This window comes from Cryptomeria japonica, chromosome 4 (genome assembly GCF_030272615.1).
Source record: "Cryptomeria japonica chromosome 4, Sugi_1.0, whole genome shotgun sequence".
NCBI classification, from domain to species: domain Eukaryota; kingdom Viridiplantae; phylum Streptophyta; class Pinopsida; order Cupressales; family Cupressaceae; genus Cryptomeria; species Cryptomeria japonica.
Window position 1 is genome coordinate 509,286,626 of NC_081408.1, and position 72,089 is coordinate 509,358,714.

Below are 72,089 nucleotides of genomic sequence, written 5' to 3' on the forward strand. Positions count from 1 at the left end.
CATGAACTGAATGAATAGCATCTCCAAATGCCTAATGACAGTTTTGGTTAAGCACATTTGTTTGTCCTGCAACACTCTCTTCTTTATACTTCACATCAAAAGATGAATTCTCTTGTTCACACATACACCACTCTTTGATAATGCAGACACAACACTGATCACCAAATTACATGAATATGACACCTATTTATACAAATCATCAACCTTGACTATAAGGTCGACTCAACCCTTAAGAAGTAATCACAAAATTACATCACACGATACATAGATCAACCACCAAACCAATACAATTCCATGACAACATAGCATGGACCCAAATCAAATCCTTGAACATGCAACACCACCAAAAATATCGCCAAGATCATCTGCAACATGCTACACCACCAAAAATGTCACATAACATGAAGAATATCACCGGGCCCATAAGATCCTCAATAATGCACATAATGATCAATGCAGACCATCAAAACAAATAGGACATGAATAGGAAACACCAACTAGCACTTTAGAACCATCCGCAATAGCTACACCAACACCACTTAGTCAAATCTTCATCAATCAACACATGATATTCAAGAACACTCCAACAACAACAACTGGGACTAGAAAGATAACTTGCAATTCACCAAATCATGAACCATCTGAATTGAATATACACATGAAAATCCCAAACACTCTTCCAAATCTACAACTTAAGATATAATCATTCTCGAGCACAATGGATCAAATACTAGAACACTACAACACTGAACATGAAAAAACCAATCCTCACACCAGAATCCATAACTTGATCAAATCACAACATAGCATTATGTAACCAACACTGAATCAACTAGAGATACTTCATTACCAAAATCACAAATCTGCACAAGCACATCTGCAACATACCAATTGAAACAACCAAACCAATTCTCTGCAATATTGGAACACATGAATGTGTTCACATCAATGACAACAACATATCCTAGCAGCAACAATATCCAACATATATATATATATATATATAGGGAGGGAGAGAAATATAAATAGGAGAGAAGAGAAGTAGAGAAATAGACAAAGAGAGAGTGAGGGAGAAGGAGAGACAGGGATATAAAGAAGGGGAGATAGAGAGACGGATATAACTTGGGAAAGATAGAGGGCATTAGTGATAGATAAACATACAGAGGGATAAATGGAAGTAGAGAGGATGAGGGAGAGGGATATATATATATATATATATATATATATATATATATATATATATATATATATATATATATATATATATATATATATATATATATATATATATATATATATATATATATATATATATATATATATATATATATATATATATATATATATATATATAGAGAGAGAGAGAGAGAGAGAGAGAGAGAGAGACATGGAGAGATAGAAAGATAAATATATAGCAAGTGATATAGAGAGAGTGGTAGAGAGGGATACATATGGAGTAGGATATATGTAGATATAGATAAAGAGAGAGTGGGAGATGGAAAGATAGAGATAGAGAAGGAAAGAGTGTGGGATAAAGGAGTTTATAGAGACAAGTAATAGAGAGGGAGAGAGGTATATGCAGGAAGAGGTAAGGAGATAGAGATGGGGAGAGAGATATAGAGGAAGATGGAGAGAGAGGAGTGGAAAAGATATTGAAAAAAAACAAAAGTTGGTCAATGAGATGCATACAGTTAGGCTACGAATCCACTTATTTCTACCACATTGCATTAAAAAGGAGAGAGAATCCAATATATCCAACCCTAATGAGGAAGAGGATTGAATACTGATTGAATTTTTCTCTTCTAGTTGAGGATGATTAATAAATTTAAAATTGAATGCTAGATATAGGTAAATGATAGGAATTTAACATAAAATGATATGAACAACAAGCTATAGATCCAATATGTAGACACAACTTGAGATAGATCTAAGTAGAAGGATCAAAGAGTAACATGTGCCTAAAAATTCAACTTGAAAGTGTAGGATCATGATGATAAAATTGACCTGGTCATCAAATATTAGGTGTGAACAAACGAGAAACTTTCAAAATTAGATTGTCGTTCATAACCTGTTCCTCGAATCTCATCAGAAATTCATAGGACTGGGATCCAAAAATCAACCCGGTTCTCCAATTTTTTCCCCTTTAAAATTCAGACCTGATAGTCGTCAAATTCTTTGTGAAAATATTTATTTCTAGTGAGGCCCAATTGTCAAATTCTTTATCCATAGCGAGGTCCAAATTTGGGGCCCTTTTGGGAGGACCATGATGCCTAGGGTGTCTTGATCTTGCCAATTAGGGCTCAAATTTAAACAATATCTTATAGGAGCATATAAGATGCATATTTTAGATGGGTGTGACTAGAATCAAAGCAGAATCAAAGCACAAAATCTACCATATTGCATAAGTGAGGATGAAATTGTATAGGGATACAATTTACGATGCTACATATAGCCTCCACTTTAGCAGGAGTATGAGCCTATATTCATACTCTCAATAAAGTACAGAGTAGCATTGAAAAAAAATCATCCAGATATTAAAGAGGCAAGACACACCAAGCCCCCAAGTACTTAGGATCTTATTAATCTTATATAAAGATAAAAGGAGCAACACATGAAGAGAAAAGAGAGCATGACTATGTTGGCCTAGTAAGGCTTATGCTTACTATGAGTCATTGAGGGAAATTTTGAATTAAAAAATTGGTGCAAAATATCACAAATCAAAAGGACCAATTTGCAAAAAATTCTAAATAAGTGATTGCAAAATGAATATTACAACATGTAAAAAACATGTCATGGTGTGTGATCAAAACTATACAAACCAAGTCTTTTGTTGTTTGCACAAAGTATAACAATGAGGAGTGTATTCCCCCATATTAAAGTGATTGTATAAGCCTTAACAGGAGCAATTGCTTTAAGGTAGCATACATGCATCCCGAAAGACAAGCACGTTGCCAAAATGAAATGACCCCAAGTAAGGAAAAATCAAGGGAAATGGTCACAAACATAATGAGAAAGCACATAAGGGATCCACTAACTAGGGTTAGTATATGCTTTTGATAAATCATGTATATCAAGTATGATTGCATAAATTGACCTCATCCCCCAAAAGTAGTAGAACTGTGACCACAATGTAAGAATATTACTTAAGATGAACAATTTTTTTTTATTCTGGTTCAACATATGGTAGAGATCAAAATAGACATCTCAATGCTTTTCATCATCCCCAAGTAAAGAACACAAAGACACATTTATGAACAATAGCATATGTATGACATAAAATTGATACAACATATAAAAGAATTGAGATACAAATAGAGGAATGTTACGATAGATTAAACCTTTTTATTACCTTCTAACAATGGAGGAACAAGAGTCATCCAAAGATATCCTAACATAACACAAAGACATATCAAGTAGCACAACATAAGGGAAGCACATTGCGCACAAGCAAACACACATAAGAGTCTACTGCACAAGTGAAGCAAGTCAAGAAAATCAACTGCCCCCTAATCTTTCTTAACATCACTTAGAGTTGGTGGGAAAGAAGCAAGAGGAGCAACAACAAACATGGTAAATGGAGCTACTACAAGTTCCAAGAAAGGACCATGCTCTAATCACAAGTTGCTTTGTTGGTCACTAGGAACTTGGGTTAAAGCTTTTGAAAATTGTGAAGATTTTTTATGACTAATTTCAATAACCTCATGCATATCATTAGTATCATTAGGATCAACATTGTTAACATCAAAAAATAATATCTTCATATAAATTAATCACAATAGGATCTATAACATGAAAAAAAAATTTAGCTTTCGACATGGTGGATTAAGTTGAACTTCCTCCCTAAGATTAGGTGAAGGTTGGACAAATAGGACCAAGTTAACATTTGCCATCTTCGAGGAGGAATTGGTTTGGGAAGCACATTCACGAGCCTTGGCATGACATCATCATAGAAACTCTCTCGCATTATGATTTCTCTTAGTTTTAATCAAAACTTGTGAAGGTTGAGGATCAATAAACATAGGCTTCTTTTCATCTCTTTTTTTTTTTTTTTTGGTGGGGGGGGGGGGGGGACAAAAGAAACCTCACTAGGTTGAGAGATACAAGATGTTGGGCATTTTCTTTTATACGATGTAGGGTGTGGGACCACAACATATAGAGGAGGAATAGGAATAAAAAGTCCATGTCCAAGATGAGGAGCATGAATATGCATAGGTGAAGGATCTTTAGGTTTAGTCAAGGCTAATATCATCTCATTTTTTTCATTTTTGATAAGATAGGAAAACGATATTAGTTTGAGGTTTCAAAGGTTCAGGTTGCTACGACCAAAAGTAATCAAGGGTGAAATTTTTGTGCCTTGTTGTGGGTTGGTAAAGCCTATGATTAATCATTATGATATGCTCATTATGAGGGAAATCAAAACACATATGGATGGTAGAAGGAATAGCTTGCATGGAAGAGAGCCAAGGATGTCCCAACTTCACACAAAATTGATTAGAAGTAGGGATGATGGAAAAGGTAACATCTAAGTGCTTAGTACCAACCTCAACTAGAATAGTGATAAAACCTATATTACGAAAAGTGAAACCATAATGCACCTTAATCATAACATCAAATATGTCAAATGTTTCTTGATGCAATTGTTGAGTAAAAAAATATTCTTCAGTAAATATAACATTCACCATATATACTGGATCAATGAGCATTCCTCATGAGATATTTCCTTTAATTTTTGTAGTAATGTACAATGGTCCATTGGGTGCTATAATAGTCTCTTTATTATCAAAGGTAATACAAGGTTCAGATTTAGGTTTGGTTTGTTTAGTAAGGTTAACATCATTGTGAGATTCTATGCACACATCATTAGGAGTAAATGTAAGTGGCTTAGACTCAACAACATTAGTAGAATGAGCATTAGGCAAAGGATTACTAAATATTTTCTAATTATAAGGTATCATATTTATGTTTCCTCTATCATTCATGCCATCCAAAAATATGGCATTGGAATCAATAAGGTCTTGGAACTTATGCCTTAATTTGTAACACTTTTCAGTATCATGGCTGACTTGATGATGGTATTGGAAAAAGGATTTATGATCAAAAGAAGATGGTAAAGGCTTAGAAATATCGATAGGTTTTCTAAGAGGAATTTTAAACACATTAGCATTTATAAATCTAAGCATTATACTATGTAAAGATTCAAAAAGCAGAGTTAATGCTTTTCTAAAGAATAATGATAAAAGGAACAGCCTAGTGTTGTGGATGTTACTTATGTGTTTATATGATTGGAAGAGTTATCATTGATCTTGATGAAGCCTTTGTTTTGCTTTTGAAACTTTTTGAATGATTGTTGAGAATTCTCATTCTTATCAATCGGAGCCATTGAAGAAGAGAATTCAAACTAGGTTACTTGAAGTTGATAGTTATGAAGCATTGCACACAATTGTGTGAAAGATGAAAATCAAAAAAATAAAAGCTTATCTTTAATCTCCTTTTATAAATTAGTAATGAAAATTCTTTGAACATCACCGTCAGGTACAAGTTAAGAAATTTATGAATACAAATGTTTATATCTATCGATAAAATCAATCACTTTTTCTTTTACTCCTTGATTACATTTAATCAAATCCATCAAAGTAATTTGAGGATCAATGTTATTTTCAAATTATTGAATGAATGCATTAGCCAATTATGAAAATCAAGTTATAGAATAAGGAGGCAAAATAGAAATACCATTGCAAAGCTTTATCTCTAAAAGTGCAAATAAATATTTTTCCCATGAGTCTATGATCATGAGAAAAATTGATGGGTGAGGTCCTTTATATCACAACTCACATCATTTAATCTCTTAATTATCGAACTGGGTCTGTCTTAGAGTTGTATGCGATAAGGATGTATTCAAGTTGGGGGATTTTACACTAATAACAGTGACTTCACTTCGGTTATGCTCCATCAAGAGCTCTTGGGAACCGCTTCTTAAGGCTAATTTCTAAGCTAACAATTCTATTCTATCATGACAAAAATTAAAACTAAGGTATTTGTTCATTCAAAGTTCTTTTGAAAGAAAGAAAATCATATTTTATCCTTATGAAACATATCATACCAACACTTTAGCCTACTTGAACCAATAAATATGAACTTGGAGTCACAACGGTGTTCAAGAAAACTACCTCCAAAGGCTAAAATTATTGATAACACACCAAATACTAGCAAATTGATGCGAGAAATTGAACTCAAGTAGTTCAATCATGTCCCATCAGGCGTGCCAAAAATTGTTGTCATAAGGATTTTCACCTGAATGCTAAGCATGATGCTCATCAATCCCATGAAACATGGGAACATCTTCGAGCCTGTGAGTTTCTCATAGTGAAAATGAGCCTCTAGATTGATAGTTGGTTCCCCTTTAGATTTCCTAGCTACTACTATTTTTGATGAGGAAAGGGGATAGGAGGATAACACTTGAAAGGAAACTACTGATACCAAAAAGTGATGCACCAATATTTGAATGTGTTTATGTTGATCAAACTCATAATCTATCTCAGAAAGGATTCAATTTGTTCACAATTCCATTTGAAGCATGGAGTACATAAACATTTCATATTAAGATGTTGTTTCAACTGATTGCATGAAGGAAACTAATCTTCACTACTTCAAACTATTGATAAACAACTCAACACAACACATAACTTGCACTTGACATGCAATCTCTTGTCTAACATTGTTGGTAATGAAAGGAAAATAAAGGACTTGTATAAGAATCACAATAACTTTTAGAAATACACTTATACATCAAGAGACAAGAGAAAATTGAGAAGGAATGATGCTTCTTTATTGATATTTAAAAAATATTTTTCTAAAATGCATGATACTTGGATAAACCCCCCAAAAAATGAAGTTACAAGACTCTCTTCCTTTTTCGTGTGCAGAACAAAGAAGTAAGAACTTACTTCATAGAAGGCATGAAGTTGCCTTTATTGGGAAACAAACTCTAGAATTTTGAATTTGAAATATTGGCTCTCTTTGGACTCCATGCTCCATCTGTTTGACTTGACTAAAGTGGAAGACCTGAGTGAATTGAAGACATGGGTGTGATGGTTGCTTATTCTCCTCCAAATCAGGTATTAACTTCTTTTTAATTTGAAATCAAAACTTTTTTAGGCATGCATACTTGAAAATGCCACAAAAAGAGGGTTGGAACTAAAGATATCATGTTGATTTTCCTCTCAAAAACTACGAACTGTGTTTGTACAAAATTTATTGGGTTTTTCATTTTATTGTTTTCTTACTTCTATCAAAAAATCATGAAATCCCAGTTCGAATTTTTCCAAATATGACTAAAACATGATTGCTCCCTTGAATGCTTTCCATATTTGAAAACAAAACTTTTCAAAGGATAAAACATTATGAAAGGCATTTTAAAGACTTCTAGGTGAATACTAAACCTTTCAAATGAACCTAGCCTCATATAATTAAGACTAAACCGACATGTAAGCATAACTAAGGATATGCCCCAAAAATGAAGACCAAAATAAATAAAATATAACTCCATGTACAATTAAAGTGGACAACTTGAATTGGATAACATCCACATAACACATTTATCCATTATATATCATATATCACCTATGAAGTTTAAAAAAAGTTTAGGATAAAGTCTTAAGAATGTATAAATGTCTTGTAAAAGATGGAATGCAAGTAAAAATAGTATCAATTCTAGAGTTCATCAATCACCATGTTCATATACCTAAAACCACTTGATGGGCCAATAGAAGAAGCTGATGAAGTTAGAAGAATGGGGTGGAAAAGTATTTGTGTAGATCTTCAATTGATTGTTGGGCTTAGCAATAGATTTATTTGTTCATTTTGTTTCTTATCACTAAGTTGGATGGTACCACTATCTATGTGTTCTTGGATCACATTCCTTAGATACACACAATATTTGGTGTCATTCGCAGGCACTCAATGATATTCACAAAATTTAGAAGCATTATGCCAACTAGGGTATGGCTTGTTATCAAGAAGCATTATAATTTATGGGAGGGTGATCAAATTGTCCTTTAGAAATTTTTGGAGCACACACAAGTAAGAATCGGATATCTTCATAAGGATCCATTTTTGTTGAGATCCAAGTTTGACTTTTTCAACTTTTCCTGGCGAATTGTTACTACATTTTACCACTAATTTATTCTTCTTTGACCCCCCATAAGAAGAGGCAACTCCATAATTATTAGGATGTGAGGATGAGATAGAATCCTCGCACTGCGTCAATCTCTACTGATAATCCTATAGTGAAATACACAACTATGCAAAATAAAGATTTTTCATTAGAAGAACTCTTTCCCTTAATGTCAGCTACAGGATACCCATGAATGTCCTCTAGATGTTAGAATCAAGCATGACATAAGGAATCCAATAAGAAATAGATTGGTAACAAGAGATGGAATCAATGATCTTCTTATTAGGTTGTTGCTTGCAAAAGACAAGATTAACAATAGTGACCTTGCATCTAATGTTTGTTTGAAACCATTGTAAGAAATAATTCATAAGTTGCTTGAAATACAATGTAGAGTTGTCATGCAATGAGAAGAACCATTTTAATGCAGTCTCCTTAAGGGGCCATGCGAAAATGTTTGCTAATAGATTATCCTGGTTCAAGGAATCACCACAAAGCGTAGTGAAAGAATCAACATGTTCCTAAGAATCTTTCTTACCACTATATTTATTGAACCTCAAAATATCAATCCCATGGGACATAGGTGCATTTAGGATAGTCAAAGCAAGAGGTTTGTGATGGAAATAAGGTGTTAGCATGGATTGTGTGGCTAGAAACATTGGTCAAGTTGGCAAGTTGGGACTGCAATTGACCCATGTTTTGTGATAGGGTGTTCAAAATGAGGTTAGATGGTGGGGGATTAGCCATTCTAGTAGAAGTTTGAACTGAGAAGACATTAATTATGGAAGTGAAATTTGTGGGGCTGGCTAGAGGAGGGATTTTATAACCCAAAGGATTCTTAGAAACATTGATACCAGGGATAACAAGAGACACAAACATGGTGTTTGCTGTAGTGCCCCTCCTTGATTCATATTTCCTTTTTGTGCTTCGATAGACTATATTGTGATAGCATAGACTATTTTGAGATGCTCTTGATAGGTGTTTATGGATTTACTTATGATATAGAGGCTTCATTATTGATGTTAGAGATATTATATTTGCACTTGACATTATGATTTCATGAGGATGATGGTATTCATAGACTATTATGATGATGACCTCTTATTTGATGATCTTAATGTACTCATCTTATATGCATGATTTATATTTGTTTATGGTGATTTGATGTTATATTATGATGTACTAACCCTATATCATGACTACATTGGATAAAATGATGGTTATGATGGTGCTTGATTGTCGTGATTGTCTTCTAAGTGTATTCATGATAGACAATGTCATATCACTCATTGTGAGCATGATATGACGTTGTAATTATCTTCACTTGCTTGTTCATTTACATTATATGTTATTGCATATGTTGTTGTATATGTATTGGTGGTGATAGGTTTGCAGGTACCAGACATCGACTCCACCTGGCTTCACAGGTCTGAGTGTGTCTTATCCCAATGGTAAGTTAATCAGAGATGACATGAAAACCCATTCTACACTCTAGGTTTAAGTTGATTACCCTTGTCAGTTTGGTGTCTTGGTGTGAGGTGTTATTTACCATCTAGTGGTCTCTTAAGTTATTCTATGTTTTGATTAAGTAAAAGTAGGTATTTGAAAGGTACCCGAACCTTGTACAAGCTAGGAGAACAGAACTGCTAGAAAAAAGTGTCTGATCACTTCAAAAAGACAAAATGATCCCACCGAAAGGGATCAACTAACATAACATATCATTGAAAACTCGAACGGACAGTGAAAGGAAAGCACAGAGACAACAAAAAGACAGAACCAAGGACACCAACAAAGACCTAAATACTATTCATAATTTCCTCAACTTGAACAACCATTTGTTTCATGTTGTTCGTTGAGGTCTTCAGTTCCTCCACCTCACGACCTTTGATGTCACCCTTGATCTTTGTGTTAGCTCTGGTCCTCCTTTCATGACCCTTCTTGTCCAGCTACTCTTTATCACCATCCTTCTCAGCATTGTTCTCAAACCTGTTGATAAGGATGTTCATGTTGTCCACTGACGATTTGAGGATTTGGAAGTTTTGGTCTACAATCTTCTTGATGTTGAGTTCCAACCTGTCAATTCTGCTGCCGAAGTCATTCATTTTATTTGCCATTTCCTTTCTATCTCCCATCTCATTGACCTTTTTTTCCATAGCTATGATTTTTCCAACCATACATTCAATAGCTTTCGCATTATGCAGAATGACAACTAATTCTTTAACATGTTCAGCCATGGGCTTATCACCAACCGTAACTCTTGCGATAGCCTGCATATCTGTTTTCAAACTATTGATGTCCTTCACCATGGTAGCGATGGCCTCATAGAAGGCTTTAACAGTATCATTGTCACCACTGCCACTTTTATCCCCTTTATCCTCCTTTTGCAGAATTGTGGTATTCACAACCTCAATATTGCCCATCACCAGGTTACCCTCCCCTTCTTTCTCCTGAACCTCAACCTTCTTGTTTTCTTCAGTCTCCTCCTCAGAATCAACCAGAATGTGGTTGATGTTTGAATTGTTACCCTTTTTAGTATTCTTCCTCTGAGTCTGCCTTCTAGTAGCTTTCCCTTTCTTTTTTTTAACAATTTTTTTCTCGAAGGATTCGGTTTCAGAATCCGACATTTCTGATTCCACAATAATCCTTCTCTTCTTGGCCCTATTCTTCCCTTTTTTGCTAGTTTCTTCCGATTCTCCCTCGGTCTCCAATTCAAAGTTAAATCCACTAGCTTCACTCTTCGTTGTCTCATCTCTTGCATTTTTGCCTTTAATAGGATTTTCAATGCACTTCCCCTTAAGCATTTTATAAACCAAGGCCATAAGCCCCTAGTGGAGGGCATGATCACCTTTAGGGTCCTTTTGAACCTCCTTTATAGTATGATCCATTGAGAATGCTAGGTAATAGGGTAGGCTCACCTTTTCCCCATGATGGAAATGGTTGAGAAAAACAAAGTGATGCCCGTAGGCTTTGGTAAACCTACCATCTAAGGTAATGTATGCAATAGAAGTGAATAAAACAAACCTCCATGGCCTATAAATTCTCTTCGGAGCATGGTAGGAGTTGTCAATTTTAATCATCTTTCTCCTCTCTTCGTCTGTGACAGGAAACTTATCTACTGCTTTATCTGATATGCCTCGGTCCCTGTAAAATTTCATTCCCTCAGTAGTCATCCCCGTGGCCTCGGCAATGAAGTTATTCTATGTTGGTTTGCTTTGAAGTGTTGTGATTATTGGTTTTATTATTAATTAATTAATTGATTTATATAGTTTAATAATGTTAAATTAAATTAATGATTTACATGGTTTATAATATATTAAATAAAATAGTTGATATTAATATTTAGTAATAATTTAATGAGAGATTATTATTATTTTATCCTTTGGTTTTATATTTAATTTAATAATTTAATACCAAGGATTATTTATTATCTATTTGTGGTTTTTTTAATTAATGTGGGTATTTGTTTATATCCTTTGGTTATTTTATTAATGGGATTTTATAATTAATTGTGCCCATGGTTTATTTTATCTTTAGTTGATTATAATATTATTATTTCTCATTTTACCCTTTTGGGTTAATTAAAATATTCTCTCTATCTACCCTATTATTCTATTGGTTGAATTATTGGGTAAGTTAATTAAATAATATTTTATTATTCTAACCTTGGTTTTTGGAAAGGGTTGGTAAGAAATATATTTCAATCAATTATTTCTATTGGCCGACATTTTTGTATAGTTTAGCTTTGATTTTGTATTTAATCGGTCGCCTATGCATTTTGTCGGGTTAGAAATTCTTGAGTTTTCTTCTACGAATTTTACTCTTGGATAGAGATTTGGATATGGTGTTGTTTGGCTTGGTTTGGAATTGTGGATTGCACTTCATTAGATTTCTTTGCCATTACTTCAAGTTCCAGGTTATAAATTTTCTTCTCCCTATGTATTTTATTTTTTAGAAAGGAGAATGTTTGCACTATGTTTGCTAGAAAGATTGTATTCCGGATATTTGGGAAAAACTATTAGAAATGGAGTAAATATTGTTTATAATATGGTTACATCATATATTTTGGGGATGCATTTATTTAGATTTATTTTTGAATATTTTTCTTGGCATGAATGGTATTGGCTTCTCTGTGAATGCTCTATGGAAATTGGGGAGGTTTGTGGATTGATAGAGTTTTATGTGACCTGGTTTGAATTGGAACATTGGGGTATTTGTTATTCTTGATCATACATTTGGCTTTTGGGTTTATATGAGTGATTGTTCTTTAGTTCTCATTTTGAGATGTCAGAAGTCTTGTCTTGGGAGCTTGATTTGTATTATTTGTTTTCCCAAGTAGTCTTCATTTGCCTTGGCATCCCTACTGGATGATTTTTCGACATTCAATCTGGTCCTGAGAGTTCTTTATGCCTTGACATATTTATACATTTTTTGTCTGTGTTTCTAAGCATACGTGCTAAATTTTTTATTGTAAGCGCTAATCTGGGTCATGTATGCGCCATTTCCTCTATCCAATGTGCTACTATTGACTGTGTGTGCTATTTCATTGTTCATATGCGTTGTTTTAGTTAGTATATGCACTATACTAAGATGTATATGCACTAATTTGTCTATCAAATGTGCCATTATGTTGGTCAAATGTGCTAAACTGTCTTGTATCAATGTTTTGGAATTTTTTGCCAGTCTAATCTGATGTTTATGGTTATTTCCTTTTACCAGAGGCTTACTTTGATGTTGTCTGAATGTTTTGATGTGCTATGCCTTGCTTTTATTACTCTTTGGGCTCATTTTGTCGATATCATGGTTTATATGCATGATGTCGTTAGAATTCATGAAATGCAAATCCCACAAGCCCAGTTATCTTCTACAAGAATACCTATCACACAATAAGAGAAAATTGAACATCAAAGAGAATTGAAGACAATTAACAATAATTGAATGTATTATTTAATTACAATGAAGGATATGACATCCTTATAAAGAAATCTAACTCTAAAGATAGAAATCCTAAATGGTGAAACCTACAAGATAGACTGAGAGTTAAAATAGAATGCATGAATTAGTCATGCCTGCACATAATTAATACATGAAACTCTCAAAATTCTAAACATAGCTTGATTTTCCTAGTTTGCATTATGCATGGAGATAAATATTAACTAATTATTCGTAATTAATTAATTAACTAAATAATAAATCATTTAGTGAGTTAATGCAATTAAGTGAATAATTAATATATGAATTATTTATTCCAACACCCCCCTGGATGCACAACTGGGAGAGAGGCAAAGATATAGGAAAAAGCATGAAAAGATGAATGCATGATGGGTCCGGCGTAAAGCCTGATGAGGTACCCATGAACAAACATGCAAGTTTCTTAGAAATAGAGCAAAGGAGAAAACCCTAAATTGGAACAAAACTCCTCTCCAAAAGATAAACAAAAAGACAACCATGAAGAAACATTGAAGCATGAAGAAGCTGCAAACACTGTCATAAAATGACTACTATGATGCTGAAAAAATAATCTCTGGAAAGAGGAATGCTAGAATGTCGATATGGTAAGTATTCCATCTCACCGACAATGCATGGGTAAATGGCCATGATGAATCTCATAGTACATAGGAATAAATACATAAATGATCCATCTCACAGACAATGCATGGGTAAATGGCCCTGCATCTCCTAGTACAAAGGAACAAGTACTGAATACAAAGAACACTCCAACATAAAACCAAGGAAGCATTAGCAACAATAGTAGAAACCCCCTCATAATGTTGACAAGGGAGAGTAAGACAGGTACACTAAATCTAAATGATATTCTCCATGATGCTAAAAAAAATAGAGATGTGTGCCAAAAAGATGGAGCTCCGATCACAGGAGGACAGAATAGGGCCAGGAAGTCACAAATTACCTCGGCAAGAACAGGTAGTGGGATGGAAAGCTATCTGCAAAAATGGACCTGAGATCTGGATAGAGCACTGAATCACCTTTTTGATGATATCTCGTTTGCGAAAAATGAAGTCCGGATGCACAAGATATGGCCCCGGGAGTGCAAATTGGAACTTTTGACTTCAACTAGCAAAAAATCTTGCAAAATGAAAAAATCAAAAAAGTATACCTCCATCTCTAGATCAAGCTTGGAAAGAGATTTCAAACGGTATATGTTTTTCCCAATTTCAACTCCATATGACCAAGTTTGGCCAAAACAAACAAAAAAAACCTCTTTTAGGGCACAACGAGGGTCAAAGAAGGGCCATGCATTTGCAAGAATACCTGTCATGCAATAAGAGAAAATTCAACAACAAAGAGAATTGAAGACAATTAATAATAATTGAATGTACTGCTTTGAAATTGCTTAAATACAATGAAGGATATGACATCCTTATAAAGACATCTAACTCTAAAGATAGAAATCCTAAATGGTGAAGTCTACAAGATAGACTGAGAGTTAAAATAGAATGCATGAATCAGTCATGTTTGCACAAAAATAATAATAGACTAATTAATGCATGAAACTCTCAAAATTCTAAACATAGCTTGCTTTTCCTAGTTTGCATTACGCATGGAGATAAATATTAACTAATTATTCGTAATTAATTAATTAACTAAATAATAAATTATTTAGTAAATTAATGCAATTAAGTGAATAATTAATACATGAATTATTTATTCCAACAGATGTGTGTTCCATGTTGTTTATAATATTAATGACATATATTATTCATGTCTCATGAGTTTATATTGATTGATAAACCTTGGTTATCCGGTTAGATTATTTGAGAGCCCTTGTTTATGTGTTGTGCATTGTTGTTACCCTAAGGTCTAGGTGCATGTTAGGGGGAGTGGGCTTCCAAGTGGGTGACTAGGGTTACGAGGATTAGACTCTAGGTTACCAAAGGTCTAGATCGCCAAAATATCTCATTGGGAGTTTACCTTGTAATCAAGTGATAACATAAATAGTTAAACTTAATGGGATTGGTAGAGGTAAAACACCATAATAAGATAAGAAATGGATTTGTGGACTCAACTCATATCCTTGGGGTGATTTATGGACCCGAGAATCGTTGGGTAGACCTTGGTGATCCAAGTAAGCTGAACTCCCTAGATATCATCAAAGGTTGAGATGACTCCACATGAGTATCATGAATGTCAGGATAGGATCCCATGGTGGCCACGTGTGATGTCACTCTTTCCCTACATGTAGGTCCTAGCACCTCGATTCTTGATTTGCGAGTTGCCTCTAGAGATTTTGTGTTGGAGGTCTTATGTTTACTTTGAGCGTTGAGTTATCCTGGTGTTGTATTTTGGTTGTATCCTTTAATTGTTAGGTGTCAACCTAGATATAGAGTGTGTGTAGGATCTTGTGTCATCTCCTAGCACGGGGGGTGGTTCCTTATGGTTCCACATGGTCGGGTGGTTTGATGCCTTCTTCCATTGGGATGTTCTTCATTGGTAGCTTTTGTGCATGGATGTGGATTCTTTTGTCGCATCTCATGGATGAGTTCTTATAGCAGATTATTGTAATATGATTCATATGGCATTTGTATATTGTAGAATTTATGATGTAATTGTATATGTAGTTGAGAGCCATGCTCCTTGATGTAAATGGTTGATGTATATATAATGATAGATAATACATTAGGTCATGATTATAATACATAAGAAAATGTAATGTGGTAGCTTGGATAATGCTTGTTAATGAAATTGATTCTATGGTTATACACTTAATGTTTTGTGAATGCTTATGATTCTTAAGGAAGTAGATTAGTAATGTGGTAATTAGCATTGGAAATGGTATAATTATATTAGGTTGTTGAATAATAGATTGGGATTAGGAACATTTAGTATTGGTGCTCTTAAAATGAATCATAAGGGTTATATGGGTTTTTTGCATTATTGATGAAGGGAAATCATGATAATTAGATTAGTGAAGGATTCCTATGTGTGCATGGAAAGAGATAGTATTAGTCAATTGGAATTCTCTAGACTGTGGCAGTAAATGTGATGTATGCTTAGGTTGATATGTTCTTGAGGATGTTATAGGTAATGACGTTGAGATATCCTAGGGAATGTTATTGATGTATGGTGTTTATTTCCGCTTGCATTATGTGCTCTTGTAATTGTGTTCATTATGGTTGATTGTTTCTCATGTTATTAAATGTTAAATGCATATGAGTAGTTGATTATATATGTTATATTAAGTGGTGTTTAAAAAAAATTAATCTCTATTTGCATATGAGGTGATTAGTTTCTCTGGGGTATTTTGGCGGGAATTGCATTTGTATTATCAACAAAAGAAATAAGAGTTGTGATGAGATTAGATTATGTTGGCAAGAGGCACTGTACCGGTGGAGATTAGTGCTTCAAGATTGCTCTGAGGTTGTCATTGATGGTAACTCAACTCATAAGTTCTATCTGGTTTATGTAGATGTGTTCTACTGGAAGTTTGGGAAGTTTTGATATTCATTTATGCTTAAGTCTGGAAGGTGGAATACATAGTATGGATACATTATGAAGATCTCCATTTTGGTTGCAGTGAAAGATTTAGATGGTTAGATGTTTGAGGAAGCTTGATTCACAATCCTAGCCTCCAGTATTGACTCTCGTGCAAGTTAGAAGATCTGGTAATCGGTAATTCAGGAAGAACAAAGTTATTTTGGTGTAACATGTTGTGCAGAATCTTTGGGATGATTTCGGTGATTGTTTTTGAGTTCTAGGTGATTGAGTTAACATGTGTGAAGCTTTTTATCAATTTGTTTGGGTCTGCATATGGATTGGAAATCAGCTTGAGCCGACTTATGGTTACACATTTCATGTTGCGTGTTATGTGGTTTTTGGAAGTTGACATGGGAATTGATTTATTTTATTGGTGTAGATATATAAGACCGATTCATTTGAGCATTTTGGTGAGTGTTGTGATGAGATGTGAGATTGTGAAGATTGTATGAGCGATTGTACGAATTTTTGTGTGAGTGATTGAAATTTTTGTGCTTCGGTATATGACAAAGCAATAAAACAGAGAAGAGAGACATAACAATCGTAGAAGACTAATTGAGATTAATCAAAACTATTTTTTGGCATATGTAGATGCTACTATCTAGTTCATACATTCTTGTTCTCATTTGTAATCACTTGTAAGGCAATCAACAATCCTCCAGGTTGTAGCCCTCTCTATAATTGAGCAGTGAGCTCTAGGTAGTGTGCTTGAATGCATTTGCATTCCCCTCTTGTAATATTATTATACTCCTGATCACAATATTATAATTTTTGTCGGTTCCAATCACACCGTGGTTTTTCCCTTTCTAAGTTTCCACATAAAAATTTCAGTGTTCTTGTTTTGTGCTTGCTTGCATTTAGTTTTTACACTTTACTTTTATTCATTTGTATCTGATGGTTAAAGAATCAGTTAAAGAAAGTTGTTAATTACAAAACACTAATTCACCCCCTCTCTCAGTGTTCATTGATTCCAATAGACTCTACCATATGTACCAACACCTTATCCATTTAATTGGGTACTAGTGATGACTAAATGAGTACAATGAGGGCGAGACAAAATATATGTGTAAGAAGGAACATATGTCTCAACTATGTTGGTCAATGCACAAAGCAAATCAAGGCCCTTATTATCTAAGATAAGAAGGCATATCATAATAATGACAACAAGGGTCTCTTGATTGAACAATTTATCACGATTAAGAAATATTTCAAACTTGTCCCTCAAGTTCTCTTCCAGGGATTGCACTTGCTCAAATGGGGGCCTAAGAGTAGACTCGCAATGCACAAGAGGAGGAGAATTTGGTTGAGAGTTTAATTTTGAAGAATTTGTGAAGACAGGATGGAAATGAGGATTAGGATATGTTAGAATTTTTCTGAGAACTAGGTTTCCAAACACATAGTAGGATTAGGATAGGTTAAAATGTGTGTTAGTTTATTTATGACGTGTGTGCAACATGCAACTAGATTCATGATAGTTGAGAACGTGCCTAACTCTTACAACATTCCTAGTTGGTTAAATTGCATCTATGATACTTGGACACGCTTCTAGTCAAAAAACATGTGCATGGTGGCTAAAGTTTCATGCATGGGTAGTGTTGTGTGTCTACATTGTAAAAGTGCATCTATGATGTAAAGATTTGTAGAGGGTAGATAAAAACACATTCCAAACAAAGTTGATAAGAAAAATAAGGACTAAAGATACAAATGTTATAGAGAGATGTAGTTGATAAGGATGATTGTCAGATTGATAAAATCAAGCAGTTGCCCTAATATGATTAGCTGAATAAGTTGTTGTTGAAGCAATGGTTGTTATGATTGTAGGTTGACTTACCACCATTGGAATCACGAGAGATTTTTGCAAACGCAATTGTTGATGCTAGAGTTGTTAGAGACAAATTAGTTGATCCTAGGTTCAGTTGGATTATGGCACACAATATTTATGCCTAACATTAGGGAAAACCTAGGATTTCTATCAATGTTGGCTAATAGATAGTATAGTGAGAATAGTTCATTCCACTTGTTGATTGGAGAGATGTTTGTGATGGTGGAGTATGTTTATATCGGATGGTATGGATACCTATAGCATATATTTGTCAAGATATGATGGCACACAGATTGTCTTATGGCTGGGGTCGAATGATGGAGATGATGGACAATCAAGGCACTCCATTTGTGTGGGGCATGTGTCTATTGGCCCATCTATACCATGATCTACATAATTTTGTGTACATGGGTGGATGTAGTTTGTCAGCAAGGGGTACCCTTCTACATTATGGGCTTATGAGCATGTTGTAGTCTTGCAGCTAGTGTGTTTGAGGTTTCATGGAGCAGGACATCCATATGTCCACATGTACAACATGATCACTTCCCAACCACAACTTAATTACAACTAAAAGGAATGCATAAGTGATGTGAAATTACATAGGATACAATTTATGAAATTATACACGTAAAATGAATTAAATAAAAAATCATACTTTCTATCTTTCTGAAAGAAGTGTGGATGCCAATCAAAACTTTGATAAAAGATAAAACTATGGATACATGAGAAAACACAATCACAAGAATAAGGACTAGGAAAATTAATCAACAGATGGAAAAAGTTCTTAAACTTTCAAATTGACAAAGTGAGATTATTAAGTCATAACCATGGAATTCTCCTTCACCCACCTTCTATCGGTCATGCACACTAAGGAAAACATGAAATTAAATATTAAGGTCATAGTTGAAGCATAGCTAGAATAATATATCAACAAGTTCAAAAACATAAAACTCAAGGCACATATAGCATCTTAAAATATGATAATCACACATATAATCATAATTATAAGATAACATGTGACTCTGATCACAATGAGTCTCCCATAAAATATCCTACTATTGATTCTCTAATAAGTTCGTTTGATGGTGGGAAACACACATGGGTGGGTCTTATACAAATCACAATGTATTAGGATAAAACTTAGTGAGTGTAAGATTATCAAGTGAAATATAAGGAAAAATAAATCACAACTCACATAAATATCATTTGTAATAACTAAATCACAATGAATACATAATCTAGCCTAGTATAAAGAGTTGAGATTAATAATGATCAATACTGAAATAAATATTCAAAATCAAATAAAGAAAACAATAGTACTTATTTCTAGGTTCAATTTAAGAGATTCGATTGTGATAGATGTCTCCAATTGATTCACTAATGTGTTAAAAAATTGGAACATATCAGATGAGTACCTTGACACTAAGAAAAAAGCTTTGATCTTTTGGTTCACATTTGCAATTGTGGAAATACTCTCTACATTTGTGGATCCAGACCATACATGTAGATTTGAATTGTCTTAAAAAAATTGTTAGGAATGTATTTTCTTAATGTGAGAAAACATGCAATCATGCAATATTCCTATAATGTTGTTCTTACGCTCTTGTGATTATACAACATGTGTAACAGATCCCTCATGTCTACCATCAAATGATGCTTAATAATTCTCAAATGAAGATAATTAATTAGGGTTTGTCTTTTTATACAAAGTGCCTTAATCTAAAATTTAAATATTTTTGCACACTAGTCAACTCACAACAACTACTTGGAAAGAGGGAAGGAATGTATACTCGAATTCAAATTTAAAATTTGAAAGTTCAATTGTTAGTTATATGTTTGCATAAATGGACTAGGTTTATTTTCATACCATAGAAGTAATCTAGAGTAAAGAATATTATCATAAAAAATTAGATCCAAGACCTTGATATGTGTAATGACAAAATTAAGTTAAGATCAAATTATTTACCCTACTAACTTTGAAATTGCACTTAGAACAACACACACATCAAACACTCTTCTAATCTAATCTTAACTAAAAATATCTAAACATTCTATGATAGATATAATTAACTATGACTATTCAAAATTTCCACGAATCACAAAATATAATCCAAAACATTGATTCCAAAAAACTAAACACAATTAAATAAAAAACATTATAAACTAAGAAAATCTAAATCTTTAATAATCAATATTTACATAAATATAAAATTTATAGACAAAAAGTAAGCACAAGAGGGAAAGTACATAGGGTGGCGGTCCTCACCATTACACACATAATAGTGAAAAGGAATGTTACATTATGTACTCATACTATATAGATGAAAAATATTATAAACTACGAAAATCTAAATCTTTAATAATCAATATTTACATAAATATATATTGTATATATTAATCAAATAAAAAGGCCAAAATAAGCCCACAACCCCCACAAAGAAAGTACACTGAGGGTGGAGTTATCACCATTACACATAGACATAATTGTGAAAAGGAATATTTCATTATACACTCATACCTCTTTTGAAAGTACATTGAATGTAGAGTTCTCCCCATTACACATACATAATGGTAAAAAAGAATGTTCCATTTAACACTCATATCTCTTTTGAATGCTACCAATTCTATATACCTTGATTGACAAGTGTCAACATAGGACAAAATAAGATTAGGAACATACACATCAAGATATGTTGGGATTCTTTATTCATTGAAAAATGGTAAAAAGTTAACTCATTCTTGCAAGTACCAAGTTAGAACACATTCCTAGGCTATTTCTCTATTATAAGTGGTACCAACCCAAAAAAACCCTAACATTAGTCATGCCCTAATTGGGGGGCATGTATCCTGAAATGATATTTCCTTTACCAAAATGTCTTCCAATTAGAGGAAGACTAATGTTATAGCTTTTCAGTTGGCAGTGTTTAAAAAATCGAAAAAAATGATTTAACTGAAATAATAAGTGAACGTTGAAGATTCGGGCTAGATATGCCTAGTATGACTAAAGAATTTAAAACACATTTTAGATTTTAGAATTCCAATAAGCTTCGATTTATAAGTAATTTGAAAATTTAAAATTCCAATAGTCTCGAGGCTCACCAAACCCCACGTGTTGAAAGCCCTAAAGCCACAAAAAGTATTCAATGTCTCGGGGCAAAGTTGTGGTCCCCTAGGAGGAGTGTGGACCAAAATCTAGACCCATCTCATCCCCATTCACAATTTAGGTATATGTGGCAGCAAGTTTCAGTATTCTAATTTGTATTGTTTCACTATTGCTAGCAGAATAAATGATATGACAATTTGTTTGAGGATGTTACATCCGTACATATGTGTTTGCCTTTACAGTACCATTTAAAGCCATATAAAATATCCCCATTCAATCAAATAATGAATGATAGATTAGAAAGGAAGTGACAAATGAAAAGATATGTCACCTCTACTCCTAGCAAGAGGCAAAAGGAGGCACCATGCAACTTTTGGGTTTATCATGGGATATGGGAAGATAAGCAACCTCTTTAAGAATGAAACATGTTCTTCCAGTTCTTGGATTCAATTGTTTTGTAGATATTTTTGTGGATGTTTGAAGTGTATTGTTTTAGTATGTGATTTTGATTTATTTTATGTTATTCATTTGTTGCTTTTGGATTCGATTGTGTGAGCAAATTTTTATCATCAATGCTTCGAATCACATTATGTGATTCATCATCAGGATGAAGAAGAATTCTCAGAAGAATTATTGGATTTGTTTTATGTTTTTATTGATTTATACTTAATCTTATATTTGAAAATGTTATTTCATTTGTATTCAAAATATATTTAGATTTCATAATAGGATTTTCTATGTCAAGTTTAAGAACACTAATGTGATTTGGATTCAATTCAAAGTGGAAGCGGCTAATCTCCACACAAAACAACACTCCTTGAAGTTTTTAAAATCCACAAAACACAATGGATTTTTGTGAAATTTTCAAGAGTGAAATCTTCATGCTCTGCATCCCCATTGTTGTTAAACCACGAAAAAATCCGATGAAAAAACATTGTGTTTTGCACATCTGAGAGATTTTTTGGAGTGTCATTTTGTGTGGAGATTAGCTTGTACCATTCAAGGTTATAGTTGCAACCTTTAATCCAATAAGAACTTCTCACCCAAAAGAATATCTTATAAATACTAGCTTGCACTTGACCCGAGATGTAATATTGTAACACTGCATTTTGATAAAAAATTACTACCTTGTTATTTTATATTAAATGCTCATTAAGCTTTGGGTTCAAGATTGCATAAGAAGTTGAAGACCACAACTTCTAAGTCAATGCCAATAATGTGAGGATTAAGGTAGCAAGTGCAATTTCATGTAGGTTGATGAATAAATTTATATTTTAACAAATATAGTCATCTCAATCTATTATTATAGATCTAGTCTAAAATTCTAAGAATCAATCCTCTATCACAATCAAATCAATCTCCTCTTTGGCTCCAAGGTTCTTTTTCATATTAGTTATCTTACTTTTATTTAAAAAATGATAGTATATGTGTTCCAAAAATCAACTCATATATATATATATATATATATATATATATATATATAAACACACACACACACACACACAAAATTGGCTTGATGATGATTTTTGTAATGAATCACTTCATGTGTTGTCATTGATGGCACATGTATACACACATATGTTCACACTGTCATAGTCATCTTAGTTATGACAAACTAGTTCTACTCCTAAGTCTTTGTATTGCAAAACCAATATTATATGTATAGTGAAGTTCAATTGGTTTTGAGGGTGTCTAACTGGTACATGTAGACAACCAGTATATGCAAGAATGGCATGACACCATCTTGGAGATTCAGTGGAGATCAACAATGAAGCAAATGGAGGACAATCGATCTATGAGTTGGAAGAGGTTAACTCTTAACCGATATCAGTGTTCCAGCCAGTTTCACTGATTGTGTGATGAGTTATCACCAGTCGTGATGAGTTATCCCTAACCGATAGATTTGGTGGCAATCTGCAATGTGTTATGTTAGATTGTCCAAATACACCGCACCTAGGAAATTGTGATGAAGTTCCTAAGATGACATGAAATCTAATGTCTATATAATGACATTATGATGAACTATTTTTATGATGCGAGATATAAGTGTTAAGTTGTTGCGACTTACTGAAGGTGTTGTAGAGTATGTCGATGATGCAGCTTTGAGTGAGCAGAAGAGGATCTATTCAAGCAAGTTGTGCTACTTCTAGATCACACCACCTATTGTTTTCTAATCACTACAACAATCAAATCCCCTAATTGGGTAAGCTCTAATAAGCTTCATTGTACAAATCCTCTAACCAGGTGATCCATTAGCTTGGGTTTGAAATATTCTACCGAGGTTACTCTTAACAGGGTACTACCTTTAACATGGTATAGCTCCTAACAGGGCTTTGGGATCTTTAATAGGATTCACTCCTAGCAGAGCACTTTTGTAGACCTTAACCGGTCAGTTACCTATTACTGCAGATAGTTAACTTGTGAGTCCCATCTCACCGTGGTTTTTCTCAGTTGGGTTTTCCACGTATAAACACTTGTGTTATGGTGGATGTTTTAATGGATGTGGATGCTTTAATATCATTTTGGATTGCATGCATAGTATCAAGTAAGCTGGTTAACTGTCTTTATCTGTCAATGTTTGAAGTGGTATTGTTTTTGCTATCACTGATTCACCCCCCCCCCCCCTCTCAGTGCTTTATAAGTCTATCATATACATATATGTATATGTGTGTGTATACATATGTATATATAGATCATGTTGGAATCAAGGAACACTGAGAGGGGGGGGGGGGGGGGGGTGAATCGACGTTCTACAATTTTTAACCTTATTAACATGTTCTTTCAACCACTTAATGCAAATGAATAAAAGAAAAATGCAGAAACTCAAAGAAAACAACAATAACACCTAACACCAGATTTTATAATTGGAAAACTTGGTTAAGGGAAAAACCATGGTGGGAATGAGACCCACAATATAATTATATTATGTTAGAAGTATAAGAATATTACATTGGGAATGCACATGCATTAAGGCACATTGCCTAGAGTTCACTGCTCAAAAGAAAGAAGGGCAACAACCTCAGAAGGCTCACTGCCTTACAAAATATTTTACAAAATATAATTGGAATTTATGAACTAAAAAATAACATCTACAAATGCCAAGGTACAATTTTGGTTAAGCACAAAACTCTTATTCTTTCGATGCTCTGCTACAATGCTTTGTTCTACTGATTTGCAATATTATGGAGCACAAATCCTTCACTTCCCCATGAGAAACTTTGCACAATAGATCACAAAACATTTCCACACATCCACCAATATCCAAAATGATCATATCCATTGGTCTTTTATATCCACAACATCAAATTAGGTCTTCTACATGTCGGCTTCAAGAACACTATCCAAATAACGAAACGTGCATACATAGTCGACTCAATCCGAACTACAATGCACATGTGGACAGAAAATAATTGTCCACACACTACCCATATGTCGGATAAACATCCTCAAACATAGAAATGATCACCAAAATTGATCCACATAATCCACACAATGATTTCTAACACATGTCGGTCAAACCACACTGTTCATCCTGAAAACCTATACACCGGATCTTCCAACTTACACGACAAGCATCATTGAAGGATAATATTTTGGAATAAGGTACTCCAGTCAGCTAACTATCATCCTCTAGCTCCGTAACACAAAATATTCAACTGAAATGAAATGCCAACCAAAATACTGTATTCTGTCAGATACTCTCTTCTAACTCACCGGATCTATCCAAAAACTCAATCTGACTTCCGATAGAAGCAAATCAAAATTTTTGGATGGAATATCTTACATGAGTTTCCATCAATGACATATGAATACCTGTGTAGTGTCTCTTGCCAACAATCTCCCCCTTTGGTATTGATGGCAACACTTAGTGAAAAATGACTAAGTGTTAGAATCAGTACCAGCATATGTATCGTGCAAAACTCAATTTTTTAAAAATCCAGACTTATGGAACTCCCCCTAAGATGAATACAACATTTTTCACTACTTTACACTCCCCCTTCGACATCAATGGCAAAGGTAGGGATCCGAATGCCAAATTTTAGATAAAATTCTATATATAGACTAGATATATACACACAAACCTTACTAACTCACAAAAACTTGAAGATATCTACAAAGGTGTTCTTCAATGAACCCAAATGGGTATCCCATCCCTTCTTAAGGTAATCTAGAATAGATATAATACCACTGAACAGATAGGCTCATGTCTCTGTCAACTTAAGATCTAAAGGTTCACTGGCGGCCTGAGCACCTTGAGCATCTTTCAATACACTGAGCAATGTGTCTAACTTGGGAGTGATGTGACTCCATAGTTCACCAACTCTGCTAATAGTATTCTCCCTATCATGGCTCAAACTCTTGATTTTTTCAAGTAAGGATATTATCTGATCTTCATGACCGCTCACAAAAATCGATAAGGAATCAAATGATTGAGATATGCGAGCTAATTGATCCTCATACTCGTTGGACTTCTTCTCAATATCCTTAGTAAAATTTGATAGAGATAGACAAGATTTGTAAATTTTACCTCCTTCAGATAATGCGTCCTAAATGCTCTTAATACAAGCATCTAGTGTAGTTCTATCATCGACAATCATTCTTCTCAATGTCTAGAGCCTTTTGGCATTAAACTCATTGTGGACTTTCGCTTCAGTTGATTTCTCCAATTACTCAAAATGAGTATCCACTAACTTGATCAAACTCTTCAGCTATCTGGATGGAGTGTTAGACTTGTTCTTCTGAAATGTGGGCATTAACTTTTCAAGAACACTAGATGTAAGGATAAGAAACTCATTCTCTTTGGTGTGAGATTTCTGCAAATCCTCACTTGCCTTGGCCTGAGCAAATGAAGCTAACTGAATCTTTTGAATAGGAGATAGAGAGGAAAGATTGATTGGGCCTTGGACAAATTCTGGATCATCAATAATTTGCTTTCCTTTCACTGTCTCTGTAGTGTCTCTTGCTTCAGTGCTTTTGCCCTTAGTATCAACTTCAAATTTAACTTCAACCTTCTCCTTCTCTGCAACCTTCTTTGCATCAGCCTCAACCAGAGGATTCCGAGTGTCCTCAACCTCGTTTCCTTTTCCTTCTTCTCCTTCACCCTTATTCGACACATCCTCATCTCTAGAATCTTCTGGATAATTCGCCTCAACCTGATTAACTGACTGCACTTCTGGAATGCTTTGAGTTTCCGGACCAGATTTAGGAGCATCATCCTCAGTTTTCTCAGAGAAAAACCTCATACTGATTTTGAAGAAATACTTTCCTCGGGATTGTCTCAGTGTCTTTTATAACTTCATCTGTTTTGCCGATCATTATCTTATTGACTCTGGTTTTTTCTCTGAACTCATTCTTGGCTTCCTTAAGAATTCTGCTAATTTCTTCCTTAGATATCACGGAGCATATATTGACTAGCACATATTCTCTTAATCTTTCATTTTCCTTATTCGCAGTTTGTCTTCTCATTTCTAAAACATCGTACAAACTTTTGGGGATTTCTGACATTATTTCTATTAGAGCCCTACCATAGTTATTCAAATACTTAACAATAGCTTCCTCTAAAGTCTTTTTTCCATTCTCATCAAAGTTGTCATACCATTCAGACATTGGCTTCAAATTCCCATGCTTAACAACCTCATCTACAATTTCATCTAATGACATAAGAGGTTTGACTGTAAATCTTACTTGCTCAATTATCATGTCTATTCCAGAGGTTTTTGGTTTCTTGCTTGGCTTGTCTCCACTAGATGGCTTCTCCTTAGTTGCTTTGGCCTTTACCTCCTAAACTGCATCATCGGATCATGTCTCCTCATCATCCTTCACAGTCACAAATATTACTTTCTTCCTCTTCTCTCCTTTTCTTAACAACATGGCTAATGATTTGGATGATTTAGCAGGACCGAAGGAGGGAGCAGTGCTTCTGGTTTGCTTAAGCTTACAAGCGAAGACTTCCAGTTTGGCCTTCTTTTCCTTAACAGTCTTCTCTTCGAATAGGATATTCCTCTTTCTCATCTCTTGGACTGCCTCTTTGGTTATCCCAATTCTCTCAGCATATGCTTCTAATTCCTTCCTTGCTTTTCTCTGAATCTCTAGCTTCTTGAATTGCTTGTGCAGCTTCAAGCTATTCTTCGCATAGGTCCCAAATCTCTCTTAAGAGGGATTTACTGACTTGCTTAACAAATGTTGAGCATATAGCTCCAATATTTACTCATTAACCTCAACCCCATGGTCATGATCTATAAGGTTCTTGGTTCAACAACTTCCATCAAACATTGGTCGGTTTCTACCATGAAGCAAATTGAATCTTGGTACTTCTCCACCACTGACTTAGGAATTTTTTCTCTATCATGCATCTCATGCTGATTTTTTTTTAAATAACCTCAGAGATCGGCTTTCCGAACCTTAGTGTCACCAACATTATGTAGTAACTCTCTAGTTTGCACTCCCATAGGTCTGTCATAAGCCCATTGCACTTGTCCAAATCTCGGAACTTCACTCATGAAATAAAAGAATAGACATAGGATCAAGGTGCCATACTTGAATGTGTGCTTCTTGTCCTCCTCTATCTTCTTTGGGTTCTTTAACAACTCACTCTAGAGCAATTCACACAAGTCATATTTCTTATTCTCCCAGATCATCTCATAGGCAACATATATGGCGGTTCCGGATACAAAATTCTCTCTACTAGAATAGTAAATCATGTATCCAATCACCATCGAGGCAAATCTAACATCATATTAAAAAATGTCATTGATTGCCATCGCTCTTTTGTCGAACCTCAAACCAGTTGTGTTTGTGGAAATCTAGTTCTTTATTGACTTCAATGATGGCAACTCTCTAGATGAACACAAACCAATAACAACCCTAATAGCATTCTTAGTGATTTTGAAAGGCTTTCTTAACCACATAAATTCATCATGCACTCTACTAGGAACATACTAGACCCATTATGGTTCATCAAACATAAAAAATATGGCAAACTGCGCAAAACCCTTATCCTCCAATACTTGAAATTTTTATTTTAGCTTGAAATTCTCATCGATCAACTGATTATTGTAGAGATTCAACAGATTTGAGCTTCCCAACTCTTAATGTTACAGTGTGTGTAAACCCTAATATCTTCGATGTGCAAAACATCATGTGGGACCAATGAAAATGCACTCTTTGAATCATCTTTCATGGATATAAATGGATGTTTCTTGAAATCTGGTTGAGCTCTCTCTATGATGTCTATGACTAGAGGGGTTGCAGTTCCAGAGGCAGCCATTTCAGAAATTTTAAACTTCAAACTTGGAAACTTTCAGTGAAAAATACCTTGACCACTGGATTAGGAAATCCACGTGGCAAATCTTCTTCACACTTTGATCTCTGAAATTTTTTGTTTACAGAGCTCTCTTCTCTTATTCTCTTTGAATACAAAGTGAGAAATGAAGTGATTAAGTTGCTTTTTATCTTCTGCATACCTAACTTTTAGATGTAATAAATGCACTTTGCCCTAATACTTTTGGACCCTACGTACACAGATATTTCTTCAAGAAATCTTTTGCAACTCTTCAATTTTGACAAACTCTTCTAGAAATCCTTCAAGAACATCTGCACTACCACAATACAACTTCTGATAATCTGACGATGTTTCAGAACCAACATCCAACAAGGGAGAAAAGATTTGCATGAAGACTCCCCTTAGGCCAAAGGCCTCAATCTAATTCCCAGAGGAATTACCAACACCAGAATCAGGTGCAGACCCATTTTCAGCATCTGGATCACTCATCTTAACCCATGTCTTCTTCACTTTCTCTTTCCCTTTTACATCTTCCTTCATATTCTTGTTCTTGTCTACTAGACCATTCCTTTTCACATTTCTACTTCTGTAGAACCTTGCAATGTGACTAGATTTGTTGCAATCGTAGAATACAACATTTCCTTGTCTAGGCTTGAAGTTTCCTTGATTTCCTCTCGATCTACACTAGTTAGCAACATGTCAAAACCTACCACATGCATAACATCTGACATTTCTTCTATTTGGAAAGTTGTTCATCATGCTTCTACATACATTTGACTTTTGTCCATACTTTTTGCATTTAAAACATTGACTAGAGAAAGATGGACCATTATTACTCATCATAATTATGCATTGACTAGCCATATGACCAAATTTATTGCAAACAAAATAGTTACCATTGAACTTATGAGCATTAGCTTACCTTAGTGAAGACCTTTTAGCTTTGTTCTTCTGACATGCTGATTTAGGATTTCTTTGACTAGATCTGGAGCTTTCACCTTTCTCAAATCCAAGTCCTTGCTTGTCATGAGAACTCTTCTGACTCTCAAGCATCTCATCAAGCTTAGCTGAGATAACCTTGAATTTATCCTTGTACTCATTTGCAGTAGCAAGTTCATCCCTAATAATGATAATATGTTTGTCAAGTTCCTACTCATTGTTCTTGGATTGTAGTAGTTCAAGCTTCAGCTGATCATTTTCACTGTTGAGTCTGCAACATTCATCAAATCTTTCCTTCAAGGATTGATTAAGGTTCTCTTCATTCTTCTTTCTTGCTTCAATATCCTTTGTCAAGCTCAACACTATAGCTTCCATCTCATTCTTCTAGACTACATTATCTCTGGCAAGTTTCTCACATTCCTTTGTCTTCTCTTTCAAGGCTTGGTCATCAATGCTTTGACTCTCTTTCTCCTTTAGCTTATCAACAAGTTCCTTTCTCTTCTCTCTTGACTTGTTCAATTGATCTTTAAATAACAACATGAAGTTATCAGCATCCTTAATATTCACTTTCATCTGTCAGACCTTAGCTTGGGATTTATCAAGATTCTCAAGTGCCACAATAAGTTGATGTTGAAGACTACTGGTATCCATTGATTCACATTCTCGTATCCTCCTCAAGATGTTAGGATTCTTTCGAGGGACTAGGCTCTGATACCAGTTGTTGGAATCAAGGAACATTGAGAGAGGGGCTGAATCAATATTCTGTAATTTTTAACCTTATTAACTTGTTCTTTCAACCACTTAATGCACATAAACAAAAGAAAGATCCAGAAACTCAAAGAAAACAACAACAACACCATAAAACTAGATTTATACGTGGAAAACCAGGTTAAAGGAAAAACCATGGTGGGAACGAGACCCACAATATGATTATACTCTGTTAGAAGTATAAGAATATTATATTGGGAATGCACATGTATTCAGGCACACTGCCTAAATGTCACTTCTTAAAAGAAAGAAGGGCAATAACCCCAGAAGGCTCACTACCTTACAAAATCTTTGACAAAATATAATTGGAATATCTGAACTGAAAAAATAACATCTACAAATGCCAAGGTACAGTTATGGTTAAGAACAAAACTCCTATTATTTTGTATAGCATGGGAAACTTAGCACAATCGATCACAATTCTTTATGTGCTTGTGTCTCAAGTTGCCAAAAACCTTTCCCATAATTATCTACACACATTTGATCAATCTTTCATCTTGAAATAAAATCATTCCTCTCAGTCTTCTATCTGTTACATCTCCAAAAAAAGGACATAATTGTTTGCATGCTTCAACGTAAAATTTACCTCCATGATTTTAGTGTAACTCCAATACCGTCAACCTACTCCACACCTGCTCGATGGCTTCTTCAACACAAAAATGGTTGTTAATTCATCAAGAAATGAATGTACACATACATAAGTAATAACTATCACTCCATTATGTCATAAATGCAATGTCCACATTTTGTCGCCCTTTTCTCACAATACTTCTTTTGAACAATGCAATAATTAAAACTCATGAAAGAAGTACCCCCATTAATGACTTCGAGTTATCCCCTCCATCACTCATCAAGTTTCTCTAGAGACAACAATCTAAAATCTTCAGTTCCTAGTTCACCAACCTCTTCAAAAGTTAAAGCCCATTTCTAAAGAATGTCAGCTTCCATGTTCCCAGATCTCTTGACATGGGTTATACAAAACCCCTTGAAAAAGGATAACTCTTCCATTATTTTGGCAATCAAGTTTTGTAGATGTCAAGCTTCAATAATCCCCTTCATAATTGCTTGAATTATAATTAAGGAGTCACCTTCTAAGTCAATTTTTAGCACCCCCAATTTCCTACCAAATCTAATAGTCGTTAATGTTGCTACGACCTCTGCTACATTATTTGTACCATTATCCAATTTATTTGCTCCCAAAGCTAACACATCCCCTCTCCAATCTCGAATAATGAAACTTGCTCCTGATGGCCTAGGGTTCCCTTTCGATGCCCCGTCAAAGTTAATTTTCCACCATCCCTCCATTGGTTTTTCCCATGCAACCTCAATTGGCTTATCCAAAACCAAATTAACCCAATTAGGCCCCTTAACAGGCCTAAGATAAATGCCCATCCATTGAGCCTATATATGTTTGTCCTCCAAAGTGAAGGAAACCCCCGTATTAAAAAAATGAGAAGTTGTCAGTCCCACCACTTCCTCTATAGCATGATTAATTCTCATCTTTAATCTGTCAATAGATTCCTCCTTGTCTAAAAAAATTTCTTTCTTTCTTTATCTTTAATCTGTCAATAGATTCCTCCTTGTCTAAAAAAATCTCTTTCTTTTTTTCTTTCAAGATTTTCCATACCACAATGGAAGGACATACATTCCTATTATGCCCTGCATAACTAGCCCCATCATTTTCTTTGTCTTGAAAATTTGGGTCCCCCTTTTTATTTTCGTTCTTTCCTTTTTATTTTTTGTTTTTGTTATGTTCCTTCGAGATTTCAGGTTTCCAAAACCCCAAGGTGCCTCTTTGTTTCCTTCTTTTCTTTGTCTTGCTTCAAGATTTTGTAATCCCTAAACCCTTAAGCCTTTTTTTGGAACTTCAGGTTCCCGGAGTCCCGAAGCCTCATTTTGTCTTTTGTTCCATTTCTCAAGACCTCGCAATTCTGGAACCCCAGAATCCCGAAGTCTTGTTGGGCTTGCTTTGTTCCTTGTTCTGAAGCCCTGGAATCTCAAGTGTTTGAGTTCCCGAGTTCTTCATGTTTTGTTTGTTTGTCAGACTTTGGAATTCCTAGAAGAAAGAGAAACAAAGCTGAGGGACAATCTTCAACAAACTCCCCTATATAATCATCTCAACCTAGCATAGAAAACCAAGTCATAACAAGTCCCCAACCCATTGTCGCACCTTTTGTGAATCAGAGTCCACCACAAAGTTCAATTAAATTCTTTAACCAGACTCAAACACCTTTCGGGACAATACCTAGAAGAATTCATGATTTATCTAGGAACCCAGACAAATTTTGCAGCAAATGTGAGTTTGGAGGACCTAGGATAGCAAAAGAGCACATTGAAGCATTCAAAGATGCAGTGGTTTATAATCATGTTGAACATCAAGACGTTGTATGTCGACTCTTCCCATATTCACTTAGAGACAATGAGCACAACTGGTACTTAACACTGCCTGCCAACTCCATTACCAGTTGGGATACTCTGGAAAAACGCTTTCATTTCCCAATTTCGGGTGTATGTTGATCCAGCAAACTTGTACCATCAATTTGCCTCATTGAAGAATATTCCAAATGAGCCCTTGACTACATTAAACACAAGATTCCAAAGGGAATATACAATGTTGCAAGACCCTTATCAAATTGCACAACTAGTGGCCATTGGAGCTTATTTTAGGGCCATTGACCCTTGGAGTGCAGTATTTATCAAACAAACCATAGCTGAAGCAGATAGAGATTCCTTGGTGAAATTTTATGCTTTGTCCATAAAAATGAACCAAGAATTAAATCAGATGCCTAAAGGGATTGGACATAACCTTCCTATTAGCATGAATTATGGAAATTGCAATCAACACCCAGGAGTAGCATCATCAACACCAGTTGGAGCACCGACAATGAATCCCATTCTATTATACGAACCTCAACCAATAGAAAACCAACAAGTGAACCAACAATTCACAACTCAAGCTTTACAATGGACCAACCCCAATGCTACTGCTTCCTAGGTTCACTTCAATGATCAAACACATGGAAGGGTACAACAATACAATGCTCTTGATTTAGTAATGACTAACCAAGCAACAACCTCAGCATCAGCCAATCAAGGGTCACACTGTTAGGATTCCCACAGATACTGAGACGGGGGGGTGAATCAGTATCTAATCAGTATATTAAATTTCTTAACTTAAAGCATGCATAACATATTAATATTGTGTACCGGTAAGTAGAAAGCAATGAAATAAATAGAGATAAAACCAACCACATGAAAAACACACCATAACACAAGGATTTAACGAGGAAACCCGATGTGGGAAAAACCTTGGTGGGATTTGTGACCCACAATATTCACTTATTGGCCAATAAGAGAATATTACTGCTACAAGAGGGGCCTGCACATGCAAGAAGGCCAACTGCCTAGAGCTCACTGCTCAAATACAAAATAGGAAGTCTCACTGACCTACAAAATGGATTATATATATCCAATGTCTTGTACTGCTTCAAAATAGCATCTATAATGCCAGATCCAGTACCGGTTTCTGCTCTGCTTCTAACATACACCCTTAACCTATAATTTGCATAATAGGTATGCCTTATTTCACCTAATTACATTTCTCTTCCTTACTTACAAATGTTCTACAATGATCTCTCTTATATAAGAGTCATTTTACAACTTGCCAAGTCGGCTTACAATGATTTAACAAATAATAAACAAAATATATTACAACAAAAACCATGTCGGCCTCTGTACCAGTATGCTATATTTCACTGTCGGTGCCGGTGATCTATGTGTCGGTGTAGAGTCTGATCTTGCTAGTGCCAGTGGAATGCCTTGCCGGTGTCATAGGATTGTAATGTTGCCATCAATGACAAAACCTTCAATCACCTACAATGTCTCATTGGAGTGTGCATATGCCAACACACACCTTTCCACGAAAGTGGAAGTGTTGAATAAAATGCTTTCCCAAGACTTCTATCTTGAGCTAGTTGTAGATGAATCCTTAAGGAGGATATAACCAATCTCATTCATATAAAAAATAGCTTGGGTATCAAAATCAAAATCAAAACCAAAGATATAACCCCAAACCTTACAACAAACAATGGAACACTGGTCTAAATAATGGGGGTGTCGACCATGACCATCCTAATGCATGGGATAACACTAACCATACGTAGACTATTAACATGGTTAACATGAACTTGATGACCAATTGGTGTAGATTACATGACACAACATCGTATTCGAAAATCAATTGTGCTCAGATAGAGAAGCTGATTAGGATTTCTCAAGCTAATTCACAATCGAAAGGGTGTACCATCGAGGAACCTGATAAGGTTAACATTTTAATGCTAGTTGATACCTTCCTATTTAGAGAATTTGAAGAAAAGGTTGAAGGTGAGTCGCAGGTTTATGATGTGCAAGCTTTTCAGAATACAAGAAACACTTACAATTTGAGAAGTCAAGCAAAAGGACCAATTACTATGCCTATACCTCCCAAGTATGGTCAAGTTCTGCTAGATCCTACTGCTAGCAGTAATCCTCCTCCGCCTTAGGCCCTCCAAGGAGCGCATTCTAAACTTGGACAAGGTCAAGAATACTCCATGAAGAAATCATATGATGTTACAAGGGAAATGGATAACACTGCTACCATAATGTCTCTAATGGAGGTGTTGTAGTTTCAATTGCCCCAAACAAAACGAAGCCCTTCTCAAAAAACTTGATCAGTCAGAGTCCCAAAATAATGAAGTCAAAATGGCAAGGATGGAAGAAATTAATACTACTCATCTTGATGCAAGTGAGAACCCACCATTCTTGTTAAGTATAAATATTTTTGGGAAGAATTTACACAATTGGTAGATTCAGGTGCATATAGGAACGTAATGCCCTACTCCATCTGTCAGAAACTAGGTCTTAATCCAGTTCATGCCAACAACAAAGTGGTGTAGTTGGATAAGACTGAGATCAATGTAATTGGTGAATTGAAATATGTGCACATCCAGTTGGGCATAGACCCTAGGGTGTCCTGCTATATAGATATTCAAGTTGTTAATATACCTAAAATATATCGGATGCTACTCAGTAGAGACTAGTCCAAGACTTTGGGAGGTTACTTCTCCACATGTTTAACCTACCTATGGTTTTCATGGAAAGGGGTGAGTAATCAGATACAAATTGATAGTGAACCAAAGTTGAAAAATCTGATTACTAACTATGGATCCACTAATGAAGTAGATTATATTGAAGTAAGCCCTAGGTTTACAAGCTAAATGAAATTTTAACCTTCACAATCCAGACTGCATATGTGCCTCAGCAACCTGATGTTGTTGATCAACCCAAGAAGGTTAGGAAGTTTATTACAAGGATACGACAAGGGATGTAGTTGTTAGGAGATGAACTCTGACTTGGAGACTTACTATTGTCGTAGTGGTGCATAATTCATCACCAAGAACACTCGAAGGTATCATGCATTACTTGTAGGAATGAAGTTAAAAAAGGTAATGAGTTCTTTTCTTGAGGAAGATATTGATTACGATACTGCACCTGAGGAATGCGAAGACCAAGATTGCAAAGTAGAGATTCTTCAATATGAGAGGAATAAGCTAGATATAGATCAAACTCAAGTGTCTGTAAAAGCCATTCCTGAAGAAAAACCATGAGTCTCAGATGAAATTCAAATCCCTATAATAACCATGCCTAAGAAGAAAAGCACTGATAAAATCAAAGATGACTTTTGGCTCCTTAAATTCGATGGATCTAAGTCAAAACAAGGTAGTGGGGTTGGGGTTGAATTAACAAATCCCAAAGGAAAGGCTTTCCTAGACTCTTACCAAGTCCAATTCCCTTGTACTAACAATATGACTAAATATGAGGCCTTAGTCAAAGGACTCATCTTCACCTTAAAGAAAGGTGCCGGATGTTTAAAATTAAGAAGAGATTTGGAGTTAATGGTTAAACAAGTGAGAAGTCAGTATGTATGCCATGACAAAAGTCTTGCAACCTATAGGAAATGTGTGTGGGGATTGATCGAGAACTTTGACGATTTTCACATCCAATTGGTGCCTCGAAAGAGGAATGGTATATCGGATGCATTGGTCATTGCTGCAAGTACATTAGAACCTGTGCCTCGGTCTTTGTTGAAAATATTTTCTGTAGAATTGATTTCGACACCTTCTATACCCTACAATATTACTCACTTCCAAGTCTTTGAAGATGATACACACATACTAGCCTTCCTCACTAATTTTGGTTCTTTTGAAGAACATATTATAGATGAAGATGATAAACCAGATGCTGGAAAAGAAGAAGGAGAAGATGATATCCTTAATCTTCCCATGTATGGCATTCCCAAAGGGATGGTAACCTTAGAACGCCTTTTTGACTTCGATCTTAGGCTCAAAGAAAGGATGACCACTGACTTGGATGCTGAGAAATATGAGCCACATAACATCAGTCAGGAAAGTCAAGAAAGGATAGTATATATTGGGAAGATTCTCCCACTGGGAGAGAGAAAATCTTAGAATTTTCAAAAGAGTATTGATGCAATAGCTTGGTGATATGAGGACTTAAATTTTAATACGTCTATTATCACACATGCCATACCTCTAAAACCCAAGACCAAACCGTTTAGATAGAAACAACGACCTATTAATTCACTGATTGAACCCCTCATTTTCAAAGAGGTCCAGAAGCTGCTCACTGCTAGGATTATCTTCCCCATTCACCAATCCACTTGGGTGGCTAATTTGGTATCGGTACGAAAGAAGAGTGGAGATATCAAGCTATGCATTGATTTCCACAATCTTAATGAGGCATCAGAAAAGGAAAACTATCCCCTACCTTCTTTGGATGAGGTATTACAAATTTTAAATGGTTCACAAATGATGTCTTTCCTTGATGGCTATTCCGGGTACAACCAAGTGCTGGTCAACTATGAAGATTGCATGAAGACAACATTCACCACCGAGTGGGGTACCTATGCATATTGTCAAATGCCATTTGGGTTAATAAATGTCGACACAACCTTCCAAAGAGCCATAGATGCATATTTCAAGGATTTGATCGACAAATGCATTATCATCTACATGGATGACCTCACTATATTCTCCAAGGATAGAAAAGATCATCCAAATCACCTGCACAAGATACTAGAAAGATGTTGGAAATATGAGATATCTCTCAATCCCAAGAAGTATGTGTCTGGGATTGCAGAAGGGAAACTCCTTCGTCACGTGATCTCAGAAAAGGGAATATCACTTGATCCTAATTGGGTGGGAGCACTATTGAAATTACAAATGCCAGGAAGTAAAAAGGAGACGAGAATTTTTTTTGGGAAGATCAATTTTGTTAGAAAATTCATCATCAGATTTGCGGAGATAGTCAAACTGTTGAATGAGATGATGAAGAAAGATGCCAAAATAGAATGGAGAGATGAAGCGAAAGAATCATTCATTCAAATCAAGAAGTCCATTGCAAAAGCCCCTATATTGACTAGTCCTCATGACACCTTGTCATTCTACATATATTCTTTTGCCTCATTGCATTCTTGTACTCTGCCAATTGCGTTTATACACTCACCCTTTAAAAATGATGAAATAAGGTACTCTGCTCTTGAGAAGAAGGCTTTTGCTTTGGTGAGAGTTGTTAAAAAATTTAGACACTATATCTTGAGGAGTATGATATATGCGATTGTGCATGACCAAGAAGTCAAGTCGCTGCTAATGCCAAATGAACTCAAAGAATGCCATGGAAAATGGATGGCTATTCTATAAGAGTTTGATCTAGAAATGCATCCCATGAAATTGGTGAGAGGTCAAGGTCTATCACAGGCTATGGAAGCTGACACTCCTCACATTCAATGCCAACAATAGACTTTGGAGTCATTCACACATGACCCTTGGTACATAGACCTGATCTTTATTCTTCTAAACAATAAGTGTCTTCAAGGATTGACTGCCACACAAAGGATAGCCCACAGGCTCAAAAGTGTCAACTACATGCTTAAAGATTCGACACTATATCGAAAAAATTATGAAGGCATCTATCTCAGATGTCTAGATCATCAAGAAGCTAATAAGATCATTGAGGAATTTCATGGTAAATATGGTACGAGCCATGGGTCGGTAGATGCTACAGTGCATCAAATCCTAAAAGTGGGGTGTTACTGGCACAACATCTTCAAGGACACTCATGAACATTTTAGGCACTGTCATACCTGTCAGACAACATCTCGAGAAAGGAATCCAGCTATGCCTCTTCAACCAGTATTTGAGGTCAAACCTTTCTCCCAATGGGCACTGGATTTTTTTGGAGAAATTAACCCCAATTCATCTGCAAGACACAAGTTAATATCAACAACCATAGATTATTGCACTCGGTGGACGAAATACCAAGCATGTAAGAACGCTACCACAAAGATAGTTCTTAAATTCCTCAAAGAACATATTGTTACCAGGTTTGGTATGCCCTTCTCTCTGGTATGTGACAATGGCCCAACTTTTACTTTCACACAATTAATGCAATGCTCATATGAATTCAAGGTGGTTCTTAAGTTTTCCTCTAACTACTATCCTCAAGGAAACGGATTAGCCGAATCTACCAGTAAGAACATCTTATATGTTATCATAAAGCTACTTGAGAAGAACCCTGGAGACTAGAATATACAACTAAAATATTCCTTTTGGGTTGATAGGACTGTTAGACAATTCAAATAATTAGAAGACAACTGAGAGGGGGGGGGTGAATCAGTTATCTTAGATTATCAGAACCATTAACAATTTAAAAATTTAATACCGGAACCCAAAACATTAGTACCGAAATAGCAGATAAACAAATTAAGCATAAACAATAATCACATAACAAAAGCTATCCACATAACACCAAGATTTGTACGTGGAAAACCCAGTAAAGGGAAAAACCATAGTCGGAAGCCTACCCATAGTTAGATAATACTTCTGTAGTAAGTATGTGAATTACAATGAAGGGGCCTGCACTTGCAGGAAGGCCAACAACCTAGAGCACACTTCTTATCATAAAAGGAGCCTCACTGACTACATATAAATCCAGAATACAATCCGAAGAAGTGTTGAACTGCAAAAGATAACATCTCCTATGCCTGAGTAAAGTTTTGGTTAAGCTCAATACCGGAGGACTAAATCCTCTTACATAAACCCAATTCGATCTCCATTGATTGACCAACTCCTCTGCCTAAATGATATTACATTATTCGCACATTACATTCCTTGACCATGACCTCTTACATATAACCATGATGATCTACAATAAGATCTTACATCTATATATACAAACCCTCAACCATAAATAATCAGATCGGCCACCAGATAATAAACTGATTACATAATTACAAACCATGTCATCCTTAGACCAAACAAATAATATCAACACATAAGACATCCCAGAAATACATCAATAGGTCCTATCCACATGTTACATTAAAGTCGGTCCATAACCTAGATCAATCGGGACCAAGTATAGGTCCATACGCTTCAGCAATGATCTCCAACCACCAAGTCCTGAACACAATCACCAACAACATCCTGGAACTCCATCAGAAGTTGCACCACACCACTTATGCAATTCATCAGAGATCTCTATCAGAAGCTCTGCTAGTGAAACCCTCACCGGAACCAGAAATTAAACTTCTAAGCAAGCAGGATAGCATCCGATCTCCATAACAAAACCAACTAACAAAATATGAGTATAAGTATCATGAACAAGCCAATTCCATCATCAGACAATAGCAGAGCCTACCAGATCATGCTGGATCCAAGTTAACCAAAAACCACTCAACCTACTGGGACTAGAAGGGTCCCAGTAAAGCATCCAAACAGCTAGTGTTGGCATTTAATGACAAAACATCAATGCAACACAATCAATTCCACCAAGTGGCCAACAATCTCCCCCTTTGGCATTGATGGCAACACTAGATGTGAAAAGCATCTAAGTACCAAGAAATGCCAAACAAGTCTCCCCATGTGGAAGATAGCCAACAAACTCCCACATATAGCTCTGAATATCAATATCTCCCCCTATGAATAATATCTCAGTAAAGCTTTGAATTTCACTCCCTTGTCAATATCTCTCCCTCTCTCTTTTCCTTTTTCACGTCAATATCACTCCCCCTTTGACATCAATGCCAGAAATTTGACAGAAACATCAAAGCAAAAACATAAGTCTCTGAATCACAAAGTTGACTACTCCCCCTGAGCAATAGCATCTCACATCAGTGCCAGAATGAATAGTATATCTGATAATGCATATCGGACTAATGCCAAGACGCACCAATAAAGTCTCTACCGGTGGGGCAAAAACTCCCAATCTGTCTCTTAGGTACTCAAATGATTCCTTGGACAAAAGTTTAGTGAAAATATATGCAATCTGCTCTTTAGTGTTCACATAAACCAGTCTAACTTAATTTGCTTCCACCTTCTCCTTCAAAAATTTATACTTGATGGATATGTGCTTTGTTTTAGAACTAAATGTCAGATTCTTTGATATATCAACAGCAGTAGAGTTATTGATGGCGAAAGCGGGAGTAGCTGGCGGTAATGGGCGAACTCAAATTTTGAATTCTCAGCAAGGCGGGAGCCCTGGTTCCAATGGTGGGAGCGGCCAGATCAAAGCTGCTAGTCCCATAGGCGATAAGGATAAGCCTCCAGACATCCTGGAGGCTATTGTTGACTTACAGCCTGATGATACTCTGCCAGAGGAGACAGCGGGTTCATCTGGGCTTCTGGGAGAAGGGTCCAATGGGGGGCCCATTCCATGTGATTACTCCATTGATAGTGGAAGGGGAAAAAAGAAATGGTCGTCCCTTTTTGGAACTAGACCAGCTAGTAAATCCTCCCTACCTCCTATTAAGAATATTTTTGACCCTTTTGATGGTAAGTTTGCTATCTCTATCCCTGACCAGGTTCTGGACCATAATATCAATAGTATGTTGAACTCCTTGGTAGGGAAATTTATGGGTTCATGTCCTAATATTGAAGTTGTAAGGGCTTTTGTCAAATGAAAATGGATCCTCAAGGGAAGTGTTGAAGTATCAGCTTTACCTAAAGGCCTTCTGCCTTTTTCTTTTTCATACAAAGAAGATAAGGTTAAGATTCTATGTGGGAGCCCCTGGATGGTAGGAAAGACAACTCTGGTCCTCAGAAAATGGCATCCAAACCTAAATATTAATGATTCTCTCCTGGTGCAAGTTCCAGTCTGGATAAAGCTACCAGGTTGCCTCTTGAATATTGGGTAGAAAGTATTATCCTTGGAATAGCAAGCTCCTTTGGCGATTTTCTCTCAATAGACCCAGTCACTGCTTCAAAAAGAAGACTAACTCATGCAAGGTTCTGTGTAGGAGTAACCCCTGAAGCAGATATGCCGGAACAGATAGATCTAGTTTCAAAGCTGAGAACTTGGAAACAACACATTGAATATGAATCTATCCCTTTTGCATGCTTCCACTGTAAAAAATCAAGTCATTGGGCAAAATCATGCCCAATCAAGCCAAATGTGGAACCTAAGCAGCCTAAACCCCAGATTGAAAATCAAAAGTTGCTAGAGAAAATGGTGTGGCAAGTTAAAAATCCAGAGAACAAGGAAGAAAATTCTAATCACGTTAATCCTTTGGGGGAAAAGAAGGAAGTCACCTCAAATTCTATCTCTAGTCCCTCAACCCAGGAAGTAGTGAGAAATGAACCAACCAAAGTCAGCCCCTTGGGTAGAACTAAAAAAAAGGAAATGAAAGATCAAAATGATCTTTCAAATGAGATAGTTGAAGTGGTTGCTGACACTTATGAAGGCAAGGAACTGGAAACAAAATATTACCACCCTAAGGAAGGAGAGATCCCTGACCCCCAAGAAGAAAGGACTAATTCTTCCCTAGCCATGCTAAGTTTTGAAATTCAAGAAACCCAAAAATGTGCAATTTTGGGTATGAACCTCTCGGACTCAGAATAGAGCTCAAAAATAGTGAACAATGTTTCAACTGATTCTAGAACTCCTAACTGGGGCAATGAAGAATAAATCTCCAAAATCCTCAACAACATGGAAGTGGCTCCTGTGATAGAAACTAAATGGAAGCAACCAAAATGTAGGAATAAGAAAGGATCTACTCCCTCAACTTCTCTACTAAGGAAATCCAACAAAATAGCTCAAGTTGATGTGGGGTATATTTCCTCTTCCCTAGGATGACCCTCTAACCACAAAGTTAGTGACAAGGAGGCTAGCAAGAACATTGCAGATGGAACCCAAAAGACTCTCAAGGAGCTAGGAATTGGTAAGTAGCTATGAAGATAATCTCTTGGAATATTAGGGGACTCAATAATCCCCATAAACATGATATTATTAGGAATATGATAAGAGATAGCAATCCTAATATTTTTCTAATTCAAGAAACCAAAATGAGTAGAGAAAAAGTTGAATCTTTGAAGTTCTTCAAAAATGGTAATGTTAGTGGTGGCAGTTTCAAAGGTGCTTCAGGTGGCATTGCTACCATCTGGAACCTTAGTACTGTTAAAGGTCAAGTCATAATTTAGGATAGTAATTTCTCTTGTATCAAATTTGAGCATTTAAAAGATGGTACTTCATGGGTTCTTACCAACATTTATGCTCCTAATACCCTAAAGGCTAGAAACTCTTTTTGGAAAAAAATCATTCAGGCTAGGGACAACTTCAAAAATCTTAGTTGGATGGTTATGGGGGACTTCAACACTCCTTTGAGAGAGGAGGAAAAATTTGGAGGTAGTCCTTCTCAATTGGAAAGTAGGATGGCCCTTATGGCTTTTATTAATTCTCAAGCTCTCAATGACTTGGAAATACAGGGTTGTAATTACACTTGGACTAACAGAAGAACTGGTAATGACCTTATCCAAGTGCGACTTGATAGGACCCTCATCTCTGATGACTGGTATAGTCAATATTTTTGTTCTTTGTCGGCCCACATTCGGGTTGGATCTAATCATTTCCCTATCACCTTCATTGCTGACTCAATCAATAGAAAGAGAAACTTTCCCTTCAGATTTGAAAAAATGTGGACCCTCCACCTCGAAATCAGAAGAAATATTCAGAAATGGTGGAGCATCCAAGTTGAGGGAACGGTTATGTTTAAAGTTGTCAAGAAGCTCAAAAGTGTGAAGGACAATATACGACTTTGGAACAAAACCAATTTTGGAAATATATTTGAGGCTAAGAGTAAAATTCAAGAAGACCTTAAAGAAATTCAAGATCAGATCCAGAAGGATGGTTTCAATACTGTGTCAATTGCTGATGAAAATGAGACTCTCAAAAAATACCATGATATTATTGCCAAAGAGGAAACATTCTAGAAGCAGAGATCGAGATGCATCTGGCTTAAGGAAGGAGATAGGGATCACAGTTTGGATGCTGAAGCCCAATCCTCTTTTCTTCAGAACATTCCTTGTCTCATTAATGCTCAAAAGAATGCCTCCCTCTCCTCCATTCCCTCTAACTTAGAAATTAAAAATGTTGTTTTCTCCTTTGATGGTAACAAAGTGCCTGGCCCAGACAGCTTCCCAATGTTCTTTTTTCAAGATTTTTGGGAGATTGTTGGAACTAATGTTTCCAATGGGGTAAAGGAATTTTTTGGGGCTAGAAAACTCTTGAAAGAAATCAATGGAGCTTTTATTTCTCTCATCCCCAATATTCAAGGTGTTGATTCTTTGGACAAATTTAGACCTATTAGCCTCTACAATTCTTTTTACAAGATTATCTCCAAGGTCCTTACCTCTAGAATTTTGGCTGTCCTTCTTGCCTTAATTAAACACCAGCAAAATGGGTTTGTTCATGGAAGACAAATTCTTGACTCCATTATTATGGTCCATGAGAACATCCACTCTCCTGTTAGAGAAAAGAAGCAAGGTCTCATCCTAAAGCTAGATCTCTCCAAATCCTATGATAGGGCTGACTGGTCTTTACTTCAGAAAATCCTCACTTCTTTTGGGTTCTCCTCCAGAGTTGTCGACCTTTTCTCCCAACTTACCACCTTTGCTACTTTTGTTGTTCTTGTCAATGGTTCTCCTTCTACCTTTTTCCAAGCTTCTAGAGGTCTTAAGCAAGGAGATCCTATCTCCCCCATCCTCTTCATTATTATGGCCGAATGCTTTGGAAGGACCATGGAAAAAATGGTGTTGCAAGGTTCCTTTAAGGGCCTCCAACCATCCTTTGTTGACCTTATCTGCTCCCACCAACAGTTTATTGATGACACTATTATTATGGGGGAATCAAGTATTTCAAAAGCTAAAGTTTTGAAGAGCACCCTGTGTAAATTTGCCTCTGCTTCAGGTCAGCTTATCAACTGGGCTAAAAGTGAAGTCTTTTTCATTAATACTCCAGAGAGAAGACAACAGAGGATTAGCAAAATCTTGGAGTGTAGGATTGGTGACCTTCCTGCTACCTACCTTGGTCTCCCCATGGGAATTGCCCCTCCTGATCCCTTCTGGAGTTTTCTAGTGGACAAATTTCATAAAAAACTTGCTGGATGGAAAGGGGCCCTCTTAAGTCAAGATGGCAAGCTCCAACTCCTTAAGGCTACTCTTCAAAGTATTCCAATTTATGCTCTTTGTCTTTTCAGAATTCCAGTTAAGTATGTTGAAGCAATTGAGAAAATTCAAAGAAGATTCCTATGGTCTGGGGTTGAGGATAAGTAAAGAATTTCCTTGGTGGCTTGGGACCAGGTCTATAGGCCGAAAAGAAAAGGAGGTATGGGCCTTAGGATGATCTGTACTTTAAATGAAGCTCTCCTTTCCAAACAAGTCTGGAGAATGTTTCATTCTGATTCTGAATGGTGCAAAATTTGGCAAAGTAAGTACTCTCTTCTCTCCTCCTCTCTCTCCTCTTTTATCAATTTTTATCTCAGTATTAATGGATCCCACATTTGGAATCATGCCTCTAAATGTAAAGAAAGTATAGCTAAAGGAGTGATATGGAAACTTGGAAATGGTAGGAAAGTAAAATTCTGGGAGGATCCCTGGATTTTTGATAAACCTTTAATGGACTTTAATGAATGGGCCCCCCATGCTCCCTCTTGTATTAGATCTTTTAGCTCCTTAGTTGCTGAGTACTGGGATGGTAATGAATGGCAGAACATTGAAAATATCCACCCTAGCCTTTCTAAGCTCAAGATCCATCTATCTGTGGTATGGCTGAATAATGAAGAGGACTCCCTTATATGGAAACATGATCCCAAAGGAACTTTATCTGTGTCTTCTATGTATTGTGTCCTTCCCCCCCCCCCCTCCTATTAACTCTTATTGGTCTAAAGCCTGGATTAAGGGTCTTACCCCCAAAATCATTTTTTTCTTCTGGACTATCCTCAAAAATAAGATCCTTACCCTTGATAACCTCAAAGGTAGAGGTTTTACCCTCCCTAATAGATGTGTGTTGTGCCTTCAAGAGGAAGAGTCTATGGACCACCTTGCTCTCCACTGCTCCTTCTCAGCCTCTATTTGGGAAAGCTTCCTCAAGAGCTTCAATATTGCTTGGGTGTTTCCTAATAACATTAGAGATATGTTCTCCTCCTGGAATATTCAATAGGCTTACCCTTTTTTGAGATGTTTGTGGCAACTTTCTCTTCCTCACATCTTGTGGGGTCTATGGAAAGAAAGAAATAACCGAATCTTCAGGGATGTCACCCTCAATCAAGATATTGTGTTCCAGAAAATTCAATGGTCTATTCAGGAAAATATAGGGATCATTGAGGGTCCTTGTTACTCAAACAATCCACTGGATTCAAATATCTTAAGGGTATGGAATATGAAGATCACTGATGGTCCTAATCTCAACCACAATAAAAGGCTTGAAGCTAAATGGCAAACCCCTCCTCAAGGTTGGCTCAAAGTTAATTTTGACCGTGCTGCCAAAGGTAACCCAGGTCCTTCAGGGTGTGGAGCTATTCTTAGAGATCATAGAGGAATTTGCAAGGAAATGGTTGTTGTCCCTATTGGAACCCAAACCAACCATAAAGTTGAAGCAATGGCAGCTCTTCAAGGCATCATCCTTGCCAAAAAATGGAAATGCCCCTATCTATGAATAGAAGGGGATTCAAATAATATAATAAAGTGCCTTAATGGGACTTCAAAACCTTCTTGGTCGATTCACAACATAATCACCTCTGCTATTGACATTATTAGCACCTTTAAAAAATGCCATATCTCCCACATCTACCGGGAGGCCAACGGCTCTGCTGACTGGGCTACCAATGTGGCGGTTAAAAGTGAGGCAATTACCATGTGGATGGGTGAAAGCGGACTCCTCAAAGATGTCAGACAAATCATCAGTAATGAGCGATATAGAAGCACTCCAAAGACTCTTGATGGATAGGATAATTATGAAAAGTACTGATGTGAGTACTTTGAGTTATTTTAATAATGAGAAAATCACTCATTATAACATCAATGCCATAAACTCTCACATTTTCTGGGTAATTGTTATAGTTCCAAAAAGCTCTCAGTTTAATCAGCTCTATAAGTTTCAAAATTTGGCCGTGAGTAGCGACAACATGGGTGGAAATAGGAGGTGATAGGAACCAAGTAGTTGTAAAGAATGGAAATAGAAGGAAGAGGTTTAGAATATTCTGCAGCAAGGTGGTCTCTCAAACTTCATGGAGAGACTCCACAGCCGAGATGGTATGGTAACCAGTCTTTTCTGCAAGAACTGGAAGAAGGGCATGTTAATAATGGGTGATCAAATGGTTGAAATCGACGAAATTTTAATTGCTCAAGCTACGGGCCTCACCAGGGAAGGTTGCAACTTCTACAGAGATAGGAAGGTTAGCAAGGAAGCTATTGAAAGGTACCTGGTAATGGAGAAAGAGAAAAAATGACTGGTAAAATTGAGCAAAACCTACTACCTGCCTAGGGCTTTTGCCAAACCTTGGCGGGAGATTCTTTTTGTTTTAATGTGATATATCACTCTAGATGGTAGGTTTACGAAAGTTTATGGGTATCACTTTGTTTTGTTAAATCACTTTAGGCACACTGATAAGGTTAATTTCCCTTATTTCCTATTTTGTTCGATGAATGCATCCATTAAGGCATACAAAGAGAATCCTTTGGGTGATACTGCTATGCACCAAGGCCTAATGGTCCTAATTTATGACTATTTAAAGGCCACTCAAATTGCTCAGATGCAACCCTCTGTGGATTCTGAGGAAGAGATGTCTGATTCTACCTTTTCTGAGGAGGAGGAATCTGATAGTGACTCTTCATCTGATACAAAGGACAGTTTTGATGACTCGGAGTATGAAAGCGGGAAGAAGAGGAAATACAAAAAAACAAGACCCTCTTCATCCAAGGGCAAAAAGCCTCAAAGCAAACCCCTGTTTAGCATCTCTTCGGAAGGGGAGGATTCAGATGATTCTAAGAAGGAGAACCCTAAGGGGCTGTTGAAGAAGAAAACAAAAATCCATACCCAGACTCGGAAAAAGCACAAGAAAAAAGAGGAGACTGGCAAGGAACCAGAAGTTGACAAGAAAGCAAGGACCCCGGAAGCTGAGCACGGCCTGGAAAAGGAGACTATGGAAGAGACTCTCAGGGTTTCCAACACAATTTCTGCCCTCCACATCCCTAAAGATGAACAAGTTACCCCTGGAAAAGTTGCTCCCTCATCTGGCCCTCCTCCCGAGGGTTTGCATGGTTTCATGGAAACAATGGAGTGGCTCATTAATGGTTACAAGAAAGCTATGGATGAATACAAGAAACTCTGTAACAGAGTCTTGATTTTGGAAACCATTAATATTGGGGAAGGAAATACAATGGCTGACTATATTGAGGACCTGAAAAAAACCATCGCCAAAGCTGAAGACATCAGAGATGCTTTCAACCCCAGGTTTGAGAAGATTGAAAAGGAGATGCTGGACAGAACAAGCCTTGCGGACACTAGTGAAAAAACCCTCTCAAACACTGTCACAAAAGTTGATAAAATTGAGGAGTGCCTGAAGAACATCACTGAATAGAGCCTAAGTATCTTGAAGATCTTGGCCAACAACACCCACACCCTCATCAATAAGATGGATGACGAAAAGGAAATCCAGGACTTAGAACTGGAAGCTGAAGGAATAGGGGAAGCTCAAGGTCCCAGAACCCGCACCAGAGGCAAGAGGAAGGAAAAGAAACCAAACAAGGATATGGAAGACCTGAAAGCTATCGGGGCCACCTATGATGAGCTAGTGACAAAGGCGAAGGATCTGCTAAAGAAAATCGTTGTGTAGCGCTTTCCCTGTTTCTTTGCTATTTTTTTGTTAAGCTGTTCTTTCTGTTCGCTGGTCTTTTGGCCAGTCTTTTTGTTTGCGGTCTTTATTGTACTGTTCTTCCTAGTGCTTTTTCTCTATCTTTGTTGTAAAGGTTTTGGGTCCTGAAAACCTACTTTTTAATTAATCAGAACAACAGTAGAGTTATCACAGTGAATAACTACCGGTGCATCACAATCCACCTTTAAATCCTTCAACATTTTCTTCATCCATAAAACCCATGTACAGTTAGTAGCACCTACAACATACTCAACTTTAGTAGTAGATAAAGAGATATATGATTGTTTCTTGTTGATCCATGAAACCAACTTCTTTCCAAGAAAGAAGGCTCCACCAGAAGTAACTTTATGATCATCAACATCTCCAGCCCAATCAACATCTGTATATGCACATAAAGTAAAGTTATCATCCTTAGGGTACCACAAACCATATTCTGATGTACCTTGCAAATATCTAAAAATCCTTTTCACTGCCATCTCATAATTTTCTCTAGGATCACTCTGAAATCTTGAAACAATAAAAACAACATTCATAATGTCAGGCCTAGTCTGAGTCAAATAAAGCAGACCTCCAATCATATATTTGTATCTTGTAGGATTTACCAGTGTAGAAACATCTTTTCTTGTCAATTTCTCACATGTAACCATAGGAGTACTTACCGGTTTAGAGTCTCCCATACCAAATTTCTTTAACAATTACTTAGCATATTTAGTTTGACAGAAAAATACCTTTGTCGGTCTGAGTAATCAACAAATACTTCAATAATCAATATATCATCATCAGTGATTTTATAATATAAATTACTCTCAGCACTGCCCTTATTAAAACCAAGCTTCAAAAGATATTTATCCAACCTTGCATACCAAGCTCTAGGTGCTTGTTTCAATCCATATAAATATTTCCTTAACCTGCAAACCATATATGTATCATCTGATAGTGAAAAACCATCAGGTTTCTTAATATAAACCTCCTCATCAAGATCCCCATTCAAGAATGCACATTTAACATCCATCTGATAAACCTGGTAGTTTTTATAAGCACCATAGGCAAGAAATAATCTTACAACTTCAATCCTAGCTACAGGTGCAAAAGTCTATCCATAATCAATTCCTTCCTTCTAAGAATATCCTTTACAGACCAATCTAGCCTTATTCCTTATAACTTGACCATCCTCATTCAATTTATTTCTAAAAACCCATTTAGTTCCAATAACATTTTTATTTTTAGGCCGGGGAACCAAGGTCCATGTGTTATTTTTCTCAATCTGATTTAATTATTCTTCCATAGATTTCAACCAATGTTCATCTTTACATGCCTCAATTACTGATACTGGTTCAACTTGTGAAATTAAACATACCTCATTGTTGCCAGTCTTCTTCTTTTAATTACTTCATTGCTCTTATCCCTAATGATTTGATCTTCCGAATGATTCAATCTCACATACCTAGAGGTCTTCTGACTTTCTGTTCCTCTTCCTTGTTCTTCAGTTACTGTAGAATTCTCTGATGTTGACAAAGTAACTGGTTCAACTCTCTGTTCCGGTAAAGGTGCTACCGGTTCACATATAATCATTTCCATTGTCGGTTCCTTCCCATAAACTCTGATTTGACTTTTGTTCAACTCATCTACTGTGACATTAGCACTCTCCACAATTCTCTGTAATCTCTTGTTATAACACCTATATGCTTTGCTTTCATTAGAATAACCAAGAAATATGCCTTCATCACATCTAGGATCAAATTTTGCAATAATATCATCTCTCCTAATATAACATTTACTACCAAAAATTCTGAAATACTTAACTGTAGGTGTATTGCCAAACCATAATTCATAAGGTGTCTTACTGGTTTCTCCTTTGATATGCACTCTGTTGAATGTATAAACCATTGTACTCACTGCTTCTCTCCAGTAGATATGAGGTAGACTAGCTTCCATCATCATTGTTCTAGTAGCATCCAAGATAGTTCTATTCTTCCTTTCCACAACTCCATTTTGCTGAGCTGTCTGGGGAGCAAAAAATTGTCTTCTTATACCATGATTGTCACAAAATTTATTAAACTCACCGGATGTGAATTCTTCATCATGATCTAATCTCAAACATTTAATCTTCAATCCTGTCTCAGTTTCCACTTTAGCCTTAAAGATTTTAAACTTTTCAAATGCTTCAGATTTTTCTCTCAGAAAAGTAACCCACATCATTCTATAATAATCATCAATGATTAGCATAAAATATCTATCACCTTCAAAACTTTTAACTCTAGCAGGGCCACACAAATTAGTATGAATAAGATCAAGAACATCATTTAATTTATCTTGTATACTCCTAAAAGAGATTCTGACCTGTTTACCCATTTGATATTCTTTGCATACTGGATTATATGGCTTCATAATCTTACGTATATCCCTAACAACCTTAGTTGAACTGATCTTCACAATGCAATCAAAATTCACATGACACAACCTTTTATGCCATAGCCAACTCTCATCAATTTGTGTAATCAAACATGTCTTCTCACCAGACTTCAAATGAAATATATTACCTTTTGTATGTGTACTGGTTGCAATCTCCAAGCCAGATTTGTTAATGATTTTGCATTTCCCATCCTTGAACTGTAATTGAAATCCCTTGTATACCAATTGTCCTACACTCAAAAGATTATGCCTCAAACCTTCAACATAATAAACATTGTTAGTATTATTCATACCATCCAATGATATAGTTCCTTTTCGTTTGATCACACATGCCTTGTCATCTCCAAATCTAACTATACCACCATCAAATTCTTGCAAAGACAGAAACTTCCCTTTATCTCTAGTGATATGATGTGAACAACCACTGTCAATTACCCATTCATCCCTGTCTTCAATTTTAGCAGCAAGTGCCTTTTCTTCAAGTACATTATCTTCTAGTGTCAGATCATCTTCCTTGATAGCCAGGAATACCCATTCCTTCTCATTGTCAGATCCACTAGCAGAGTCTTATGTCAGTTCATCATCTGAATCAGTAATGCCTTCGTAGCATGATTTGTCTCTATTTTTATTGTATTTATACTTTTTCTGATATCTAGGGTTAGGCTTAAATGATCTTCTAACTCTTTCTTCAAATATTGAATTCCTTCCAGGACATTTAGATGCAAAATGATGAATCTTATTACATGCAAAACATTTAAAAGGTGTTTTTCCTTCATACTTACTTCCTATTGGTCCTTTAGGTACTCTTCAAGCAAATAGTGCTTCCAGTTGCTCAAATTCATCATCTTCTCTCTTCGTATCTTCCAACTCTTTTCATATAAAGATTTACAGTCTTTCTCACTGGTTGTAGATATAGATGCATGAAAAGCAGGTTCAGTCTTCACAGCTTTAGAAGGTCCAAATTCCTCAAGCCCAAAAGAAGATAGTTTCCCAACAAAAGTATCTTTGCTGACAAATGTATTAGCCATTGTTCTCAACTCATTAATAATAGTATCCTTCATTTTTTTATTCAGTGGTAGGGCTCTCAGGAATTTAGAAACAATTTCGTCTTCACTCAGAGTTCCACCACAATATTGAATTCCCACAACAATCCCATTTACCCTTTCCATGAATGTAGTAATCCTTTTATCTTCTTCCATCTCTAGGTTTTCATATCTCACCCGCTAACCATCAAGTTTAGCAATTTTTACTATAGGGTCACCTTCATTAAGAGTCTCCAATTTATCCCATATAGCATTTCCAGATGATTTGTCTGTTAATCCCATTATTTGTTGATCAGAAAGTGCACACAAGAGGGCTTCTCTTTCTCTACAATCATTCTCAAGCTCCTTGTCCAGATTTGTTAGAGGAGGATTGCATAGGGTGTGACACCATTCTGTGTAATCTCCCAAATCTGCTTGCCAAGACATCTCAAATGAGTCTCCATATGAATCTTCCATACTGTGTAATTTGTTCCATCAAGCCTCAGAATATCCCTTCAAAAGATAGCTCCAGAATAACTGGATGAACTTAAACTGTTAGTCGCCATAGGATCTGTAGCATCCTAAAATTGTGACACTTGCAATTTCAACTGCATTTGGGTCTTCACGATGGCGGCGCAACGTTGAACCTGAATGGAGACCCCGAAACCTGTTTACGACACCAAAAACTGCATTTTTTCTGCACCATGGCCTGATCCCTCCTTGTACCCTGCTATCCTGGGAGGTGGGACCATGGTGCCCAGCACCCTGGTCCTTCAGGACTAGGGCGCCCAGCGCCCTGGTCCCCCAGGACCATGGCGCCCAGCGCCCTGGTCCCTGGCCCTATTTTGGGCCCGGTCTCTTTTGGGCATCGGGTCTTTAAGTTTGCAAATTGAAAAATAATGTTTCCTGGTCGGCCTAAGGTCGGGAAAATCAGTCTATCAGCCCTAATTGACAAGTATATAAACTACTTTTCCTCTCCTAGAAAGGAAGGAAGAAAAAGAAGCAACAATAAGACACGGAAGCGATATTCAAACATTCAAGCATTCAAGCATTCAAGCATTCCTTCAAGCAATTGAGCATTCTAAGTCTCCATTCAAGGCTAAGTGTTGCATTCAAGACAAGGATTCAACCATTGAAGAGGAGATCACTTACAACATACAAAATACAACATTCATTACACCTTCGCATGTAAGAATACAAACATTCTTACAACAAGGTATCAGTACTTGTTTACATTACAAACATTTACATTTACAGCATTCTCATTTCTTGGTTAATTCCAAAATCGGGGTTTGACCTAAAGGCAAACCCCTCATCCCTAACCCCCCAATCATCCTCTCTTTTCTATGTGTAGGTTGCAGGTACGCTACTGTAATTGAAGATCTGGAATCCTTGTGCAGAGATGAACAGGTCCCCCTTCATTTCGCGGATTTTTTGGAGGACCGTGTGCACATCGGGCGCCATCGTCCTGTCAACTTTCGCTCAAATTTGCAGAACAGCACTGTCTCGACATTTTACTACTAATTCCAAGTCCGCAGCTTCATCCCATATCCCCATCTCTGTTTATAAGCGAATATTTCCTACTTTACATGCATTCCTAGTTCAATCTTTCTATCTACATTCTTTACAAAAGAGGGTATCCTTGATGTCTTAACCCTTGAAACTCATATAGAATCCAATCTTGCATTGCGTGGGATTGGATCTTGTGGGTTTCAACCCCTCTTTTGAATGTAAATTCTCTCCTAAGTGAAAACCATCAACCCTAGTGACTCTCCCTTCTCTCTCCTTGGAGTTGGGGAGGGGAGAACGACTAGGGTTCGATTTTTCCGCTTTACAGGATCTTCCTCAAGCGGTTAAGCTTTCTGCAAAGAGGACCAAAGCTCTTATACCAATTATTAGATAGTTCAAATAACTAGAAGACAACTCAGAGGGGGGGGGGTAAATCATTTGTCTCGGATTACCAGAACCATTAGCAATTTAAAACTTTAATATCAGAACACAAAACATTAATACCGGAATAGCAGATAAACCAATTAAGCATAAACAATAATCACATAATAAAATCCATCCACATAACACCAAGATTTGTACGTGGAAAACCTGGTAAAGGGAAAAACCATGGTGGAAAGCCTACCCACAATCAGATAATACTTTTCCAGTAAGTATGTGACTTACAATGAAAGGGCCTACACTTGCAGGAAGGCCAATAGCCTAGAGCGCACTTCTCATCACAAAAGGAGCCTCACTGACTACATATAAATCCAGACTACAATCTGGAGAAGTGTTGAACTGCAAAAGATAGCATCTCGTATGCCTGAGTACAGTTCTGGTTAAGCTCAATACCGAAGGACTAAATCCTCTTACATAAACCCAATTCGATCTCCAATGATCGACCAACTCCTCTGCAAGAATGATATTAAATCACATTCCTTTACATAATTACAAACCATGTCAGCCTTAGACCAAACAAATAATATAAACACACAAGATATCTTGTAAATTCATTAATAGTCCTATCCACCCGTTACATTAAAGCCAGTCCATAACCTAGATCAATCGGGACCAAGTATAGGTCCATACGCTTCAACAATGATCTCCAATCGCCAAGTCTCGAACACAATCACCAACATCATCCTGAAACTCCATCAGAAGTTGCACCAACACCATTTATGCAATTCATTAAAGTGTTGGCATTTTGATAATGTTTTGATTGTCATTTATGGACACACACTTTCTTAATGTATGGGTTATGCTCAACCAGTAATTGTTCCAACTGGTATTGTATATTATTGAATGTATAGATTTAGACTATCGGTGTTTTGTAGAAAATGGTTTACTGGTCACAGATTGTATGAAGACCGCAAATAGTATGAAGATCCCAAGCGATATAAAGACCCCAAGCGGCTCGAGGATCTCAAGCGGTATGAAGGAATCAAGTGGTAGTTAACTTTTGATCAGAACACTACGATCTACCAGTCTTCATTTTGACAATCGGTAATCAGTATATTGTATTAACTGGTATTACTTTGTGGTGAGTTACCAACTGGTATTACTGTAATGTGTGATGAGTTATCATCCATCGACACTTTGGTGGTGTTTTTGTGTCATGTTACCAAATGTGTCTAGATACACTGAACCTAGGAACTTGTAGTCTAATTCTATTGGACCGACATGAAATTAGATTCCTTTATAAGGACATCATGTCTAGGTTTTGCATATGAGATGTGTGATATGTGAGATATAGAATTGAAATGGTTATGTGCAATCAGAGAAGAGAAGATTAGGTCTATGTGAAGAGATAGAGTGTGGAGATATTGAGGACTGAAGTAATGCTAAAATTCATTAACAAGGAGTTGTCAAGGATCTAATTAAGCAGACTATGCTATTATCTAGATCATTCACTTGTTGATTACTAATATCTTCGACAAGTCTGAAACCCTTAACCGGGTAGGCCCAACAAAGCCTTTTTAAATCCTCTAACAAGGTGGTTCACAATTGTGGATCTGAAATCCTTTAACAAGGTACTCTTTAATAGGACTTATCTCCTAACAGAGATCTAGATTCCTAACAGGATCTGTTCTAGTGAAGAACATTGTATGACCTTAACCAGTCTGGTTTCTATTCTGCAGATAGTTACTTGTGAGTTTCTGCTCACCATGGTTTTTCCCATTTGGGTTTCCACATCAAATATCTTGTGTTATGGTGATTGTGCTCTTGTGGGTGAAATTTTTGTTTTCTATTTGGTTTGCACTTATCTGAACCGGTTTATTAGTGAATCTGTTGCACTGGTTATCTGCTAAATTGTTTAAAAGATTGATTACAATATTTTTTGGTATACTAATTCACCCCCCCTCTTAGTATTCATCAATTGGTATTAGAGCCAAGATTTCTATATGTCTAACCACTTGGAAGGAGATATGGGGGAATATAGTGTGAGGAAACTTACTCATTGTCTCACTCAGACTGAGAGAGCCTATGATGAACTCAAAGTCAAGTATAAAGCCTCTCTAGCCAAAAGAAGAGAGCATGTTGAGAAATTGATGGAACTCACTGAAAATAGCTCTTTTGATGAAGCGGACTTGGATGCCCTAGTTGAAGAAGTTGAAAAAATGAATGAATCTAATGCCAACCTAAGAAGGGAGTTGGAAGGAATGACTATTAGAATGTGTCAAGAGCTTGAGAACAAAAGGAAAGCTGAAGATCTGGTAAAAGACAAGGATCATGAGATCTCCAAGCTGAAGCAAGAAATCAGTCACCTTACCTCTCATCTCTAGGAGAGTAAAGTGGAAAATGAAGAAGTGCAAGGTGAACTAAACATGGCTATTTCTGAGAATGCAACCTTGATGGAAACCAATGTTGCTATTTCCAAGGAACTTACTAAGTAAAAGGAGATACTTGCCAAATTCAACCAGAGTACTGCTAAGCTAGAGCAAAAGCTAGAATTGGCAAAGCCAGTAAAGAATACCACTAGACTTGGTTTCTCTAGCTATGAGGAAGGTGAGACATCTGAAACAAAAGATGAAACATCAAAGAAGCAACCAAAATCCAAGGATAAAGGTAAGAAAAAAACTAAACCTCTTTGCTTTAATTGTCTCAAAGAAGGACATACTGCCAATGTGTGTAGAAGCAAGGCCTACAACAATTTTCCTTATTTTCAAAACAATATGCCTAGATCCAATAGATTTAATGGAAACTATTATGCATGCAACAAGTTTGGGCATAGAGCATTTGAATGCAAGTTAATTTTGCACAACACTGGGAGATATCCTCCAAGGACTCAAGGAGTTATTCTGAAACTTCCTGTGAACTAGAATCCCAACCGGTACAATACCTATGACCATTGGTCAGTTGGTTATCAAGCGACAACTAGTTGGAGAGCAATTTGTTTGATCTATCGTGGTAGCGTTCACACTGCTGCAACATGCAGAAGGAAGAATGGAAGTATGAATAATGGACCATGGAGAACACCCAGAATGGTATGCCATCATTGTAACAAACTAGGACACACTGCCAGAACTTGTAGACTAAGAAAGAACCTATCGGATGATGTACCGATCACTCCAGAAGGGAAGATTGATGTTGAAACCATTCAAGTGGAAATGAACAAAATGTGGAAAAATAAATAAAAAAGAGAGTCACAGGATGAACTTGCTTTTGCAACTAGTGTGGAAGTCTCTGAACTGGCAAACTGAGCTTCAAAAAATGTTAGGGGGAACATATCAGTGAAATATTTCAAATCCCCAGTTTATATTGGTAAAGACCTTAACCGGTATATGTTACTTGTCAGATTTCAGAAGATCTTAAGCGGTAAAATGCAAAATTAGGGTTTGAACCCTAGCGGTGATGCATTTATTACAGTCGGTGAGAGTTGTTTAAAAATGATTTTTCATCGTCATTATCACTTATCTATTTTTGAAACAAGAATTTTTCAAGAGTATAGCAACCAGAGTGATTTCTCTAGTAGTTGACAAAATCTTGTGTGAAATCTTGCAACCATCTTCAAGCAATCACTGAAGAACTCTAAGTGGTGAACTTGCAACCAAAGTGGTGTATTGTGCGCGACATTGGAAAACCTAAATTCTAGTTTGTGAAGGTATTTTCTAAAATTCTTACTTATCATTTGATCATGGCTTCTGCATCGCACTCTAGTTCTAGCGCACCTATAGATTCATCTGAATTTCTTCAAAATAAAATAAAATACAATCCCCTATCTCAAATTCCTATCGGAGTTATTGTCGAGGAAGATATTTCAGGGTATATAGACTGTAAATTGGAAGACCTAGGAACCCTAGTGATTCATTCCCAGCTAAGTCTGTTCTGTGGGGATGACAAGAAGATCACACCCGAGTACAGTGTCCTTGAGAAGATGAAACTGCACAATGCAGTATATTTTCTGGAAGAGTTCACAGAAGAACATATTTGCATCATCCTTAGCAGAGTGCATGGTGACAAGATGTATCTCAAGCAGACCCATGACATCACACTAGAAGCAATTTATGTTGTCACCGGTTTCTGCAATATTGGAGAGGTACCAGCTCTACGGAAGATCACCAAAACTAAAATGAAAAAGCTCACCAGTTTTGTAAGTGACCAACGGGCGATGATCGTCCACACCATTACAGATGATCTGGTAAAATATGCTTGCATGGTGATTGGTTACCGGATATTTTATGCCAACAGAATGAATTCTGTCCCTATTGGTGCAATAAATGTTGCTTATAGGATGATCAAGGAAGACACTACATTTGACCTATGTACCTATCTACAAAAGCAATTGTTGTTGAATCTGAAGTCCATCAAATAGGACAATTCTCTAAGGTTCAAGTTTGGCCAACTTCTTGTTGGTTTATTCTTCTACTTTCAAGGTTATTTCAATGGAGTAGGTGATGTTCAATGGTCTGCTGACCTACCGATTTCCAAATAAATTAAGGAAAGTCTACAAGCAGTAGGAACTGGATATCCTAAGGTTCTTAATAAGTATTTTGATGTATTCAAACAAAAGATGAACCAGAGAATAAGGATATCTGGTGATATTGTGAAGATGTATGAAGATGACATTTTCTTCACAATAAGGATAGATGAATGCATAATGGAAGCGGTGGAACTGAGAAAGGAAGTAGTTGGCCCTATGGGGTATGAAGTGGTGAATGACTTATTGATCAGGTATGCCTCTACCCTACTTGCCTCACCACTGAATGCGAAGAAAAAGAGAACCGGTACCTACTTGGAGAGGGTCACACCGATTGAAGAACCAAAATAGAAAAAGGGCAAAGCAGTGCCATTCGTATCTACACCGGTTACCTCTGCCAGTCTGAAAGTGACCAAGCGGTCACCACCTAAGAAGAAACCTGAGATTATTCAAGCAAAGGTATTCAAGAGGAAGTGTAAATCTAGGACTCACTCACCGGAGGAAGAAGACACTGAACCAGAGATTCAAACAAAGAAGACAAAGCAATCAAGAAAAAAGACAAAGTCTACCGGTAATGTACCAACAACTTATGCACCGATAAATATAGAATTTCTTCTTATAAGCCAATGACACATTGTCAGAGGATAATTAAGAACATTAGGAGGAAATTCCTTGATGATTTAAAAGAACATTTTGATGATTTTAATGACAATGAGAAAGAAGAGGTAGAATAGGAAGTCATTAAATACTTATGTATTAATGATCGGTCGCCATCTAAGATTAGATCGGTTACACCAGATTCTTTGTATAATTATTTAGATAATAAATGGCACATTGCCATTGAAAGAGAATAGGAGATCAGGGAGAAAAGTTTTGGACAATACTTTCCTGATGCTTCAAATTTTGAATTATTTGAAATAATGGATAAGAACAAAGGCATCTTCTTCATGAGAAGGAGAAGACTCGGGCTACTAGAAGGTAAAGCTTCTGAAGTGGAAAAGGACACACATATACATGTTAAAGTTGTTGTCAAAATACACTGGGTAGCTAAAGCCACTAAGAAGACCGAACAAGAACCTGACCTATCATCAGGCAAACCGGATGAGGTATTTGATAGTCAAGGAGAAAGAGTGACAGAACAAAGTGATCCTATTGATGTTGATGCATTAGATATTGAGGATGTCACTCCTGACAAAGAACAAGCTGAGAAAGAGAAATTGGACAAAGAGAAAGCGGAGAAAGAGCAAGAGGAAAAAGCAAGGTAGGAAGAAAAGGAGGAAGAGAAAAAGAAAGAGGAAGATAAGAGAAAAGAGGTAGAGAAGAAGAAAGAGGGAGAAAAGAAGAAAGAGGAAGAGAAAAAGAAAGAGGAAGATAAGAGAAAAGAGGTAGAGAAGAGGAAAGAGGAAGAAAAGAAGAAAGAGGAAGAGAAGAAGAGAGAAGAAGATAAGAGAAAAGAAGAAGAGAAGAAGAAAGAAGAAGACAAAAAAAATGAAGAAGAAAGGAAGGAGGAGGAAGAGAAGAAAAAACAAGAAGAGGAGCAAAAGAAGAAAGAAGAGGATAAGAAAAGAGCAAAAGAGGAGAAGGAAGCATAGAAGAACAAACAAGCGGAGATCAAAACAAAAGAAGGAGAGCAGACTCCTAAGGCAACCGGTGATCAAACCAAACAGGTTGATACCACCAGTCCTATTGATCTAACTCTTGCAAGTCTGAATCAATCAGCAGATGAGTCTAAACTACTACGAAGCATCAAACTTGCACTGGAGAGACTAGAAGAATTGCAAAGGAAGAAAGAACAGGATGTCATACAAACTACAGTTGACACCCTTACCAGTCTAATTCCTAGTACCAACCTCCCCAGTACCAATTCCTCTCTATCCAAGATCAAACTTCTTTGTACCATAGTGGAGGACCAAGTACAATGCTTGGAAGATGTTGCCGAAGCAACTGTAAAGAACCATGAAAAGGCACTCAATGTTACCATATTCAAGAAAATGAATGAGCTTCGGACACAACTACTGAAACAACAAAATGACATCAGTGTTGCTATGGATGAGGGAAAATTACTTTTGAGTAAAATCTGCCAACCCCATTTGTTTTGTGAAGATGTGCTTACACAGAAATATCAACTCCAATCGGAGTTACAGGCATATATCAGCAATTTCAAGATGCCCTATGACTTATTCACTACATATGGGCAAACCGTTCATCGTTATTAGCATCAGACTACCAAGATGGACATAGAGATTAGGAACCGGACTCAAGATTTGCAGGAGCTTCAACTGCTCCTATTGCCAAGACTGCAGATTCTTCAAAAATGTTTTCTCAACCTGGAAGCCATCACGGTAACTCAAGAGTTGAGTACCATTGATGCAATGAAAGAACTAGCATTCCAAATGAAGACTGAAAGTGAGGTTGCTACCTCATTACTTGAGTCATGGACATTGGCCATGAAAACTTTTATGTAGGACTTTAAATCTGTTTTTGAGAAATTTCATTCCTTATTGTCATGAACATTTACTCTATTTTTATTGTATAAGGAAACAAGTGTTACTTTGTATTACTTTGTCATTGTTGGCAAAGGGGGAGTAGTGTACATTAAAATTTTGGTGAATGTTACCATTTCATGCACTTACTTGTAATTTTTGCAAAAGGGGTAGTGTATATGCTTAGGGGGAGTAATTTTTATTGTAGCATCTTTTGTGTTATTGTTGTAAAGCACTTAGATGTCAAAATTTTCCTAAGTGTTGCCATCAATGCCAAAGGGGGAGATTGTTGGCATTTTGATGATGTTTTGATTATCATTGATGGACACACTTTCTTGATGTATGAGTTATGTTCAACCAGTAATTGTTCCAACTGGTATTGTGTATTATTGAATGTATAGTCTTTAGACTATCAGTGTTTTGCAAAAAATGGTTTACCGGTCACAGATTATATGAAGACCATAAGCGGTATGAAGATCCCAAGTGGTATGAAGACCCAAGCGGTTTGAGGATCTCAAGCAGTACGAAGGAACCAAGCAGCAGTTAACATTTGATTGGAACACTACGATCTACCAATCTTCATTTTTGACAACTGGTAATTGGTATATTGTATTAATCGGTATTACTCTGTTATGAGTTACCAACCGGTAAAACTGTAATGTGTGATGAGTTATCATCCACCGACACTTTGGCGGTGTTTTTGTGTCGTGTTACCAAATGTGTCTAGATACACCGAACCTAGGAATTTGTAGTCTAATTCTATTGGACCGACATGAAATCAGATTCCTTTACAAAGACATCATGTCTAGGGTTTGCATATGAGATGTGTGATATGTGAGATATAGAATTGAAATGGTTATGTGCGATCAGAGAAGAGAAGATTAGGTCTATGTAAAGAGATAGAGTGTGGAGATATTGAAGACTAAAGTAATGCTGAAATGCATTAACAAGGAGTTGTCAAGGATCTAATTAAGCAGACTATGCTATTATCTAGATCATTCACTTGTTGATTACTAATATCTTCGACAAGTCTGAAACCCTTAACCGGGTGGGCCCAATAAAGCCTTTGTAAATCCTCTAACAAGGTGGTTCACAATTGTGGATCTAAAATCCTTTAACAAGGTAGTCTTTAATAGGAATTATCTCCTAACAGAGATCTAGATTCCTAACAGGATCTGTTCTGGTGAAGAAAATTGTATGACCTCAACCGGTCTGGTTTCTATTCTGTAGATAGTTACTTGTGAGTTTCTGCTCACCGTGGTTTTTCTCATTTGGGTTTCCACGTCAAATATCTTGTGTTATGGTGATTGTGTTGTTGTGGGTGAATGCTTTGTTTGCTATTTGGTTTGCACTTATCTTAACCGGTTTATTAGTGAATCTGTTGCATCGGTTATCTGCTAAACTATTTAAAAGATTGATTACAATATTTTTTGGTATACTAATTCACCCCCCTCTTAGTATTCATCATAAAGATCACTATTAGAAGCTTTGGTGGTGAAACCATCGTCAAAACAAGAAACCAAAATTCTAAGCAAGCAAGATAACATCCAATCTCCATACCAAAATCAATTGACCAAATATGAGTATAAGTATCATGAACAAGCCAATTCCATCATCAGACTCTACTGGAGCCTACCGGATCATGTCGGATCCAAGTTAACCAAAAACCACTCAACCTACTAGGACCAGAAGGGTGTCGGTAAAGCATCCAAACAACTAGTGTTGGTATCAATGAAAAAACATCAATGCAACACATAATTAATTCCACCAAATGGCCAACAAGGACAAGAGTTAAGGATGCTCTAGGGACTTCTCTGTATTACCTTGTCTATGGCCAAAATCTTGTTTTCCCATTTAACTTACAAATCCTTATCCTCCAACTAATGAAAGATCTAGAGATTGAGGACCAAGTTGAACTTCATCTCCTAAACTTGTTGAAACTTGATGAACAAAGGATGAATACCTTACAATATTTCGCTAAACATCAAGTTGTTGTTAAGCGATGATTTGATAAAAGAGCCAAGGTGAAAACCTTTTGAATCTCTGACCTAGTTCTTTTATGGGACAAAGCTAGGGAAAACAAGGGTGATCACCATAAATTTGAAAAAGACTGTGGTTAGGTCAGGTCCTTACCAAATTGTTGAAATTTTAGGGAAGAACTCGTTCCGATTGAGCTTATTAACTGGAGAACTTGTACCATTGCCTGCCAATGGTCAGTTTCTCAAGCATTACTTTGATTAATCCAAGATGAGCTTGATCCACTGTATTATAGTATTTTAGCTATTCTTTGTTGTTCTTTATTTTTGTTTCATTTGGGGGAAATCATTTTCTTTAAAAAAAAATGATATGGTAGATATTCTTAGCATAATGATGAAATGTTTTGAGATACTTCGACTCTTATCTCTTTATAACTTCATTATCTTTTGGCTAATTTTGAAATCCTTGCCTACATTCGTCCAAGGTGGTATATAATAGTTTAATGATTATTTGAGTTCTTGACATTCAATGGGTGAAGGCTAACCTGACTACTTAGCACCATCCATACATTAAAATACTTCATGAAATATCTGAAGATGTTAGAAGAACTTGTATCCAAGTGAAAAATAAAAAATCAAGTTGTTTCTCATTGTCCACTATGGTCTCTATCCCAGCTTCAAAACTTCATTGTTTTAAAAGTTGCTTTAAGTTAAAAGCAGAAAAGGATTTATATCCAATACATTGCGAATAAAAAAAAAAGAGAATCAATTACATGTTGCAACTTACTTGGATGTTTCAAGTAATCTCCACTTGGGCTATGGACACCTAGTTGGCAGTGAAGCACTACTTGACGGTGACCAAAGGTAACTTTGTTGGGACTATGGACATTTGGCTGGTAGTAGAGATATGCCCAAGATGACATTGGACAAAACATAGGATTGATTTCAATCACATAGCTTGGACCCAAGTTCCTTTGTTTGTCTTCACGATAAAAAAGATGGGGTAATTAATCAAAGCACACACTTAGGAGTTGATCATGTCCAATCCCTAACTCTATTGTTTGACATTATGTTCGCTCATACTTTCGCTTTTATGGATTACCTTGAATGATAGTAGCCTTGGAGGTCAAGTGAGCTAGAGATTTTGAAGTTATAAAATGCCTCGAGTCATTTTTCCTAGAAATTCGCCATTTGTTATGTCCTACATATCTAGCCCCATCATTTTCTTTGTCTTGAAAATGTGGGTCCCCCTTTTTGTTTTCCTTCTTTCCTCTTTCTTTTCTATTTTTGTTTTGTTCCTTTGGGATTTCAGGTTTCTAAGACCTCGGGGTGCCTCTTTGTTTCCTTCTTTTCTTTATCCTGCTTCGGGATTTCGGAATCCCTAAACCCGGAGCCTTTTTTCGGAACTCCAGGTTCTCGGAGTCCCGAAGCCTCATTTTGTCTTTTGTTCTGTTTCTCAAGACCTTGGAATTTTGGAACCCCAGAATCCCGAAGTCTTGTTGGGCTTACTTTTTTCCTTGCTCTGAAGCCCCAGGATCTTGGGTGTCTGAGTTTCCAGGTTCTTCATGTTTTGTTTATTTGTCAGACTTCAAAATTATGGAATCCCGAAATCCTGAAGTCTGTTCGTTTGTTTTTAGTTTTGAGCCTCGGGATTTTAGAATCTCAGCTTGTCTTTGTTTTGTGCCTCGCCTTGGAACTCCAAAACCTCAGAGTCCTGAGGTGGTTTTCTGCTTGTTTTCTAGAGCCTCGAGATAAAAGCACAAATATGTGTCATGTTTTAGGCCAACTTATTAGTACAAGTGAATTTAAGTAATTCTAACTAAAAAATAATTTGAGTCAAACATATGGTCTATATAGATTCATTATAGCTAAGTTATATATGGGCCACAACTTTTCCAATTGGAAATGTCTACTAAATTTATATTTTATAGCACTTTGGGTCTAATTACCAAAAAAAAAATTAAAAAAACTCAACGTTTCAAAAACTCCTACACTTATAAATAATTTTTTTTTTGAAATGTAAAAATACCCTTTTATAGATGTATAAGTGAATTTTCCAAAATATATATCTTTTAATATTTTCATTATTTTTTTTGATGAATAGGCCTTCTCTATTAATAAGAAATATTAATGTACATATTCACAAAAAAAGGCCGGGGGATACAAGATCACCCCACGAGAGTCACTCGGCCAATGGCCAGATACAAAAATCACGACAACAAGCTATTCATCAAAAACATCCTCAGGTAGCCAAAGCAGTGGTAGCTGAGGGAGGAGGATCAAGGTCATCTTTTTTGCCCCATACATCAGCGTGGCCAGGGGTCAGGTCTGGCACAAACCATCCATCTTCAAGATCTCTTTCAATTTCTCCTTCCTCCTGCCTAGGAGGCGAGATCACCAAGGCTAGACGAGGAAACTTGGAGGTGGAGGCAGAAGGCCACCCCAAGCCCGAGCCATGCCACGTCAGGGAAGCCAAGTAGCGGCACCAAGGAACATCTCTCTCACTCAAGGGGCGATGGGGAGGCTGGGACTGCAGGGTTTGAGAGCAGCGAGCAGAGGAGTTGCAACTGTGTCGGCGGCCATAGGGTGGAGTACAGTCGGTAGAGATAGAGTCCGGCAGTACTCAAGCAATCGCACAAGGGGCATTACCCTAGTGTTGAAGGAGTTCCTAAAGGTGGGCCACCTCAAGGGCCACCTTGTCAGCTTGAACCCGAATCTGCATTAAAACATTGTTACAAAGGCAATCTTTAGCATAAAGCAAAACATTAATACCCAAGTAGCTGTGAGAAAAAATAACACCATTTATATCCTTCAAAAGAGTGAACAGGATCTCCAATCTGAAAGCATACCATATCTGGGAGAATTGAAAGGGGATTCTAGGTGAATCACCCAAAAGAGCCATGTGCTAGGAAAATGGCTCTGGCCGAAAAGGCTGAAAAAAGTCATGAATCCAGCTCCAATACTGTTGAGCTCTTCTACAAAACCAAAAGATGTGCATAAAATTTTCTGGGTGACCAAAAAAAGGGCATTGAGGGTCAGGCACTCCTAGATGCTTGAGTCTGGAACCCAAAGGAAGACCTTGAAAGAGAATACACCAAGCAAAGTGAGCAATCTTAGGCTTAGTGATGGCGGACCAAACAGCCAAAAACCTGAATCTCCATGTGTTCTGGGAAGACTGCAAGTGCCACTGTTGGTTGAGAGTATGAGCCATAGGCAAATGTGGAACAAGGATACCATTTCCAGTCTTTCCACCAAGGTCTAACAGACCAAATACTGAGCTTATGAAGAAAATTTGAGGGAAGGGCCGAAACCAAAAGGTCATAAGTCTACCGATCTGGCCGAGATAGGCGAAACTGGACCTGGAGGTCCTCCCAAGACCGGAAGCTCATACTAGATCTGGAAAAAAGATCCTTAGGGGTATGAATGTCATGCTTGTGAAGCACAGAGCATTGATACCTTGAATTTTGACCAAAGGTAACCCTTGCACTTGAAAAAGAGGGGACCACCAGAGGTTGTGCTGATTCATGGACAATCCGTCCCAAAAGCCATCATCGGCCCACCCTAGCCAAGGCTTGATAACTTCCCAAGCATGCTAGATACTTTTGACCATAAAATAACCCTGTATCTGAATAGGGTCTCTCATGGTGAGCAAGGTTTGCAAGCCTATCCCCTTCCAGACTAGCCTTTTAGAAGGAATGCCTGAAGGAATGCAATGTTGGAGAAGAATTTTCCAAGCCTCGTCTCTAGATAAGGCTCTGATAACCCATTTAGCACATAAGGTTGGCCCTTGGTTCTAGGTGGAAATAAGGTCGAGTCCTCTGAATTCCTTAGGGAGACAACAGTACTCCCAAACAACCCTGTGAAAACCATGATGCTTAGCCTCTGAGGCTCAAAGAAAGGCCTGCATAAGTCTTTCCAACTTCTTGTAATAGGCCTTTGAAGGAACCCAACATGAAGAATAGTAAACATGGGTGGCAGCTAACACTTTGGAACAGATTTGGAATTTACCAGCCAAAGAGAGAGGCTTGGTGATCCAGTAGGCAAGTTTTTTCTTGATTCTGTCTGAGACCGCCTACTAGAGATCAGAAGACAAAGAGTGCAAAAATTTTGTTGGTACCAATTCCCACCGTGATTTTTCCCTATTGGGGTTTCCACATGAAAATTCTAGTGTTCATGTGGTGAATGTTTTTGATGTGTTGATTTAATTTACTTTCATTTTATGCATGTTGATGAAGACTTAATGAGCAGTTCTGATAAACAAGTTTAATAGTTGGATACCAGTGATTACCGATACTGGTAAATAGTTTATTACTGGTTTGTAATTGATTTGGTGAAGTTTTATTAGTTTAATTTTAAGTTTGAAATTGTTTTTAATATTGATTCACCCCCCCTCTCAGTATTAACCAGATCCTCACAGATTAATAATTGGTATAAGAGCATTAGGTCCTTTGTGTGCAAAAGCTTAACATCTTGAGGAAAAGATCTTGAGAAGGATGATGAAGAAGGAGGGTCCCAAGTTTACCAAGGATAACTACCGGATATGGAGTGAATGGATAAAGATATATCAAAGGCATGGGTTCTCAATTTTGGAATCATGTGACAAACAAGTATGTGGCTCCTACTACCAGTCCCCTGACACCTGATGAACTTAAGGAGAAACAAGAAAATGTCCAGGCACTCGAAGAAATTGTAAGTACTTTGTCTGACTCTGAGTATATAGATGTTCATGGATTAGAGACTGCATTTGAAGTATGGGAGGAGTTAGCTTTGATTTATGGAGGTGATGAACATGTACAAAGGGCTAAGGAAGAAAGTCTTAGAGGTAAATTTGATGATATGAGAATGGTTGATGGTGAGAAAATAGCACAATATGGACAAAGGATTAAGGAATTTATAGGTGGTATTAAGAGTGTTGGAGGTAAGGTTGAAGAAGATATTGTTGTTAGTAAGATGCCTAGAAATCTCTTACCACAATATGTTGTTAGGGTATCTTCAATACAAGAGTTGAGATCTATTTCTAAAGATAAAGTTACTGTTGATTCCCTTATTGGTAAATTGACTGCATTTGAATTAAACAACTTTGATAATAGTGTTTCTAAGCCATCTGAATTTTCTTTTAAGGCTTCTGTAACTGGTAAATCTGTGAAGAAAGGAAAGGATATTTGTCATAATCATGACTGCAGGTCTAGTCATGGAGATAGTAGAGGGGATAGTGATGATGAAGATCATCTAATGGAACTTGAGGCACTATTGGCTAAAAGATTTTCTAGAGGCACCGGTAAGTGCAAAGGTAAACTTCCTCTTAAGTGTTTTCCTGCAATAAGATTGGACACATTGCTGAAAATTGTCCTAATGGTGATAAAAAGTAAAAGTTCAAGAAATTTAAAGGAAAAGGAAAGAAACATTGCTATGTTACAATGGATGAAGGTGTGACAGATAAGGAATCCAAGGAAGAGGACAATGAGGAAATTGTCTTTGTTGTTGTGAAGAAAGATTTGACTGATGAAAAAGCTTTGGTACCACACATTGATAGCAATGATGAATGGATAAAAGATAGTGGTTGCTCACACCACATGACCGGTGATAGAAACAAGTTCTTATCTCTTGAAGAATTTGATGGCGATGTGGTAAGGTTTGGTAATAACTCACCTTGCATGGTTAAAGGTAAATGGTCTATTTCATTGAATCGAAAAAGTAATGCAGATGATGTCTTTTGGGTAGATGGATTAAAACATAACTTACTAAGTGTTGGACAATTAAATGATAAAGGATATATTCTTGAATTTAAGAGTGAAATGTGCAGGATCCTTCGAAGTAAAGGGGAGTTGATTGCTACTAGAAAGAAGACTAGAGTTGAATACTAATGTGAATAGTTGTTTGGTGGCTAAGATTGAAGACAACTGGTTATGACACCAAAGGTTTTGTCATGTGAACTTTGACAATTTGATAAAGGTTAGCAAATCAAGTATAAGGATTGTTAGATGGGTAAGATGACTTATGTATCTTTTAAGAGATTATTTTTTTCTTTAGAGCATATCCTTGATTTAGTTCACACTGATCTATGTGGTCATATGAGGACTAGAAGCTATTATGGTGATAAGTACTTTATGATTTTTATTGATGATTTTTCAAAGATGACGTGGGTAACGTTTTTGCGAGAAAATTGTGAGGCTTTCAGTAAGTTCAAGGCATTTAAAGCTTTAGTTGAAAAGGAAATTGGGAGGATTTTGAAATGTCTAAGATCTGACTAGGGAGGTGAGTTCACTTCTAATGAGTTTGTGAAGTTTTGTGATGAGCAGGGAATTAAGACACAAATGTCAGCACCCAGAACTCCACAACAAAATGGAATTGTTGAGAGAAGGAACTGGAAAATTGTGGAAGTTGCTAGAACAATGTTGATACAAGGTGCAATACCTAAGATGTTTTGGAGGGAAGCAGTTAGTATAGTTGTTTATACCTTGAACCAGGTGCTTGTTAATAAAGGTAATGATAAAACACCTTATGAACTTTGGAATGGTAAGACTCCTAATGTTTGCTACTATAAAAAATTTGGGAGTAAATGTTTTATTAAGAGAGATGATCTTACTAGAAAATTTGATGCTAAGTGTGATGAAGGTATATTTCTTGGATACTCTACGAAGAGGAAAGCATTAAAATGCTATAAAAAGAGAACTAAGAAGATAGTTGAAAGTGTAAATGTTAAGGTTGATGAATTCTCTGAGAAATTTGATGAGACTAGTAGATCTAAGTATAAAAATGATGAAGAAAACCTTGTGTTTATAGAACCGAAAGTGGAGAAGAATGATGAACAGAACAATGTAGAAATAGGTGCTCAACTGGTAAATGAAGAAAGTGATGAAGAAGATGATGAATGTGAAGCAGAAGGCACAACACCATAATACCAAGGTATGTTAGATTAAATCATTCAGAAGACCAAATTATAGGAGATAAGAATGCTAGTGTAGAGACTAGAAGGAAAATCAGAGAAAACTCTTGTCTGATTTCTACTATTGAACCTAAAAAATTAATTGAAGGATGATGAATGGATTAATGCTATGATTGAGGAAATGGATCAAATAGAGAAAAACAAGACTCGGATAGTTGTTCCCAGACTAGAAGACAAGAATGTTATAGGTACAAAATGGGTTTTTAGAAACAAGTTAAATGAAGATGGCAAGGTTGTAAGGAATAAAGCAAGACTTGTATGCAAATACTATGCACAAGAAGAAGGAGAAGACTATGCTGAAACCTTTCCACCGGTGGCAAGATTGGAAGGTGTAAGAATGTTACTTGCCTTTGCTACTTTTAAAGGATTTAAGGTATATCAGATATTGGACGTTAAATCAGCTTTTTTGAATGGTATCCTAGAAGAAGAAGTATACATAGAACAACCAGATGGATTTGAATTAAGTGAAGATGAAAATATGGTTTGCAAGTTACACAAGGCACTATATGGTTTGAAGCAAGCACTGAGAGCATGGTTTGAAAGATTGCGTACACATTTAATCAAGACAGGATTCCAGCGTACTAGTGAGGATAGTAACATATATTTAAAGACTGATGGAGACAAAATGTTGATAGCAGAAGTTTTTGTTGACGATATAATTTTTGGTGGTGATGATGATCAATGTATGGCTTTTGCTAAGGAAATGAAGAAATAATTTGAAATATCTCTTATTGGTGAGATAAAAAAATTCATTGGGCTGCAGGTGCAGCAACTGGATGGTGGAATATTTATCTGTCAGACTAAATATGTAAAAGAAGTATTGAAAAATTTTGGCATGGAATATTGTAAACTAGTTGGTACTCTGATGGTGATAGGTTGTAAATTGTCTAAACAAGATGATTCACCCTTTGTAGATGAAAAGGAATACAGGTCCATGATTGGTAAGTTGCATTATGTTGTTCACAGTAGACTGGATATTGCACATGTTGTTGGATTGGTTGCTAGATTTCAGAAAGATCCCCAAGGAGACTCACTTGGTAGTGGTGAAAAGGATATTCAGATATCTGAAAGGAACAATGGATTATGGCTTATGGTATCCTTATAAAGATGAATTTCCTTGAAAGTGTTTACTGATGCAGATTGGGCAGGCAATGTTGATGGCCGGAAAAGAACTACCGGTGGAGATTTTCATCTTGGAGGTAGATTGGTTGCTTGGACAAGTAAAAAGAAAACATGTTTATCACAGTCAACAACTAAAGCAGAATATGTTGCAACATCTCTGAATTGTACATAGGCAATCTGAATAAGACATGTGTTGGAAGGCTTTAAGCAAGATATGTCTAAACCAGTAATTATTTATTATGACAATACTAGTGCTATTAATATTCAAAAAATATTGTGTTACATGCAAGGACAAAGCATATAGAACTGAAATATCACTTTCTAAGGGAAAGAGTATAGGAGAAGCAAGTCAGGATGGAATATGTGACAAGCAAAGAGAAGTTAGCAGACATCTTCACTAAACATTTGCTGAAGACAACCTTTGAGTACCTCAGAGGTAAATTAGGGGTCAGACCACTACATAAGATGAACTAAGATGCAAGAGATGCATCAATCCAGTGGGATTAATGAATATTTTTCACTATGGATTGATGAAATGTTGGCTACTCTATAGGGGGAGCATCTTAGATGAGATTTGCAGAGATGTTGGAGACAACAGCAACAGAAATGAATACTAGAGATGCATTTGCACCTTTGGCATTGTTGTCAAAGGGGGAGAAGAACAATAAGAGAAAGGGAGAGAAGTAATATGATCTGGAGGAGAAGAATTAATGTATGTGAAGTACTGCAACTGACAGATGAAGAGCAGTAGAAGAAGATCGAGTGAAGGCAATAGAGAAGTTCATAGTTGATAGTTGAATATGTTGGTGTTGCCATCAATGCCAAAGGGGGAGATTGTTGGCTTGATTGGCATAACTGATGCTAATGGAGAATGTTGATGAAC